At 48.3% G+C, this 72,089-nt stretch overlaps 2 protein-coding genes across 2 annotated transcripts; both read left to right on the top strand.

Moving 5' to 3' along the window:
* Nucleotides 1-39,428: 39,428 nt before the first annotated feature.
* Nucleotides 39,429-43,401, top strand: LOC119382108 (uncharacterized). The gene is made up of 3 exons (XM_037649839.1): nucleotides 39,429-41,619; nucleotides 41,702-42,446; nucleotides 42,525-43,401. Exons 1-3 carry the CDS (start codon nucleotides 39,429-39,431, stop codon nucleotides 43,399-43,401), a joined length of 3,813 nt encoding a protein of 1,270 aa, XP_037505767.1.
* Nucleotides 43,402-44,484: 1,083 nt separating this feature from the next.
* LOC119382107 (uncharacterized) lies at nucleotides 44,485-46,452 on the top strand. The gene has a single exon (XM_037649838.1). It carries the CDS (start codon nucleotides 44,485-44,487, stop codon nucleotides 46,450-46,452), a length of 1,968 nt encoding a protein of 655 aa, XP_037505766.1.
* The last annotated feature ends 25,637 nt before the right edge of the window (nucleotides 46,453-72,089 follow it).

The following is a 72,089-nucleotide window of genomic DNA, read 5'->3' as shown; positions in this document are numbered from 1 at the left end:
ACCGAGGAGTTTCTCAGGTACACCACTTTCCTTGAGTAGTGCAAAGAATTGGTGTCGTCCATGGAGAGAGCCTCCATCCACTTCAAGGAGTGTTCTCTCGCATATGCACTCACTAGTCCTCAGTTCAAGAAAACTGTTCACAAGAGTACCAGCGACATGGTACACAACATTTTCATACACCATGTCGGTCGCATCTTGTGAAGATGCCTGCACATCAGATGAATCAGAGGCCTGCTGCGTGCTGTGGCTTGTGGTTGGTGTGCTGCTATAGTTGACAACAATGCAGATGCACTCTCCAAGTTGTTGAGGAAAGCAATTGTTGTCACCTCACAGTTTCCTTGAGAAAGCTTGAAGAGCTTGCCAATCCAAATATGTTTTAGAGCCGCCACGAATTGGTACACATTTGGTGTCTCATTGCAGCCATGTTTTTGACAAATGATTCCAAAAAAGTTTTCTAGGGGATCTTGCTGCAATCAACGTGTGAAAAGATGAGTGAAATCAGTCCTCTTTTAAACCAGTCCACAGCAACAACAAGGCTTTGATTCTAATCTGCCAACCTTTAACAGTGTGCGGCTGCTTGTCCCGAGGACTACCAAAGTGCCATTGGGCAATCCAACTGATGCATCACTCAAGGGAAGCACGGTGTTCCGACCCATCAATCATTGCATACCGCAACTTATCATCCTGATTTTTTGGGGTCGAACTGTTCTGGCTGTCAAAAATCTTATCCATTCTTTCTGTGAACAGAGCTGTAAATTTAGCATCAAGAGGAAGCTCTTGAATGGCAATGAGAGTGGGGAGTGCCACAGAGACAGATTCACTGAATACTTGCGTGGCATACGTCAGCCACACAAGTATTGGCTCTTATGTCACAAGTATTGGCTCTTATGTGGCTCTTATGTCAGCCACGGCCGCTGGATGAAAAAGCGCACTTTTTATCCAGCGGCCGTGTGTCAGCAAAGGGCATCTTGTAGATATGTTGCTCTTTGAGCTTCCTTAGCAATCTTTCTTTTTTAGATGTTCAGTTGGTGTGTTAGAGGCGTGATTTGCGAGTATTTTTGTAAAAGGTTTCAATGTATGCCCAGTCAACAACCTCGGAGCCAATCGTGAGCTTGTGTTTTCTCAAATTATTCCGCGTGCATTTTATCAGGTGTGGGATGTCAAACATGAAGTATAGTTTGCAGTTGTTGACAGTAAAACATGGTTCATGAAGAGAATGGATCAGCATTCTTGACAGGCTGACATTGTTTGACCCTTGATCATAGATGACCACTTTTACCAAAAGACCTTTTTTTTTCAAGCTGCATAATTACATCTAATAGCAGCTTGTGCATTGCAAGAGCTGACGTTGCATTGCGGGACACTGCAAAGGCTACTGGCTGCATCCAAATTCTCCGTATGCCAGACACAGCCATTAGAATGGCTGCATTTGCCACACGAGAAGTCCTTGTGTTTCCATCATATGTGTAGCCAATCACTATATCTTTTGATTGATCGTACATCAAATGTCTTTTCAAGGCTATTTAATCGAATAAAAGACAGCATGCTTTGTCTTGCAGAGGCCAAGCTTTAATGATTGATTCTATTGCATCCATGGCACCTGGAATGATACCAGGTGTCATTGGGATGTCTGCCAGCCAGCACCTGGGTGTCCGCACATGTGGCAAGTGAAGCATTTCTCTGAGGAAGCGTGAATTGAGAGTGAATTGTTTCATCCATTTGGACCAATGTTTTTTTGTTTTTTTTTTGGGAATGTACCAAGCCTGATTCGTGCTTTAAGCAGTTCAAAAAAGGTCCTTTGACAAATCCGGTTCAAGCTTGTTTAAAACCTCCTGCTGCGTTACTCGCCTGGCCTCGTCCCTTTTTTTCATCTGACCGACTGCCTTGCGGTACGTTTCACTTCGTGAGTGAAGTGTTAGCAGCTTCTTTTTGGTGCGAAGGGTGTGCACAGAGCTGCGTTTTCTTCGCCCACTTTCTTGGCGTTTCTTGCATCTGCCCTGCGCTGCTGCCCTCCTTGGAAAATTGGAGGCCGCTCGGACTAGGCTCAGCTGAAAAAAAAGGACATGGAAGAATGCGAAGGTATAGGCTTTCATCAGTCTTGTAGAGAAAAAAAAATCACGATTAAGCTATCAGGGCGCAATCACAGGGCTACTAATATACGGACCACTATGTGCTGCCATGCCATTTTTCATTGGAAGCAATGTGTATTCTGCGACTGAGACAGGAATCATAATTGATTTATACATTCCAAGCATTTTATCTTCAAAGAATCATTTATGATTAAGGAAATATCACAAAGCATTGCAAAAATGAACATTTCATGAAATGCTGCACAGAGGCAATGACATTTACAAAGTGGAGGATTTTGAATTATTCATCTCATAAATAGCTATCTGGGCTGCATAAGCCACATTTACATGAATGCACACCTTGATTGTGCATCATATTCCGCTGGCCTATCTCGCAGAGCTACGCTCATCACAACAAATCGGACAGCACAATTTTCAGTGTGAACTATGTAGGTCCAACTGCGCCCACCTTATATTTGAAATATAAATAATTGCATGAACCAAATCACGGGTTGCAGGCCCTGAACTATATGTATGGTTTTGTCAACATTATAGGTTGTGACAATATTACACAGGCTTAGGTGTCCATATCTACTAGGAAAACATCAAGACTACTGGTCCATGCTTCCTTATGCAGATGCAGGATGTGTACTTTGCAATAATTCTCTCTCTCACTTTTTGCACTTACCATCACTTGGTGAAACCTGTGACGGTGGTGTGGGCCTTCTTGTGGTTGTGCTTGGCGAAGCGGCTGTTGAAAAAGAAATAAATATGCTATAAAAGGCTGGCAAGCAGGTATTTTAATACCCTCACTTTGCATTGCACGTGTGAATACTGAGCAACAGACTTATGGAGCAATTTTCACATGTGCCTGAGGAAAACTACTCAGTGTTTTCATCTCTATGGAATGAGCTCAACAAAGAAAGCACTGAGTCTATGCACTGATGTAGAAAAAGAAAAGATATCTATACCACGCAACAAAGTTTTCTTGCAGGGAGGTTGGTTTGTTGTGAACTCATACCGAGCTCCACAAACACTAGAGGAGTAAGGACGGAAACAGGACAGAGTACAAACTATTTATACTGTGAGATGCCAAAAGCCATTTTCGCTGCTCTATCTCCCTGTTTCTTCATTTTGCGTTTGTGCAGCATGCTATCAGTTCATCCATACCATGTAAACAGTGCACTCAGACATTCTTACTGGAAAGCATGCAAAATGATACTCTATGAGTGCAAGCAAACAACATTTTTTTTCCCCTAGAGTACATTTCCTGCATTTAAGGTTTACGTACAGCAATTGTTCTCATAGCACTGGTAATTGAAAAACAGCTGTGGCATTTCTACCTACTGTTCTAATTTCAGAGAACAATCTGCTCGAGTGTGCAGGTGTAGAATACAAAATAGTACCGCTCTTTGTTTTTATATTTTGCAAGCTATTCGTGCAGTATTACAGTGGCACCACCAACCAAATATTCTGTACCCTTTCATTCGAAGCAGAAAGGTGAAACAGATCCTTGTTCGGTACACCTACCTTCCACAATAGGGGGGCAGTCTCAGCAGCAGGGACGGCAACTCGCTTGCAGTAAACTGGTTGTCTGCAATTAAAGTACTCGAACTTAGTCACGCTACGGTGAAAAAACAGCTGGTAGAGTAAATACACTTGCAAGCTTTTAAAGGCATGGCACTAAGCTTAATAAATGTGCTTGCTTTTAATCTCCACTAAATTATAATTACAGATAATTACATATATCCCGACAATATTCTCTGAATTAAAACTTGATATATGAAACACAACTCGATCGAGTTCTTGTTTTTCCACTGCTTTTGCGAGTCGAAACGATATTGAAAGCTTATAAGGAATTATGGTGTGTAAACGCTAAGCGCAAACAGCGCATTGAAAAAAAAATACAGAAAAGTGAAAGGGTGGCGGTGGGGATGGGTCCAGATTAGAGAGGGGAAAAAAAAAGTGGCCCCGCGCGATAAGCGCGGCCTGTTTCATGAACATCCAAAACCGAGCTTGGCAATGCCTTCGCCCGTTGGAAACATCACGAGGGAGTAATGAAGAGATAAGCGAAACTGTTTCCGGTAGCTTCCCGAGAGCGAAAAGGGGCAGGTGGGTATCACGCTTGGTTCAAGGTCCCCCGTCGAGCAGCGCGGCAAGGTACGCCGAAGGGAAGGAATGCGGACAATTTACGGCGACAAAAATCCGAGCAGGCGGTCGGTGTGTAAACAGACACACAGATGAGGAACGCGGTGGTTTTCACTTGTGCAACACCGCAGCACACATTCGAATCTGAGGGCAGTGTCCCGAGTTCGCTACTGGGGCCTCCGCAATAACTTTGCGAGCGATACTTTCGTCGGCTGCGAGCACCACCCATAAACTACATGGACATGATGTATACGCACGCATTAAAGCGCTTAAAAAAACAGCTGCAGCGAGCACAACAACTATCCCACTCCGTTAATGTTACTAGCACGCATAAGTTAAAGTAACACGTAACAAAACACCCTGAAGACACGGTTGCATGACACGGTAATCCGAATTGGTTAGATTTCATGAGATAGTAGAGGTAACGTCAGGCAGTGAGGCACGCACATATATACTAACGTGAGCAACCATAACTAGCGAACAGCTCCGCTTTTGAGAGGTGACGCGCGTCGAGCCACAAACTGCAGCCCGCCCACTAGTTTTAACTTATTATCGTAACCATTTCTCAAACAGATAGCTGCAGCAACGAATGGCAGCAAGAAAACTCGCTGTTCATTCAGCAGTTTCAAATCATAACGGTCAACGACAGTCAAATCAAAACTTTGCGAACATCTTGGGAAATATATAATAGTGAAAGTATAAATACCTGTGGTCAGCAGGGATTCTGAAGAAGTGTTCGCCTTCATTCCCCGAGGAATCGCACCACTTCACGCCGCAATAAAGGTGCGACATCGCTGCTCCTCGCTGCGGTGGTAAAGTTTGCGTTTCTATGCGCTCTCGTGCTTGCTTGCGCGACGTCTGCTTGTGCGCTGCGCTGCGCAGGCGTGATGGCGGCGGTACCTAGCGGAGCCACGCACAGTCATGTTTACAAAACTTCTTTAAAACTTTGCCTTGTAATACACGTGGCTGGTTATAGTTTAATGCAGAAGCACGTTTTTATTTACTACTGTGTACTACCGTGGCCGCGTTATTTTATTTTAATTAGGCTTACTGAGGCCTTCAATCCCCGCCCGTACCAGGTTCGCTGCAATCGTTTCGACGGTAGCGACGCCCCATGGCTCGGACGCCAAACTGCCATCATGCCTCGGGCCTGGTTGCACTCCGCTTCTGCTGTTTTTGCGCAGAGAAAAGAAAAGAAGGAGCTAAAAACGAGAGTTCGAAGATATTGTGCGACGGGAAGGGGGTTGCATTCTTGGCGCGACATGGGTTAGTTCTAGCGCATTCCACGATAGCGGCGGATGTTTGATAGGTTGGTGTGGTTTGTTGAGCGTGCCGCGTGAGCCGGTACTCGGCCGCCATGGAAAAGTTCTCTTATCTCAATATTAAGGGGCTGTTGCGAGGATATAGCGACATCCCCTTGGACGTGCAATGGCTGCACGCAAGCTGTTGACGCAGGATTACACGACGCTTTCGCGCCATTTCTGTCTAGCTGGTGCGCACACTGCGGACACAACCCGGCGCATCATACCTGCCTGGGTGAGTGCTGTTCTTTCTTCACATATATGTTCGTGCTGTTAGCGTTCACATTGTTGCATGCTTGCGCTTATGTATATGAATGACTGCATTGAACCGCCAGAATATTCTTTTGACGGCTTTTGAAATAACTATACGACTATGCGTACGAGTAACTTAGGAGTATACGAGTGCTTATCTTTGTTGTAATCGTCATCCGTCTCTATAGTCGTGCACGTGTTGTCGCGCTGGTCGCATTTATTGTAAACTCATACAGTTCAGAAGCTTTCGTCGCTCTTGACAGGTGTCACCGAGATGATCAATGCGTGTTGCTTGACAAGCTGTGTAATTTTAGCTCTCGCGTGGCTTCTTATCTTTCGGCTAGCAACTGTTCTCTGCATTTATGGTCAATGATACAGTGCGTCAATCAAAGGAAGCATATTTTTGCTAGCAGCTGAACGATATTATAGGATCTGCTTGCATGGTAGGTCGTTATATTTGGCATTTACATTTCTTTTTTTACCTTTAGGAAGCGGAAAAATGTTTCCACAATCAAAAAGTAATGAAACTGCACTTACGAGTACCGAAGACGTTAGTAGGTTTCATTGGATTAGGCGCTCATAGATGCGACTAGCTTCATGTCATGTTTTTAGGAGGCAAAATCAGCAATTTCACTTTCTGCATAGCGACAGTCTTTAAAACTCGGTTTGCGGCCGAATTTCTAACAAGTTTTAAAGCCAGCCTCATTCATGCTCGTGAATACATGTGCGTATTTACTGTGTCCCTTCACTTATTTCTGTGGTGTCTGGTCACATTTGCCCATTGGTCTTATGCAGTGCCGTGCCAAATCAAGTGTCCGCAAGTACATCAGTGCATCATACACCAGCTGTGGTACCTGTGCAAACTGCAGATCTCGATGAAGGTAAAGTAGTGCGTCATATGTAATTTAGGCGTTAGCTAGTTGATGCCATTTTTGTTCTCTCATCTATCATTTCATGCGATGCAACAGCGATATATAACCGTGGTTGTATAAAAGTACTGTTGTTTTCGTTGGCAGCCTATTATTTATGTTGGATTGCTCATGGTTAATGTTATTACAGAGAAGTGAAGTGCGTACAGCAGTCGTAATAAGGGATATAATTCTCGTTCATCCTCGTGTTAGTATACACAGAATTTGAATACGTTTTCATGTGACAAAACCTTCTGACACAAGAGCCAGGCGCAATTTTATCGAGCAACTGGCCAGGAGCTCACACCGTGCAGGGTCTCCAGCAGCAGCAGCAGCAGCAGCAGCAGCAGCAGCAGCAGCAGCAGCAGCAGCAGCAGCAGCAGCAGCAGCAGCAGCAGCAGCAGCAGCAGCAGCAACACCGGCCGTGGTGTTGTTTGCAATGCCGTAACTGAGCATACGATCTTTCTTTGTGTTTTTTATTCATTTTCTTTTTGTGTGTGTGTGTTTCACTCCCATCTAAATTTCGCAGCCGAGCTTTGACCCGCGGCAGCGAATTAATTTTTAATCATGCATTGGCTCCTACCATTGAAATATTCGCCGTTACTGGCATTCCCCTGGTATTAAAGTAAATTCGTTTGCAATATTGTGCAATAGTGTGCAACCAAATTTCAAGCCAAGTTTACCTGCCACTTTATTTACTTAACGAATGAATCGTGAGTCTATTGTTAAACTGCTTTCCTTGTACGTGATTCTCATCAAATTGCGCTGTGCTGTGGTTTTGACTTGCAGTCGACATTCGAAACAGAGCTTCACTTTTAAGAAAAACTGGAAGTTTCATGGAGAAGTTCAACAAGGTCAAAGTCATACTCGGTCAGATGTGCAATGCCCGCATGTATTTCGTGGAGATCGATGGGTATATCTGAGGAAATCATGCTACGCTTTCTCTCATACCTGTAGTAAGATTATGGTTAAAACGCTATTACAAAGCTTCATTAGCAACTTCTGAAAACACTTTCATATTTCTAACTTCTGCGACGCTGTCTACACAAAATTCGACAAGGTGTATAATAGATTGGAAACGTCCGTTTACTAGGTAGAAGTTTTTGTGTGATGGGCAAAAACACCAGGTGATCCAAGAACATAACGTCGCATGTGTCCTCTGCTTGTCTTTTTTTCCGTCAGGATGACATTCCAGCAGCCCGCCCATCACCTGACCGCTGAATTTCGAGGGAGTACGACAACAAGGCGTTCTACTGCGATCAAGTGCAAGAGAATGTGAAACCTTCGGTTGGCACACTTCTAGAGAAAGCTCTTATTTGGTGCTTGACGATGTACTATGTTAAGGACCTCACATAGCCAAATGGGTATGCTCAATACTTCGTCTTGTGCAGAGTATTATGAACCCGGTTGTTTCCCAGGTGTTTTGCCGGCGGAAAGCTGCTGAAGACACATTGAAAAGATGAAAGGTATTCGTTAAGCACCTAAATATATTTGTCCAAAAAAACATCGGATGGCACGTTTATCGTTTCCTTCAGCGCTGAGCATTTCTTTTAGCGCTGTTTGAATTTTTTTACAATAAATAATTATTTTTACACCTGAGCAGTACCTGTTTCTCGCATGCTTATAAACGCTAGACACAGCGGGTGCTCTTGACTATGCAGCTGGTATTGTCCGTGAAATCATTCTCAACCGAAATGATTCCGCTGAACGGTACATTTATGGGGAACGCGGTGCGTCTATGCTTTAAACGCCGCTATAAAAAAAAATGATGCGAAATTTTATACGCATGTCTAAACACACTGCATGCTTATCGTTTACAAGCTCACTGTTAATGGTTAATCTAGGTACCCATCAAGGGGGAACTGAGCGCGAAAACGCTCCTATGTTATGTAATCGGTTCACGTTAAAAAAAATCCCAAGTGGTTAAAATGAGGTAGTATTAGCATACGGTAACCAGAGCTTCGTGTGCACAATTTCATGTGTTTGTTGCCACTGCGCATCTGTCAAAGACTAAACTCTGGTATACGCACGTTACTTTCCGAATACAGTATAGCGTACGTGCCCAGTCAACGCAACGTGTGCGTACACAATTCTAAAACTCTGTTAGCCAACCATCAACCACTACACGGCCTGCCACTTGACGTCAAGGGAGTCCGCATTAGGGATACCGCAACCTGACTGCTTTCTTCGTTCTTGTGCATGCCACAAACACACAAAAATAGTAATGAAGACGCTAGATAGGATCAATGGGGGATTAGTGCAGAGATCTTCGTCCTCAAGTGGACATAAGATAGGTTGGTAGTGATAAAAAACAAAATGCTTGCTTGGACAAATGCCCGAATCGTTTGCCGTGAAATGTACATATCTAATTTAACGTTGTGCTATTAGTAACGGCATGCTGTCGAAATCAAGTGCAGGCAGTAGAGCTTCCACGAGGTGTTCTAGATTTCGCAAAACCGTTCACCCTTTTCTCCTAAATCCGCGGTAAGCAATGCCTAAGTCTGGCAAACAATATTTGCATAATTAAATGACCATCCTCTGGAGCGTACATATGTGCCAGGGCGAAGCGCGCACGCCGGTGGGTGTACCTCGTATAACATCGCTGCATTGGCTTAAAAAGTTCAGAAATCGTTAAACACTCCATGTTCGACAAATGGCCAGTCTACGTTAACTTTCTTGCGATATATCATAATTTAGCAGTTTAAGTTCCTCCTGACAACTGCCACACTGAGGCGCAACCGCTTTGCATGTGCGCAAAAAAAAAAAAATCCAGCTTGCACCAAAAGTTGCATCCTTCGTAGTCCATGCCTTGTCTTTTAGCATATGCGCATAGCTCTGGAACACAAGAACCTATTACTCGATGGTGGCAAATTAATTTTCTGTTAATGCAGCACTATACTACGTTCTGGATTTCTGCTGTACGCAACGCGTCTCAGTAACCCACACATAAGAAATTAGGTGCGTGTATACGTAAAATCTCCAGAAGGCTATCCCATGCACTCTAACACAACAAACATATTGCCCAGTCGCGTGCGCATGCAAATGCAGCTGTGTGGATGTAGCTCGTAAATGTTTGCGTGTTCCGCCGTATTAATCACGGCGAGATTTGTCAAAAATTTATCAAACGGTGAAACTTGTACAAGGCACTGCATGCCCATGAAAGTGCCTTTCGCACCAATACTATACTTAGTACTTTGCATGGACTCGCGCTTCCAGAAAATGTTTTAGTAAACTAATGTAAAAAATATAGCAGCTTTGAGATGAGTGTGAAGTGATTTAAATAGCGCGGCGGGACCGCTATATCAGCGTGAATCTAGAAGTTATCAAAAATATGGCCACTGATGGAGTCGTAGCAGAACTCCACAATTATTTCTGCGATTAGTGCTGCCGGATATAAGATCCAGTCCATGTTAGCATCATATTCCTGCCTGCGCACTGCGCGCCTGAGAACGACGAACGGCGAGCCGCGTCTCCAGCGTGCACAGCCCAATTCACGAGTCACGTACGTCGCGCGAGTGGCGTCCAACATAAACGGCATTTCCTCCGGGGCGCAGTCCGCCGAGCGACTGCGAAGCTGCATGCAATCAGCGCCAGCTCCTCGCTTCCATGGTCGCCGCAAACGTCGCCCACATTTTTCATTGAAGCTAAAATAATGTCTACTGGGTAGTGTCATTCATTGGAGGGGTAGCGACGTGCACTATCCAACGTTTAGAGCCAAGATGAGTTCCTTTACAAGTGAAGTTCATCTGCAGTGCGTGCACGGCGTACCGCACGTGCTCGGGCGTGGTCGCATATTGTATATACGGCTGACAATACCACGATTATCAGCGCATGTTCATCTCAGTGTGTAATTATTACGGGGAGAGGGTCGAGCCGACGGTAACAGGTAAAACATCCTGGCATATGAGCGTGAGCGGTTTGTTCTGAAGCACGGTCGACTACGGCTTCGAAATAAACTGAATAGGCTTAGTGACGATATCGGCTACCGGCCCGGTAACCGTCGGCGGTGAAGCGGCCAGCGACGTTACTGAGAACACGGCGATTCTCCGTCGGTAATCGGCTACGTCGCTGTGCGGTTGCCGCGGATGGATTCCGAGCACACGTTCCACGGCAAGCGAATCTTGACGTTGAAAACTCGTTCAATCCACGAAAGGCAACAGGCTGACGGCTAACATCAATAGAACGCGGGTATTATGCGCACCAAGATTCTTTAAATGTCACTGAGGCGCCAGTGCCGAATATATGCGGAACAGTTTTATCTTTTATACCAAGCACGCAAATTCGCTTCAAGCATGCTCCCAGAAATAACTTGAGTGACCCCGTATATATTTTCACGAATGTCATTTAAAAAAATGTCTCCTAACGTATCAGTGAACGCTACATTTTAATACGACTTCCACTGCACGAATACGCCAGAGCACGTAGCGACGCATTGGTACATATAAACCCGTTCTTTTACTGCAGTGTCCGCAGCGTGATGTGGTGTGGTGGTTAGCGTACGCGCTTGGCGATCGAGTGTTCGCGAGTTCGAATCCCCGTGTGTTCATGGTGAATTTTCTGTGGTTTACTTCTGAATGTATTATGTGTGTATGGATTATGTATGTCATAAAACATGTGTCTAAGCCTCCAAATCCCCGAATGGAGCTTAAAAGGTAATTTTTTTTTCGCCGCTTCGTACACCGCCTATAGCTAGGACGCGCCGCAGCTGGGACGCACCGTAGGTAGGACTCCCCGTAGCCAGGACACCTGGTCACGTGGAACGAGGAGACATCTATAGACGGCCTTCAGCTAGCCGGGATTCGAGACGAAAAATCTCCGGCCTATATTGAGCCCCGCCTATGAGATGAGCCGCTAAGAAAGCTACTACGCCGAGGGACGGCTACGGGTGGCACCGCCTACAGGTTGTGCCGGCTAAACAGACAGTCTATAGGCGTTAGATTTTTCGTCTCGTTTCGGGCTATAGACTGCCACTTTAAGCAGTACTTGATTAAGAGTGTACTGATCGGCAGCGTTTTCTGACCATGCTCAAAAGCGTTGCAGGGCCCCTTAAAGGCGCGCATCCCTCGAAAAAAAATTTCTTTATACTGCACAAAAGGCTGCAGCTGAAAGACCAGCTCTGGGGCGTCCGATAAGCCAAGAATGCCGCCCTAGTCCAGGATCTCCGAGCACCCACCTGACGCCACCAGGACCAAGATGCCGCCCAACTCTGCTCAATAAAGTCTATTTCGTCTTCTTAATTTGTAGCCTAGGGCAATGGATTTTTTTTGTTTACATATTTTCTTATACTGATTTCAACTATCGAATTTGTTTTGTAGTAAGTTGCATAGTTTGTGTTCTATTTCATGACAATTTGTAAAATGTAGCTCTTTTTGGATTCCACTTTTTCTGCTACTAAACTTCTATATGCATGAGCCAATAATGGCTGATATTTCTCCACATTAACAGTAGAATGTCCAAAACTCTCTAGAAAGCTTGTATACAATGTTTTATAGATAGTGAAAAATTACATTCTAAGAAGTTTTAAACTGGTCAAAGTTCGTAATAATCGTGTAAGTGATATCAAGTTCTGAAGGAGATAACGACACTCATCACATGTGAAGGCATATGTAGAAATATTTTCGTGCAGGTGCGGCCATCGGAACTACAAAAACACGACGTCCAAACTCAAGATGTTGCCAAAAATTGCATCTTGAGGAGAACGCATTTTAACAGTAAAATTGAAAGCTTGTCTATGTGGCAAAAGACATGCTTTTTCAAATTATTTCTTTCGCCGAGCAATCATGGCTAGTTTTATCATGTGGCTTTGGCGAAGTCCTCACGCGAAATGCAATGACACTCAGCCAGGTGACGTCTTCCAGGGGAGTCTCGAAAATGAAAGCTTTCTAGTTTTTAATAGCAAGCTTGTACTTTCATTTTAACCCATTTTCAGTTTATTACAAGCTTGTTTTTTGTTTGTCATGAACGTAGAGAAACTGAACTTTACAAAACAATAAAAAACAAAAAATATGTACTTTTTTGAGGGAAAAAAACGCGTTTTTAGACTAGCATATCTCCTTTGGTGCATTCACGAATAAAAAAATACATCGACGAGAGAGGCCACATGTTCTAACATCAGCTGCCGCGATCAGGTGATGGTGATCAGGTGATGGTGATACTCCAGCGCCCATAGTTCCATCACAGCCGATCCAACAAACCGCGACAGAGAGCCCGTTTCTCTTTGTTGCTTTAGGAGCCTGATTGAGCGTGTTATTTGCCGCTGTCACCGGCAACATTGGCGCCCAGTGACGCCGTGAAACGAAACGCCAGAAAACGACGGAAAAAACACTGTATGTTACTCGGTCTTAAATTATGGAGGGAGGCTTGACGTTCATGTGCGATGGCTGCCAGATAGAATTCCGTAGCCTCACCGCTGAAGAGTCAAGGCCGGCTTGTCAGCGCAGTCAAATTTATATAAGAATGAATTAGGATATCATTTCCTGTTTTGCACATAACGTCGTAGGCATTGGCGTTATGTTGAAAAACAGAGGGCCCTGCTCGTAGTCAAGCAACATTAAAATTGATGCCAAGTCTCACCTTCATTGTTTAGGTGTGAATCGTGTGTCACCCGACTGCAGCGTTTCGACACGTCTGTACTAATAGGCTAAATGAACGCATTATCGTCAGTGGCAATGCATAGCCGGTCGTCACAAATGAATAATTAATGGCCCGAAAACGACATTTTCCTCAACCGCATGTGCGTAGCGGGACGCAAGAAAGAAAGCGCTTAAAGCGTGCGACAAGTCCCTACAACTCCCCTCGTTCTTGCGGAACGGATTCGAGAAAATGTTCCAGCAGACGGCGATAGTGAGGCCAATCGATTATTCCTTCAGAACGTTGTTCAGGGCCTCTTTAATAGATCTTCCTTGTCAAAAGAGGAGGATTCCTCTAGGTAATTGCATACTTGAATATAAGAAGAACACAGGCTTCCGATCACTTTTTTATGTTATATTTAATGACTGTGCCGTTCAATCCTGACCGTCACATGAGACCTTCTGCTTTGGTTTTGGAGCAGTTAGTGACCACTACGCTCCCGTTATTAAGGCGAAAGCCTTAGATGTGTCATCAAAGGAATATTGACCGTCGGCGGCTGCGTCTTCGAGATTTGGCGAGAGCTCACGGTACTTCGCGAGACTCGCGTTTCAGCATTCGTGCGCCTGAGTCGCTCGAATGATGAAAGTATAAAAAGTTGGGCTAAAGCCACGTGATATTCAAGTGAATGTGTGCGCAGTTGGCGTATGCCAAAAGTAACGTGATCTCAACGTTACGTGACATCATAACGCCACAAATCACCATTTTGCTGCGTCATGATGATGTCACATGATGGCGTCACACGATAGCAACATCGCAGGTCATCACCGCTTGGTCGAAAGTGGGCCGATCACGGAGGCAGTGCAAAACCACGTTAGGTTCAGCAACCTTTCAAAGGCGTGGATGAGGGGCGGGGAGGGTGATTAATACTTCGACTGAGGGGAAAAGGAGAAGCGGGCTTTCGCCTTCGAGTCGGGCTTACGCGATTGCATGAAGGACCCTTTGAGTTTTTTTCTTTTTTTTTGGTGTGGATATTGGAAGCTTGTGGAAGTTTGTGACACTGTGAGATAAATAGCTGAACGGACGGACAAGCTCAGTGTTTCTCCATGCCTTGCATTTGGTTCTCGAGCCGATAAAGAAGATACTGCAGGCTTAAATTTAAATACAACGATTTTACAAATACTTGTTAGCAAACGATGATCAAGAGAACGGCAGTGAGCCAGCGATGCATTTGCATATTGTACTTACGGGAACGACATCCAACCTAATCGATTGGGAGATCAGAAAAAAAAAACGTAAACAAAACACTCTTTCCCACTTTGCCTTAACTATGGTGAAGGTAGAAAACCCGAGGCACTACGCCGACCAAAGTAAAAACTTAATACACACACAAAAGCGCGTTTCAGCTGCCACGCGGGAGCCTTGTTCATAAGTAAAGTTTTAATAGTTCCTGTCGTTTAACGTCCCAAAACAACGATATGATTATGAAGGACGCCGTAGTGGAGGGCTCCGGAAATTCAGACCATTTGGAGTTCTTTGACGTGCACCTAAATATATGTACATGGGCCCTGAGCATTTTCGCCTTTATCGAAAATGCGGCCGCCGCGGCGGGGATTCGATCCCGCGACCTTCGGGTCAGCAGTCGAGTACCATAACTAATAGACCACAGTGGCGGGCCGCAAGTGTAATGAAAACATGTGTCCGAACAGTCTGCTTTAAATGCGCTTCATTATATCATGCGAGCATCGCACATGTACTGTAGGTAGATTGCCATCGCTCCTGTTGAAAGTGCGCGGAGTGGTCTGTATCAAGAGAGATTCAAGGTAAAGACGTCGTGACAGTTTTTTTTTCTCTAGCGAGAACACCTGCCTTCCCCCAGCCGAGTGCGTGTCCCCCGGAAGCATGCTCAACCAAAGCATAGGATTTATCATTTCCCTCTCTTCACTTCATAATTGTGCTGCTTAAGACGTCCTTTTGTGTGCGTGTATTATTTTTACATTGATCGGCGCAGTGCCTCGGGTTTTCTGCCTTCACCATGTATCATCCTGACCAGACGGGCTTCCGTCAAATTTTAAACTTGATTACCTGAATTAGTTCAAGCAGCTATGCAAGAAACGTCGTTAAAGACCTTTACAACTGATTACGAAGAGAGAAAATGTCACTTAGTTAAATGAAAGACAAACCACATCAGAACATAAAAAACGACTCTACCGGCCAATCCTACGTTTTGGTACATCTTGTGTATACGTTAAGAAGTTTATGGCACGCATAAATGGTTTTATCAAAACAAAATTTCGCATATGAGACCATTTCGCTCGGCTCTACACTCTTAAAAAAAATGGAGTGACCCTCTCTCCTTTAAGGGAGAAACGGCGATGTCCCCAATGTTCGTCTTCAAATGGAGAAACCGTTCCTCCCTTTTCAATGGAGAAACCGTCAAAATCAGGATGGCTGACGCCAAGCCAGTGAAGCGAGCAATAGATTTAGGCCTAGCGAGCGCATCGATTCTCGACTGATAAAGAGTATGCGGCACTGGCAGTCACAAAAAACGGTCCCGCTGAGCTTAATATCGAACGCTATGACAATAAAATCAAGCAGACAAACCTGTAGTGATGAAAACCTCGCGAAACAGAACGATGGAACTCGTACGTTTCGCTCGGCCAGCGAGACGGCGTTCACTTTAAAAGAGACGGATACTGCAAAGGGGCTCTCACCCGGAGACTGTACGTTAGGCTTGCTGTCTTTATTTGTCGAAGCGTCACACGGTGTAGCGACGTTATCCACGCGTTTGTGCCTCCAAAATGTACATTCTGTCGCATCAAAACAATCCCGGCGCAGCAGAGCATAGTTTCGATAGATAGATGTTCAACTTCATATAAGTAGGTGGAGCTATGAGAGCGCCGCGGCCGCGAAGTAGGTGGTAGGTGGCGCCATCTAGAGGGATTAAACAATACTAAAAAAAAGAGTTGTTACTGACTGAGGCGGCGTACGTTGATACTGCACACGGCATTTCGGGGAGGTAGGCCCATTCATTGATTACTCAAGGACACCGGAAAGTTGATACGCACACGTTCACTAGGCAGACACATAGTACGCACATTCAATTCAATATATACACAATTCATTCGCATGTATAAAACCTACAACACAAACAATTCACTACAGACGCATACGTACAGACGTTTACACATACCCCTCTAAGAAGCGCTGGCCCTTATATAGTCACTGAATTACAGTGGACCATAGGAGGTGGCACAAAGATGCGTCATTTTTCTTCAACTCTTTACGATTTCATGGCTGCGTCACAATATACGCCGACATTATTAAATAGTAGCTATGGCTTAGCCAAGCGAACCAGTTAATCTAAAGTCGCATGATAATGAACAATATAATTACAAAGAGCTGATTAATTTAGTGAGAAAACGACCATATTGAGAACCGTTCATACCATTCCGACGACATTTTGAAGTAGCGCCATCTTCCGACAGCGGCCACAGATGAAATTTCTCCCTCTGATTTCTTTATTTTCAATAGTTACTGTGTGAGGGCGCAACATCGGCAACATAGTTCAGATTCCGTCGCCTGCGTCGCGTCGACTTCGTTGAGTGGTTTGGCGTTAACATCTGTTCACATTCTGTTAATGCGTTGACCACATGTATGACGATGGGCCATGGATCTTTCAACTGCTGGCCCTTCAGTGACAATGCTTTTGATGCGGTACGGCCGTCTCATTTGTGTATACATACGTTACAACGCGGGTCCTGCGAAGAAACAAGACAAGATGCCTCGCACCGGACAGTGGTCTTTCGAGAGCGATGTCAGTGGCTCTTGGCGTCGCGGCAGCTCGATTACTTGAGTAGAGAAACTGGCGCTACACCGCGCGAATTATGGAAAAGAACGCTACCCACACTACGTGTTCTGTAATATTTCAGTACGCTCTACCTACATGCTGCTCTGCTACTGTTACGTCACGGTATTCGCCTGGCGTGTGAAATTGTGGTCATTGTGCGACAACTGTGTAGTTGTCGTTGTGGCGGTGGTTTGTCTTGCGTTAGATTTGGAATACTCTTTTCACAAAGGTGAGTGAGAGTGTTAGTGATTACCTACTGTGCACAGCTGTCATTAGAAGCGCATTTTGTGTTGAGTTTCGCACGCCAAAGCAAAATCCTGAGAACGAGAGATACATAATGAACGCGTGCATAAGTCGGTCCTAATTCTCAGTGATGGCATGCGTATTCCAAAACGCATGTGATTGAGAATTTTGGCTTAATTGACAGAAGTCATTGACTTATTTTTCAGATATGTGCAATTATGATGCAGGTTAGCGTTAAAATGCGGCCACGGCGGCCAATTTCAATGGGGGCGAAAGGCAAAGAACACCCATGTGCTTATGTTCGGGTGCACGTTAAAGAACCCCAGTTGATCGAAATTAATCCGTAGTTCCACACTACGGCGTGCCTCAAAATCATACGGTGGTTTCGACACGTCAAACTCCAGCAATTATATGTTATCGTACTTTCACGCATGCACTGTCCAGTGGTATCACGTTTGCTAAAATGTTGTAAAAATTAACCTTCATGCTTTATATTGCTTGTTGTATTGATAAGTGCTATAAGTGCTTTGTAAAACTAAAAACGCGTGCTCTAGCCAAGTAGGTTAACGCTGAAAAAAGTTGAATTATTGGTGTACAGTCTAAGGTGTTCATTAAACAAGACTGTTTTGTGAAGCGGGACTTACTGTATTTATGACAAGCAGATCGTGCGCAAACGTATACAAACAACACGAGACACACGGAAGTATGCGGCGCATCGCGCACACGCCGAGCCTATAAAAAAAAACGAAAAAAAAAACGCCACACACGTTACTCAACACATAGAACAAAAACAATGAACATCACTCGTGTGTTACTCGCATCAATCCTAGGTACAAGTAATTGCACGCGACCGGCCGAGATCGGTAGCACTGGATAGTCTGGTCTGAGGCTGCCGAGTGAGCGCGAAAGGGCAGCCGCTCTCCGCAGCACGGAATCACGATTTAACTCGGCGTGCGCATGCGCGCGCGCGAGTCACGTGGTTGAGGAGAAACGTTTCTCCTTTGGCGCTTGCCGCAAGAGGGCGCGACGAGTAAATCGTCCGCAAAGGAGAAAGTCGCGGCTCCGAAGGAGGAACGGAGCCCGTTGCTCCATTCTCGCTCCCTTTTTTTTGAGAGTGTAAGCTTAAAGGATCTATGCAGCCATTGACAGAATTGTTCTTTATGGAGACGTCGTTGAGGTATGAACCCCAGCCACTTCCGAATAATAAATGTCAAATCTTCACAGATAATTTTGTTATAAAAGGAAACATGCGTCACGCGTAAATATGTTGGCAACTGTGCTTTGTGTGTATTTTTCTTCAACTAATCGCAGTGAGATTGTAGGTGGCGAGTTCCTTCCGCCACGAGCGTTCCAGATTCGCATGCACCACGTGAGGCTGCTGATACCGCCTTGAACTACGTTCTTCTGGCTCATTAACGAGTTTAGTCTTCCTAGAGCTTCCTAGACTGCATGTCGTTTACATGAATGTGATCCACTATAAACACTACCCGACTCGCCAGTTGTGGCATTCGCGTAAACTTCGCCTCTGGCTCGTCAAGTTTTGATTGATGGGGGCGTCTACCGCTATAAAACATGTCCGGTCTCCTGGCATTAAACCCTGGTTAAGCCATGTCATCTCTAGGCAACGCGCGAAAGGCACCGCTTCGGTGACGTCACCGTGACGCCGTACTGAACTTGGCCACTACAGGGGGCCCTGGTGACGTCGCGATGTAAAAACATTTCGGTAACTACCATTGGTAGGCCTCCCGTAACCGTCTGGAGACGCAGCTGGAACGCAACCACCGGCTGCGACGCGATTGCGGGCTGAGTTGTCACGCATTCATTACTCCTGCACTCCGTACAGCGCACTCTATTGCACCCGACGAAGGCAAACAGAAAAATGACACTCGTTCACACAGCGCTCGATTGCGAGTTTTTGAAGAAACGAATTTAATCCGGTAGGCCGAGCCACTCGGTTGGAGCGTTCACATGTGGGACGCTTAAATTTTGCGGATTATTATTTTCCTCAGTTTTCTTTAGGTTATATCAATGCTCCGGCGTCCTCTGAGGGGAATATGAAGTTTTGTCTAATATTTGACCATTTCCCTCTTCATGTCAGCTTGCGATGTCCTTCAACGTGGATGTTTTGGCCGTCTCCGTTAGTGCTGCTTACAGCACAAGAACAATTATTAGACGAATGTTGTTGCTTTACGATGTCAGTGCCTATCCGAGCATGTAGCCTGGATTGTTCTTTGAGGAAGCAGACTCTGTCAGATGTCAAGCGAAAGAATAAGTATTGGCTAGTGGCTTTCACCCAGTACAACCAAAAGCCAAACTCTGGTGTCACGCTGCCGAACGCAAAGAATACAAGGAGTGCTTAACGGCTGGGGACCGTAATATTAAAGTTACACGACTGCAGACAAGTTATCCCAGTCGCAAGTGATTGTAATTGCAATTTAAATAGCAGTTGATCTTAATTGATTGAAATTGCAGCAAAAACGAACCTTACATTCTCAAGATGTATTGGGAATATATCAACATAACAATACAACCATTATGTTGCGATGCGCGAAGCGTGTCGTGATGATTCGCACACGCACTATGCAATATTCATTGGGTGATTGAATAATCACTAAAAAGACGAGATTCTCAGGGTAATTAGCTTATCTGCATCAGACACGTAAGCCTGTGGTTAGCCCGTTAGCTGTAGGTGACCACGACACTGTTTACTACATTTCAGCACAACTCGTTGATTGACAGTATTTGTCGCTTCACTACACTAACACAAAAGAATCCTCTAACTCTTTTCGCTCATCCTAACTTGGCGAGGCATGTAGTTCTCTTTAAAGAGACACGTGAACTCCCAATCGGAGATCAGTATAGTCTCTTCAAATTGTTGCGGGAGGTGCGACTCTAGAAAAAGAGTTAACGTGTCTCTTTACAGAGAGCTATATATCTAGCAGCTTAGGAATCAGAAAAAGAACAATGTGCACTCTTTTTGTTTCTCTTAGAGTGTACAGCGGCGTCTGACGACCGCTGTTTTAACACGCTTGATACACTTACTTTTTCGGGACGTAGAACCCTCTGTAATGAAAGAGAAGTAACAATAGCATTAATGCGGATTTAATTGCTATAATGACACTTTATAACGTCACTTTACAGAAAAGCCGATTAAGGCAGAAAAAAAGTAACGTAGAAAAGCTTTTACTAATGCAATTCATGAGACCGAGAAATGCTTCCTCGATATGTACGCGCGCGTATTTCTCTCTCACTCCGAGTTTGAGTGTGCGCGTACGCGCGCAAATGGGCGCCGCGTGCGTTGTGCGTTTTTACATGTAGCCGCATATGTAGCTGAATATGCGCACTATACATACGCGCACTATATGGAGATGCACATGCGCACTGCCGTTAGCTCGTTCCTGGAGCCGACACAAAAACTGCGCATGCCAAGGAACAAATCTGCCCGTTTGAGCAAAGCCCAGTAGCTGCCGATGTCGATGTGAACTCATTATTCAATTTCTACGCATTCATGCAGAACTTCCTTCCGAACTCCCTCGTCGTGGGCAGATTTCACATTGGCCAGCTGACAAGCTTTACCTTAAAAAAATGTGCTGACAGGGGTGCCATCTTGAACCTCGTACAACCTGTAATTAGCAAGCGATATTTGAGACCAAGCTTATGTCTGAGGAAACTTTAGAGCACCGAAGATTGATTTAGGTCTTATGACTAGGTCTGCACCCCGAGTACTGCTACAGATTGACAAAGAAACCCTCAGCGAGCTCACTGGGGTTGTCTAGGACGCAAGTGTCGCGCTGCTATTCTCCAGGACGCGGGTTCCATTCCCAGCCAGAACAGCCGCATTTCAGTGGCGGCGAAATCAAAGAACAGCAGTGCACTTAGATCTAGGTGCAGGTTAATGAACCCTGAAGGGGCGAAATTATTCTAGAGTACTTCGTTTCGGCGTGCCTGATAATGTTATCGTAGTTTTTGCATTTATAACCCCAACAGTTATTCTCAATAAGCCTGACCGAAACAATTCTGCCATGCGCCCCAGCTTGCACTGAGCCCTGGCGAGCTGTGATTAACAGAGGAGCAGCCAGAGCGTGAAGTGGTATCATAGAATTCCAGTCGTCGGGTATTGTATCTTCTGCGACTTCCCCCCCTTACATTTTCGATTTGAATCAATCGAAAATTATGATGCACCTCACGGTCATCTTAGTTATGCACTAACATTTACTGAAAAGCACTTTCTTCTGAAGTGCTTTCGTGCAGCTGAAAGGTGCTTGACGCCGCTGTCGTCTTGACGCGACTCCGTGAAGGTTGGACCAGGCGATAAAATATCGCTGTCACCATACGGTTCGTCGCACGACAAATTCCTGTGAACGGATATATTCCGCGTAATCTCATGGATGGATAGCTCAGATAAGCTCATGGATTCCTTGCTCACAACACAAGCGTCTTGCAGGGCGCTGAATAGATAGAAATTCAAAGGAATGTTCATTTTGAGCGAAACGCTAAGGAAATGTAAAGATGTAAGCTGCCATGTTTACTCTAATTTTGGCTTACATCTCTAAAATTCTTACTGCGAGACTTCTCTGCTCTGCTTTTTTACGGATTGCACACTGCTATCGCGCATTAGAAGCGTTGTGATTTCGCATGGGTTACCCCTGGGTGAGCAGCTAAAACGCCGTCCTGGTGCTGGTGTACCGCTTCGTGCATAGGCCAGACCTGCGGCATACTACCGTCGCTCATGTCGCACGACGAAATCCCGACTGAGCTCAGCGCTTCGTGTTGCAGCTTCCGATTTTTTGGCTGGCAGCGAAGGCGGGAATTGAACAGACTGCAAAGAGGCTCCAGGGCACCCGTGTACGTGGTAATTAAGGTTGCGAGAAAGAAAATATACGCGGTCACTCACCAACCATGGTGCTGAGATGGTATCAAGAAGTGGTGTACAGAATAGGCTGTTGGTCTCCTTTGCACCGGTGAACTACGCCTGTACCGAAAAGACTAGTTCCGCAGACGCGAAGGATCGCCCGTTCACTTGCCAATATGGAGGCGAACTGCCCGATCGCTGAACGTGCGCACGCGCTCGTGCCGTTTTTGTTGTCGTTTTCTGTGCACAAGTGGCACATAACCGTTGCGGGGCATGGGTCGTGTTGTTGCCAAAACTGCCCGCATACAAACCCCAATGGGCGCATTACCTTGTTTTTCTGAATGCACCCCTCAATCTATGACGATTTTTAAGGCGAACGTCATAGATCGATGTGTTTTAAGGTCCTGTGAGGTACAGAAAATATAACTTGAGCGAGCAAGCTCCGCGTCCATTTCCTTTTTTGCGGCTTTCATGTGAGTAAAACATAAAGAAACGCACGAGCGCAGGAGCTACTGACCACTACGTCTTTACGTGACTAAACAATAACAGAATGCGCTCGACATCAGTAAAAAAAAGTTACAGTTTCGCCGCAATGGCGAAGCAATGAATGCGATAGCGACAAATTGGAATGTAATGCGAAGAACGGAAAGCAGCTCAAAATTTCCAGCACGTCCCTCAAGCGCATAGGACGCACGAAAAGAACACACACAGGACACACCGGAAGCTTAGTTTCCCATGGCGACATCGTATTGATGCTGTTTTATGCGTTTGCTGGAATTACCAGTTTCGGCAACATAGGTAGCATCGCGATAACTACACGGTATTTTATACGAGACACACGGTTACCTCGATCTTACTAAGGGGTTTTTTACGTGCATGAGTGACCTGTGCAACTAACATGTTGAAGTCTTCTAACTCTCTTGCCACAGCCTTGCTGACTCCGTGCGCATACGGGATATGACCGCATGCTGGCACTTCTTTTTTGTGTCCGCTTGGCGTTTGGGCGCTCAGGCAGGACGGTCCTCCTCCCTCATCATATGAGGGGGTAACCATTACTCGACAGGTCTTTCCGTTTCGAGGACAGTTCTGCTCTGCGGCTTGTAGGGATCGAGTCAGAAAAGGAAGCGCAATCGAACAGAGATTACACGACCGAGCGCTTGTGGCCCTTGGGGTGTACAGAAGGGAAATTTCCCCGTGGGGGTGGGCTTTCGATCGACCGTTGTGGTGAAACCTTTGATTGTGATAGAAGTACCAGCAGAGGCCCTGAAATGCCAAGCGGCCTATTAGTAAATTTTTCCTCTTGGCAAATACTCCATTTATTTCACTACGTGTGCTCTAGTGATTACAATGCAGTGATCAACGCACCACAATAAAATGATCGTCGGTACTCTAAATCAAATTTTGTACTTCACTCATATCGCGATACAGTTTGTGATAGTGCTCTACAGCTTCGCTGACCAATCTTGTCAGCAGGCATGAACGTCGATCAATGTTTATCAAATGAGCTATCTTGTCAGCTCTCGTTGGCCCTCTACGCTGCGATGCCCTCGTTTACAGGCTAAATGTTGTAGCATCACGGGCTTTTCGAGTCTCCAGGACAGTACTACTCTTAGCGTCTTCATGTCCAAAGCTCTCCACGTCTCCGGAGCCTCGATGGTAGAAAAGGTCCACCTACATTGACGATGCAGCAGTTTTCCGTATACTCTCTCGCTCTGCGCGACCGCCAAAAAAACCGATATGATAATGGATTATAGGCCATTACCTCCCAGATGACAGCTGCATTACAACGAACCTTGCTTGATCCCAGGTCAGAGTTTTATCGGCCATGGCGAAATTCATGGAGCAGGCGGCTACAAGTGCGGTGGCGGTCTCCTTCGGTATGGGTGGCCGTTGGTATACTCCCAAGTATCCGGACAACCTCCCTAATGTTCCTGGAAACTTTTCACTCGGTCATCAGTGCACGACGAGCTCGCATGGAGGTGGTCCGGAAGGGCATCAAATTACGAGCATTGCTGAAGTAAGTGCGCAAATTGTACTTTTTCAGTGGAACGAATACCAAGTGACACACTCTGCTATCTTCCAGACCACTCTGTCATGCGCAGGTGCGAGTTGCCCGAAAACCCTCGTATAAGTAACATAAAAGGGATGAAATGCTTTAAGCTAAGAATTGCATGCGATGCAGTGAACATTATGGCATGCCATTAAATAAATTGGAGTGGCATAATTAGCAGACATTATTATAAACAACAATTACATTGAAGAAAGTCATCAGATCAGGCTTGCACTTGCTCCTGCGCGCATCAGGTGTCGCACGCCTAACCTTTCCTCGTGCCCTCCCCCGTAAAGGAGCGCGCGCCTCTTTACGTCACCAGTTGCTCTTCTGGGTGAGTCGTGGTACAGTGAACTAGAAGAGAAGTAGCGGGCTCGCTGGCGTCGAACAGTCACGTAATCAAAGATCACGGCTTGATGACGTCATGATGTAACGTAATCATGGCATCGCGTAAGATAAGGTCACGTGATGACGCCATCAAACGACATCATGGCATGGTCAAATGTGGCAATCCCGGAGGCATCGCAAGAACAGCTGAGGTGCAGAAATCTTGCAATGTTTTCGACCCTGGAGGCAATGCAAAACCACGTTAGGTACAGGAAGCTTTCGAGGGGATGAGGGCAAGGAATAATACATCGACTAAGAAGAAAAAAATGACTCGTAGTTAGGGCCAAGTTTACCAACACAGATAGTGCTAGTGTCACTCTCAGGCCCCAAAGTCTTGCTTTAGGGTCGCTTTACTTTCTCCCTCTATGAAGAAAACTATTTGATATTTCTCATAGGCAGGTCCATATATAGTTAAGTCTGGGCAGCGCTGTTATTTACTGTTCGGCAAAATGGCTTTTCATTGTTACCATACAAAACATTATATCATCAGTGTGTTTGGCACTCTTTGGGCACAGTTGCCCTTGCGCAAAAAAAAAGAAAAAAAGCTAATATAATCATCATAATTACAAATATATTCGCGAGTCGCTGTTCAAGGCAGTACTGCTTCTCTGCGACAGCAGCAGTATGTCATATTCTTAGTTATTTAGGCTTAAAGACTGCAGCACATGGCTTTCAGTGTTTGTAGCCACTCATGGCGCAGCAATAAAATGACTACCATGCGAAGTATTACCGAAGTATTACTCACAGTGGTTGGCTTCAATAGTACATAATATAACAAAGGGTATTGACCGCTTTAATCTGCATTTTATGAAGCTCTACGCCCTTCGTGTCATCTTTTTACAGTCATATATGACGTGTCCAACGACTTCAACAAAGGATATTGTGGTTATGTTTTTGTATCTTACGGTTGCTTCTAAACAGTGTTATAGAGCCGTGACTTTAGTCTTCTGCAAATACCGTAAAAAAAATCGAAGGATGTTTTGTAACTGGTGGTTATTAGGTTTATGGTGCATGTGCAGTACGAAGGCTAGATGTTTATTCACTGGTGTGAATGATGTTTCGGTGCGCACATTTTCACATGTCATTTCATACTAGACATGACATCTTGGCCTAATAAATAAATACTGTCGCCGCATAAGTGCTATCTCACAGCGTATCTTTAAGCCCAGCACCTTAGCAATGTCAACAGATCACAAGAAAAGAGCACCTAGGATACCAGTCAGACAACCAACGCTTAGTCTATAAATTCTTCCTAACTCTTCGTTAATACGCGCCTAATGCACAGTGTACCTACGAGCTGCGCTCACTCCGATCTCCGGTTGCCTTGCATAATCACTCACTGTGGCAGCTTGAAATGTCAGCAATTGCTGTAAGTTTGCATAAACCTCGAGTTCAGCACTGGTCGCGCACATTACGTACGTCAACATGAATAATTTCGTAACGCTGGCATGGTGCTCTCGCTTTACACTTGAGAGTCCCAAATGTAGCAGTGAATCTGATTATGTATTGTTTTGTTCTGTTGCTGTTTCTAACCAGTTCTAAGGTATGTTAACTATTAGGAACTGCGTTAGCTGATCATTACGTATGAAAATTAACTTATAACGCCAACGAAACAGTAAATCGGATCCACCGTCTGTGTGAAGAATCTTACCCTTGTAACGTGCCATAGGCAGGGGCCGCTGAAAACTTGATTAGCAACACCGCTGCAATCTGAAACAATGCGCCTATTTAAAACCTCATTGTAAACTTCAAAGTATAAGAAGAGCGCTTAAAGCTGCCGGTGCATGATCAGAAGGACGTTCAGTACCGGCTCAACGTATTTGTACAAGATTGTCAAAACCAATCCATGGTGTTTTCAACTTACGCCCTCGACAATTCAGTGAAGCACGGCTTTCCATGTTCGTCTCGCATGTGCCGAAAGTTCACTGGTTAACAACGGAGAAATATATGAGCCACGTGCCGGAAGTCTGCGCGAGTCGAAGCTGAATGTTTCTTACAGGATTGCGCGCAGCGTTTTGTAACTTGGCCGTCGAAGCTGTTTACGTGTTCTGTTTGGACCATTTTCGCAAAGTACTTCTTTCTTCTCTGCCAACAGGTCTGTGGAAAGTCGAACTACATGAGCAATCTCCACTATGACGAAACATTCCAGGCTGAGTTTGCGTACGACAAGTCGGAAAACATGTTGTTCACATACGACAATTCCGCCTCAATTCGCTTCCAGGTGAGGGGACCCGGTTAACATTAGATGCGTTGACTGGACTCTTTTTGTGGTACTGTTTGTCTCAGAAATTGTGGTACTTTTGTACGGTGTGGGAATGGACAGCTCTAGCCACTAAGCACGAATTCTTGAGGAGGCGAAAGTGCGCTCGCTCGGGCGTCCTAGTAAAGTCACGGAATCGGGAATAGCACTGACGCGTCCTCTATCGTGAGATTCCGCCAGCGTTGAAAGAAAAACGCGCGCGTCGCGCTCTCCGACGAAGCTCGCTGGTTCAAGGCCATTCGGCGCCAATTCGCCGATCGCGCTTTACGCCGGAATGGGTGCGTTTCTTGTGCGTCCTCGCCTGCTCCAAATTTTTTGTTGAACTAACGGCAAAAAATGGCGTCACATACAGGAAAATTACCTGAGCCACATGTTCTGTATAAAGCGAAACTTATAATTTTTGTTAACGTGAACTCGATAGGCTAGGTATAATTTTTAAGACGAAAGCCTTAGATGCCTCAATAAGCGCGAAAATTGACAGTCGACGTTAGCGTCCCACGTCGGCGGCGTCAATAGGAGTGATGCAAAAAATTATCATCACGTGATGATCGACTTCCCCACACGACGTCCTTATGACGTCACAGATCGCCAAAATTTGTGAAGTCATCATTGCGTCACTATGACGTCATGATGACGTCACATGACGTGACGTCAGTACATGACCTCGTAGCTTTGCACTGCCTCCGTGATCGGTGGGCCTATCACGGAGGCAGTGCAAAAACAGGTGATGTCCACATAGCTTGCAATGCCTCCGATCCTGGAGGAAGTGCCAAAACACGTTTGGTGTAGAAAGCGTTTGCTTGTGGGTTTGGCAGGACAGACACATCGAGTGAGGAAAAAGAAGGCAGCTTTTGCCTTCGAGTCGGCTTATTCTAATGCGTAAGGGACCCTGTGAGTTTATTCAACGAATGATGCGACTTACTCTCCGAGAAGTGCTTCTCGCAAACCTACTCACGAGGCGTGAACTCTGGATCGTTCCTTGGTATGGCACGAGCCCGCGTTTCCAACCCCACCGGGTCACTAGGATGTTTGAAGGTTTTCTCCTTGCAGGATATAATCCCACTGTTGCGCACAACATGCCAGCGAGGAGCGAGGGGCCCATGCATACGGCAGACGTCTGCTCAGGGGCCACAACTAGCAGCTCGTTTCAAGCGCTGTAGGGCCTATGATTCGGGCAGTATGTAATAATAACTGCAACTAAGATGTTTTTCGCATCTACCAATATATGTTACAGACCAAAATCTGAGCAAATTTTCAATGTACGAAGCGGTATCACGATTTTTATGCGTCACGTCCATAGAAGAGCATGTAAGCGATGGCAACACGCTGGAAGCGCCGTCCGTCGTGCTGCGACGAAAACCGCATTTTCTCCGTGACGCTATCGCGCCGCCCTCGCGCACTGCCTGCGGCCTAGAAGATTCTCCTCCTCAAATACTTCTTTCTCCGTGGCTCTAGCTAATGTCTTCTAGTGCTTATAAACAGCTTAATGACCTATATAGGTACATTACGGCTTTCACTTTAAAGGGGTGCAGAACCACTCATCCAAGTAATCATCTAATGATCACAGTATCGGAGTTTGTTGCCTCACAAATTAATTGCCATGAAATTTCGCGGCAATCAAATTCCGAGGCAGTAAACCCTTTTAAGCACTTTCCTTAAGCACTAGGTTCTCTCGTTCGGACGAGAGCACTGGAAGCTACTCAGGGAAGGACGACACAGGGGAAATAAAGGCAGAAGCCAACGTACGCTCCCAAACGCGCACGGGGGTGCGTCAGCGCGCGCAGCCCGGGCGTGTCCGGCGAGTTATGGTGGTTCCCACCCAGACACTACGCGCGAAGGCGCACGCGAGCGCGCGCTTCCTCATACGTGCAAGACATCGTTACGTACGAAATTACTGATAGTTCAACAGAATACTTACAAAACATCCTTCTGTTACCATGCTTATTGTTACATGCATGCAAAAGTAAGTAAGAACTAAAATTTTTCACATAACGTGCATCCGTCGGTCAAGCCGGCGCTGGTTAGAGCCATGCCACATTTGCGTATTTGCAGGGCTCTAAGCGCTTCCGAACACGTGCGGTTTCAAGGTCGACATCAGATCGCCGCGAACACTCGCGTACCGAGTGCGTTTTGCCGCGGTTGCTCCGTCTTCGCATGCGCTGCCCCCGGAGCGCGTACAGCGCGTGCTCGGGCAGCGTACGTGTGGTTCTGCCTTAAGCCACGTCATGGCAAGTCATGGAACACGATCGCTCTCTCCTGTCATGATTCCTCTGCGCCGTAGTGTTGCTACTGTGCAATTTTAGCGACTATAGTGTGTGCTGGCGGCACGTGGCGTCACCTCGTGGCAAGAAGAATCACCACTTTTGATGTAAACGCCGCTCCTGATTTATCTCGGCTATCAGCCAATAGCAGCAATCTGCTGCTTGACCGCGTACAGCTGGCACTTCGGCCGCCCAGTGCTGTTGGGTCCTCTGTATGAAGAGAGGGCACTTGAGAGAGCGGCAAATTCGCAAACCGCTTGCAAACTCTACGTGTCACGCACAACTGCAAAATGTTTTCGAACTGTTCAACGCAGTGTTTGCTGTTAGTAGAATGTGTTGTTTCGGCAAGACCCCGGGTGGTTCATGGCCTCTTTAGGACACGAAACAACACAGGCATTGCAGGGCGACAAGTGCAAACGCGTGCACATAGGCACACATAAAGGCGGTAGAGACGATAGCAAGACGGTATGTTTTATTGCCATAACTGAGGGAAAGGAAGATGGCCACACTGAAATATACAGGAATGCGTTGTATACGTCCTAATTTTTAACCGTAGAAAAAAAAACGGAACTTGCAAAAATATGCTACGTAAGACTGGCACTCAGAGAGATAGACCCGACGCGCTCTTAGAAGCAGTGTATATGACATTTTGAGAAGTGAAGTGTGAAGATAAAGGAATGGCGTGACAGCCGTATTCTAGTAGAACCGCTGAAAATCAGCTGATTAACCGTGTATACAAATCTATGCTGGCGCGGTACCCCTCTGGCTAGCTTTAGATGTTTTCTATTTTTGTCGGCATTTTGATGGATACAGCCACACAAAACAGCCGGGCAGATTGGCGTGGCATGCAGTTTTTTAGTGCGGATTATGTCCCCGCTCATAGAAAGCTCGCCAGCCTAAATACTTGAAGCCGCATTGAGCTGTAATGGCGTGCAGCCAAACCGTTGTTTCGCGTGTTCACACTAAAGCACGGATCGGCAACTTTCCGAACAGGAAATCTAATGATGCATGTCTTCGGAACTATGTGGTGTCATTACTCCTTCATAACTTGTGCTAGCCCCTAGAGAGCACGGAAATCACAACGCGTTTTCTTTGGTTACAGAAAGTAACAAGAACCCGTGCCAGCAGTGATGAACTTAAAAGCTGAATGACGGCTCAAAAAAGAAAGGTTCATCTGCTATGCGTTATCGGTATGATAAGTGTAAAGCAAGCCGCGTACAGTTCGCTGCCACCGCGCCGCCGTCGAACTGGGCGCGTGACGAATTGAATGAAGAAAGCGATCTCTACCGCAAACGGCAGATGTAATCAAGGGGGCTATTCTGGACACTGTCAAATTCCGCGATTGGTGGACTCTGATTGGCCCAAAGGGCTGATACGGCCTTTCTGATCGGCTTAAAATGCCATCATTACAAAATCTGTAAATATGACGAAATTCTACAGTGTTCAGAATAGCAACCCAGCTATTCCGCTGCAAGTGGCTAAAAAGACATGGCTACGAGCGTGAAAACATGCGCACGCGCACTGCTAGATATAAACAATGTTCTCTCGCCTTATTGCTTGCCACTCACACGTGACCCCGACCTAGCCTTTGATGTCGTTGGGGTGAATGTAGGTCAACGTATCTGTGCAGAAGGATTGCGCGGTGTTTACAGTTTACAGCTTACAAACTTGCTCCCCGCAAACGAGTATGCGCGGAGGTGCGAAACTGATGGATATTCCGTAGAATTTTAGTACACCAATAAAGGAAAGCGGTACACAGCTGCAAGAATTAACACTCGAGTTACCGATTATTAAAACTTCACGCAGTGATAGACCTGGTACTACGCTTACTGCTACTGGTACCGACGACGAAACACTGCCGTTCGCGGACGCGGAGCTCATTCTTGCGTCGCAAGCGCGAATGCACGCCGCTGAACGGGTCACACAACGACGAATCGGTCATTGGCAGCGACGATATCAAAGAAATCAGTCTAAAGAAACGAAAAATCAGCAAACACAGGCTTTAGCAGGAATATATAACAAGCGGTGATTTTAATGCACCCGCTATAAATTGGAAATGGGTAACATGAACTGGTCGTGATAGGACAATTATTGATTCGCTAATAGACGTGTCTGTAGCCTCTGATCTATCACAGCTTGTTGATGATGCAACGCGCGAAGATTCAGTCTCAGATCTTGTTTTTGTCAGTGATCAGTTGGTAAGGAATGGGTATCAGTGCAATGTTGCTGATTGAATTTCTGACCACAAGGCCGTTATTGTTCACTTAAATGTTGCTTGTGTACCAGTAAGACAAACGGCTAAAACTATCGTTAACTTTGAGCTTGCTGACGACATATCTATTATTGCTAAACTGGCAACAAGTTTTGATGATTTCATGTCTTGTAGTGATCGCTGCAGTGTCGAGACATTGGCTAACCATTTTATTGCGATAGCAATTATATGGACAGTCTCGGCTGGATTTTGCCGTCGCCGTCGCAGTTATGCATCGTATATGTATAAGTATGTATGTATATATATAAAAGCCCCAAAGAAAAGTAATTCAGAAAAATGCTTCCGAAGCGCGGAATCGAACCAGGGACCTCTTGCTCCGCAGCGAGTGGCGCTAACCACTACGCCACAAAACGCAGATCCACCGCGTAGCCAACGGCGAGCGTTATATACACACACCCTTTACCTCTGGATGGACTCAGAGACGGCCGGCGCTTATAAGCGTTTCTTCATTACCAGCGAGATGGCGCTAGGAGCGTGACGGGTGCATTTAAAAGTCGTCGGCTCGCTCGCTCGCTTGTTCTTATATTTACGCAGGGAGAACCTTGCCCTTCCGCTGTCTGCTCGCGCGGTTTTCTCGTGGTGATGGGAAGAGGGATGTTTCAAGCTTTCACCGTGATGTCCGCGCTCATGTTACGGAGCGTACGAAAGTCACCCGAGCTCAAGGGACGCAGCTAAACGAACAAACAGAAGATGAGTGCGAACTATCAAGTGTCACAGCTGGAAACTTGAAGCACGCTAGTTTCCTTCGCTGCTTCGGCCGCCTTTGCAACAGGAGCGCTGTTCAAACTGAGAGTATCCAATGGCGAGCCTCACTTCGTACAGCATTAGTTTCTTGCTATCGCATTGATTGCTTCGCCCGTGCGGAGAAACTGTGACTTTTTTTATAGTATAGCTAGAGAGCGCATTGCTCTGTTTGTTCTTCAGAAAACTATAAAACGTCATGCTACAAACCAATGGTACACCAGGCCCATCATATCTGTCACTTAAAACGCTTTGCTGTCGATTCCATGTTCGAGCAACACCACCTAGATTATCAGCTGGGGCCCCTCTCGGGCGCGATCTGCTGTCGGACTGGGTTCGGGCCCGGGCCGGTTCTCGCTTTGAGTCACCGGGCCGGATTCGGGCAGGTAATGTTCAACGAATTCCCGGAACCGGTCGTGAATCACGGCCCGTTCAGTGTTCTAATCAGCTCGCGCGTGATAAGGCAAATTAGAGGTCGTCGGGAGAGGCCTTTGTCCTTCAGAGGACATAAAATGATGATGAGGATGAATTTTGATGGATTCTCGAAGCACTATGTTAGCGCCAAAACTAATGAGGCAGAAAGAGCGGGCGTTGCTATCACAATAATTCAATTGCAACCACGGAGGAAAGGAAAAAGTGGCGGATAAACGAATGTTGCATTTCAAGCGAACCTCCTCTGAAGCCATTGCGGGCTTTCTCCTTCCCAGTTTATTTTCGAGCACTCCGCACCCAGGGAAATTTGCTTAGACACAGAATTAACTTGAAGAACTGACGATCGAACACGCATAACTTTAGGCGGCGAGCAGGCGAAGCGTGGGATACACCGGCCAAGCGAGGAACCCAGACGAGCGCATGCCTGAGCGCACGATAGAAACGTGCTCCGAGGCCGCGCCTTGGCGCGCCGTTGTCCTACCTAAAATGGTAGGCAAACAACGCGCCTAGGGAAGCGATCACGTGATTACAGTGTAAAACTCAGTGTAAAATTCGTTACATCTATGCCAACTAGCCGTAAAGAGAGTATTTGTGGACACTCTCTTTTGTGGAGATCTTGGGGTGTGGCTGCCATCGCTACATTCTATATTGTGTATGTTCCAAGATTGGAACACACATTTGCGCAACACTGGGCTGTACCCACGAAATTCCACTAAGCGCGAGTTCTCACGCGTGCTCGCGTAACTTGTTTTTGTCGTAATACTTGGCCATGCCTGCCTGTCTTCTCAGTTTTCGTGAGCACGCTGACCGTTTTTCTTGCTTGCAAAGTTAGAGGTAATGCATTCAAAAGCTCAATATTTTAAACATAGAAATTGTGGCGTCGCGGCATATCACTCCTTTCTTCTATTCTATATATAGAAATATGTATGAGCGCTCTCCAAATCAAGAAAAGATTCAATTTGAGCATAGATTGTCCCCCGTCCTCGTCAATTTCAGCCATCCTGCCATTATGGACGCAGTGTGCTCATCGCACATATATTTGCATTGATCTTACAAGCAAATATGACCGTACACAAACACACCCAACAAAAGTTTTCTGATGCTCACCGCACGTGTTTTGTTTTTCGGCAGCTCTTCGAGACCAAAGGCATCCCGACAGGCCTGCAGTATAACCTTGCTGCCGACAACGTTCAGTACGAAGACTTCGATAACGTGTGCGGCCGAGGGACGTACGGCCGCCTGCGCATTATGAAGACATTGGTTCGCTTCATTGGTTAAACCTCGCCCAATCAAGGACGTGTTTGCAAGGCGGTCGCTTATGATATGTGTTGGCCAATACACAATAATTTTCTGTGCGATGTTTTATTTGTCATCAAATATAGCGTCAGTTTTCTGTAAGTACAGCAGTGATTGCCGATGTCACCGCATGCATATGCGCCTGTATGCCCATGCACCTCGCGACGGCTAGTTTTGTCACGCATTCACACGATAATACGGACGCCGCAACGACGGCACTATGGCCTATGCTTCATATTCTAGTACCGGAATTTCTCGAATGATAGTCGGCGCGTGGCTGCCGCACGAAATGCGCGAGTCATCAACGAGCGGCCGGCGAGGGTAAGCCTGCCGTCGCTGTGCCAGTTTTCGAATGAGCCCTTCGACTCGTATCCTGTCGTTAGCACTGTAATTTACGCCTGTACAGTACGCGCAAAGTTAATAAAACCTTATTATTTTTCTTGTGCCGCCTTATTCTGAGCAGTCATGAGGGACCACCCGTCCACGAAGCAGCCCGTTTCACGGTGAACTTTGATACCGCTTCTTCAATATTGACGCTTTGCTGAAATTTCTGGTATTAGGATTTAACTTTAACTAGCCCAGCTTGCTTTATTACACGGTTACAATGTCCCCACTTTTCAGCTACCCAAACTCAAATCTGAGGCATCGCAGTGTTGCCTACATCTTTAACTGCACTTGTTTGTAACACGTACCGGCTCCGTTCTCTGCCTCAGTTGCTGTTAATGTCATCTTGTTCCTTGGCATGGTGTTTCCTTTTTACAGTGAGGCTGTTTAAGCCGGGCGTGATGTGTCGACCCGGCCACTATCACCATTTAAACGTGTATGTGTCACAGAATTTGGGCGAATCCTCTGACCGCTTCGGCGTGGCCTGTAATAAACCTGTTACTTGAAAGAAAGAGAGAGAAAAAAAGAGAGAAACGAACAAGGAGACGGAAAGACAGGTATAAAGAAAGAGAAAGAGACAACTTTTCCGAAAAAGAAAATTCTTCACGAGGCGACATTCGAACCTGCGAACCCACGATGAGAAGGCGAGCGCCCTAACCACTCGGCTATCCAGGCACGCTAGTATGGCATAGCAAGGATAGCAAGGGGATGAGACAGGAAAGTGAGTGTGTGGAGGAAAGATGTGATGGTGAGGAGGATGGAATGTACTTTAAAAGGGTGTAAACTTGAACTTGGCTTGGCTTCATAGCAGAGAACAGCTCAGATACACGACACAAGAGAGACTGACAGCGCCAAGTCCTGTCAGTCTCTCTTGTCTCGTGTATCTGAGCTGTTCCCTGCGAGGAGGGAAAGGATGAGGGGAGACAGTAAAGCGTAGCATAGAAAGAAAGACAAAAAGAGAAATAGAAGTGCAGAAAGAAAAAGATAGACAGAGAGAACATCAACGAAACAGAGAAAGAGAAAAATGGGGGGAGGGCCGAAGCATGTAGGGAAAGGTGTTTCAGCTCCACTAACGTGAAGCCTGTGGAGGGGTGAAGCATGCAGTGTACGCCGGTGTTTCCCACAGAAAAACACTGCTAATTGGCAATGAGAAACAGAAGAAAGATGAGACACAGAGACCGGCGGTCCGCTTTAGTTAACGTGCACGCTGCGAATCTTTATTGTTCGAAAAGGAAATTTGAACAGCGCAGGAATAAACACGAATACACGAAAAGAGAGCTGACATAGACAAGCGCTGTACTTTACGATTTCTTTTACGATGACCTACCACTCGCCGAAACTCTAACGTTAATCGGCTTTAATGTTCAACTACACACATATGATCCGACGCCCGATGGCAATGAACGCTTGTACCACACAATATTACTGCGATATCACATCCTGTACTGTGACACCTGTATACAGGACGCATATGTTTGTGATGCATGAAAGCTACTTTCAGTGCAGCTCCAACCAGGGGCGTGGCTGTATGGAAGAACACCTGCTTGCCACGCAGACGGCTTGGGTTCTATTCTCACTCGAACCGAACGTTTTTATTATTTTATTTGCATCTTCTTTATTTGCATTTTCCGGTCACGGACATGGCGCTTTTTCGCTCACAACCAACGACGCCGACACCGACACCGATGCCGACACCAGAGTTTCTGGAATCGCCTTAAAATAAACGCCTTTATATGAGAATAGAGCTCAGGAGGGACGCCCTTAGTCGAGGACATCTTGAGCTCGGCCCCCGTCGTGGGCACCGCGACCAGCCTTCGGTTATCGTCGAGGTTAGAGCTAGCCAGGGCTGTCTCCCAAAGCTCGTTGGTGTGGTAAAGGTTGAGCAATTTTAACGGGCTCTTCTGCAGTCTATATGCCGAAGATACCAGGGTTCTCTGCAGAAGCGGGGACCACCTTGCGGTAGTCCACTTTGCTTGAAGGGACACCGAAGTGAAACAATGAAACGGTTTATGTCGATAAATCGCAGCCTGAGATCTCTAATGTCGCTAATTTTACCATCATCGGTATAATAATAGTGAAGAAGATCAAAGTTTCATTGATAAATACCGCGCGGAAACCTCGGCGAGCGACGCTACCATTTTCGGCGACATTTGCTCAACGGCATTTCCTGAAATTTAGCCTATTAATTCTATGGCCTTGTGGGACGCTCGCGCAGGCGAGGATTGATTCACCCGAAAGCCGTGAAACCCAAACGATAACTGGCTTTTATTTCCTCATCTCTCGGAGAGAGAGAGGTGGATGGGGGATGGGACAGAGGAGAAGGATGCCTGCGCGCGGGCAGGCTTCGGTTACCGCGGCGCCTGACGGGGCGCGGCCACAGAATCTAAACACACATCCAGAGCGGCACTGAGTGACGCGCTGATAGCGTGCACCGCAGCCTCCTCAGAGGACAACGTACTTAAGTTTTGCTTAAGAGCTATGTAGAACCTTGTCGACGCTGTCAAAATCTCCGACGCCATGGCGTTTGCTGCGGGAATTTCAAGGTTTCAAGCATTTTCTCTTTGCGCATTTTCTCGCTTAGCAAGCGTGGTGATTTTGGAGTTGGGAAACGGTAATTTACTAATCGGAGAAAAATCGTTTTTATTTTAGTGTCCCTTTTAGACATGAGCAAATGGACGCATGCGAGTAGATGTGCTTATTTTAACAGGAGGGCTGGTTTCCCGTTCGCGTTTAAGTTATCGTACAGTAGGAAAATGTAGTTTTTAGGATCTCGATATTTCGATTAGTTGTCTTTCTGCTTGTCGCTTGCATTCGCCGACGTCTCTGAAACTCGCCCTGGGTTTCTTCACGCGTTGCGCTAAGCTAGGTAATGGAAACGCACGTCCTTTGTCACGTCCTTTCCGGAGGCTGCTTAGCGTAAGCCACGCATGCGCCGAACATCTGAAGGAGTTTTAATGCTGCTTATCGTTATAAGGCAATCAATCTAGGAGACACATTGACACTCTTTGGTGCATGTAATGTGACAAATTTCGAATCGGAAGCGAACCATGCCAAGGTTGCCGACGTCTGAAATGGCACTGTGGATGATAAGCGATGTGACTGTCGAGAAGCAGCAGCTCTCGACGTGCCATGAAGGTATGCGTACCGTCACATAATATGCATATGTTTGAAGGAGATGGATTGAACGAAAAAAAAACACGACGTGCTTGACGGAAAGCAAGCACCCTTACATAAATGTTTTTGATGCTGCTATCCTGACTAAAATTAATCAGTACAATAATCGAGCCAATGGTAATGAAAATATTTAAGGCACCTAAAGCAAGGACTAATTTTCTGAAAAAAGTCAGTTTCGCTGCAAGAGCGAAGGCATGAGTGCGATAGCAACAATTTGGAATGTCACGCGAAGAGCGGCAAGCAGCTTCATACGTGGAGTGCGCTGCTCAAGCACAATAGACGCACGAAGAGAGCACACACAGGACGAGCGCGAACAAACAACTTTAACAGCTCGACACTTAAAGCGCACTGTTCAAACATAAAGTACGCACGAAACTTACGCATCGGTATATACAGGACGAGCGCGAATTAGCAATTGTCACAGTTGTTACTTCGCTGTGTTCGAACAGTGCAATTCTATTGCAAACGGGGCCGCTGCAGAGAGCGAAGTGACCATCGGGCTTTCAGCAACTTCAACGGAAACTTTCCGGTGAAAGCACAAGACGTGCAAACCTCCCCCGTTACGAGATTAGCGCACATGCACGGGCGACCACGCCCGTCGTGTCAAAAAAAAAAGAGGATCATATTTATTTTTAGGTCTGGCGGTGCCATGCTGCCAATTTCCCACAGGGTGGGTGCCAGGGCACCCAATCGACTACGAACTTCGTTCTGCTGAGCACCAGGTTGGAAGTCCGCTTCTACCTATTTTACCGGTAGGTACCCGGCGGCAGCCATTCTCTGCCTCCCACAGGAGCGGCGCATGCTCGACTATTTCACCAAGGCTGTGGTGGGTTAAGGTGCGCCAAGGGGTCTTTACAGAACCTTATGGGGCCTCCTTTCGCGGTGAGTAAACAGAAGCTACCGAGCGCCAGGTCGGTGTACTCCTCTACCCATAGGAAACACCGGTGGTGTCCCAGTCGGCACTGGGACTGGAACCCGGTACCTCCCTCACTGGAAGCGGACGCTTAACGATGTAGCCACCGCAGCTGATATGTACATATGATATATATATGATGATATATGTGCGTACGTATATTATATATATATATATATATATATATATATATATATATATATATATATATATATATATATATATATATATATATATTTAGGAAAAAGGTATACGCTTCTAAAAAACTGTTTATTTGTCGACGTTTCGATCCGAGACCGATCTTCATCAGGATGAAATTTACCAGGCTTCGATGCGCTTTTATATCATCGTTCTCCGAGCCGAGAGAAAGAGAAAAAGGTTAAGAAAAAGTACATACAGAAAAAAAAGGAGAGAGAGAGGTAAGAAATCTGCCGAAATAAGTCGCGAATACGCTTGTGCACATACTTTGGGTGTCATCTCGAGCAGAGTAGGCGAGTGCGGTCGCCTCGGCTCCGCGCTCTTAGGAGTACGGCTCCTGTACTCGTCCGCTGCGCCGCCGATGCGGTACGCGCGCTTCGGCGCATGTGACGGACTTGTGCCCTACCAGTGGAGTGGATCGCCCATGGACACCTCTCGTGCTCTCGTTCTTCACACTGCCGGTCGGTAAGCTTACCCTATTCTTGCCGAGTGTTTACGCCGCCGATCGGCGTGAGTCGCGACGCGGGGACGCGGTCCTTCGAGCGTACCACACGCCAGTGTTCTGTGACTGAGTGCGTGCAGTGCATCTGCATTTTCCCATTTTCCCCTGACAGCCCCTTTTTTTCCTTGTTTTTTTATTATCCCCGCTGTCAGGGAACCACCCCAGCCGCGCAGCACCGCGCCGTGTGTACCGTGCGCGTAACATTACCGTGAACACTCGCACTTGCGCGATACTCGGGCGTTTGTTTTTGAGGTGCCACACGGTTTTTTTGTAACACTGTTTTTTATTATTCCGTGGCATTTCTGTTCGCCTGAGCTTCGCGAGAACTTGTCTAGTGCAGTGACTGAACCTTTGAGCAGCAGAGCGCCATGAGTGCTATGCGCGAATCCGACAGCCCGGCCGCCGAACCGCAGTTTTCGGCGCCCTCCAAGCCCGCCCCACGCGCCGGGCATCGCCGTTCGCACAGCCTGACAACAAACGGTCTCGTGCGGCACACCCTGCATATCACCCCAGAACAGCAGGCATACGTCAATGGGCTCATAGACAAGTGGGAAGCCAAGAATCCCCCCAAGCCCTTCAAGCCCTTCGATCTTCCCGCGGAGTTCGCAGTTCGCTTCAGCGCTCTATCCAACGCTGCTGCTGAACCACTGCTACCTCAGCGAGACGACCCTGGAGCTCCCGAACGAGCCGGCCCCTCGGAGGAGCACCGAAGCGTCGCACTGCCCCCCACCAACAGGGAAGAGCAGATGGACTCAACTGCTTCCCGCAAGCGCAGCCGCGAGGAGGTCAGCAGCGACTACGAGGAGGACGGACCTCGCAAGCAGTCGGCCACCTCTCCTGCCGATCCCGAGCCTTCCGACGAGGACAACGACCCCACACAGTGCACTGAGGAGACAGGGACAGAGGCCACAACACCTGCGAGCCTCGACGAAGCCGCCGCTGCTACAGTGAACTCCTCGGCGGCCCAAACTACTTCGGCGAGCCCCTCCCCCGCCCTCTTCCCGTCAGGAGACACGCTGGTGGCCGATGCTGCTGGCCAGGGCAGCGGTAGCCCTCCTCCCGCCCCTGCGGCAGATGAGACGCCGACAACCCCTCTCGATTCACTCTCGGCTGAAGTAGAGGCCATGGACGAGGCTACAGTTGACAACTGCGCGCAGGAAACCACTCGGAAGACCACCCCAGCGACCGCAATGGCCTTTCTGAGGTCCCCAACGACAGGAGAACAGCCAGCATCCCGCAAGAGGAAGAAGAAGGGCAGGAAGACAGCTCGGAAACACCACATCCCTTCACCCCTGAGCACCTCGGCTGTCTCTTCCTCTGCGGGACCAAGTGCCCCTCCTGTTGATACTGTCACCACTGGGAGACCACCAGCCCTGACCCCTGCGGTTACCAGCCCCCCTGAGAGCCAGCCAGACGAGGTGAGCTTCCAGGAGGTGAAGTCAAAGGCTGCACTGCGGCGCGCCAGGAAAATCACCACCGCTGCCCTGCCGGTGGACCCTGCTGTCGGGGGGACAGTGCTTTTCCGGCCCTCTGCTCCTGGCGGCTCATTTCGCGGCACTCCACGCCTGAGTATCGCGCAGGCACTCCCATCGCATCCGGGTGTTGCTGACATCCGGGTGAATCACCACCGCAACATCGTGGCGGTGGACGCGACCTCTCAGGAGTGCCTCACTCTGCTCCTGGCCCTCACGGAGCTGCGGGGCATACCGGTCACTGCCAGGGAGCCCGCGGACCGCCACACCAGCATGGGGTTCATTCATGGCGTGGATGGAGACACTGCAGAGGACACCCTGCTTCCTGGCCTCCAGTCTGCTGTTCCCGTGCTAGCAGCCACCAGGGAGGGCCGCACGGTCACGCTGCGTTTTGGAGGCCCAGTTCCGCCGGAGCAGGTGGCGCTCTTCCGCGTACGCTTCCCCGTGCGGCCAGCCAGGCCCGGACCGCTGCAGTGCAAGCAGTGTGGCCGGTATGGCCACGTACGGGAGGCGTGCCGCTGGCCGGACAGCTGCATCCGCTGCGGCCGGACCCACACAGCTGACGCGGACTGCCAGCGGCCCCGGTGCGTCAACTGTGGCGGCCCCCACTCGGCTGACACCCCACACTGTCCCAGGTGGCAGGAACAACGCCAGGTGGCCTCCATCATGGCGTCCTCCACCACTGCCCTCTCTAGGCGAGTGGTTGCAGCGGCAGTGCGGGAGGAGACCAGGGAGGCTCGCACATATGCGAGTGCTGTGAAGGGGCACACCCTTCCTGCCCGGCCTGTTCCTGCTCCCCGCAACCGCCGTAAACCACCCCCTGTGGACCTGACTGCTGCTGCCGCCTTGGAGGCCCCACCTGCTGATGCTGCTCCCACGGCCCAGCCTGCTGTTGCTGCTGCTCTCGCAACACCCCCTACTGGGGCCACTGCTCCTGAGGCCCAGGCTGCTGTGGACCACGTCACCCAGATCGTCACTAGCCTGCTACTCACCCTGCAGGATGCGGAAGCCAAGCTTCCACACGATCACCCCTTCCGAGCCATCTGCCAGCTGGCAGTGGCCTTGCAGCAGCCCACGAGCCACCATGGCTAGTCCTCCTGCCAGGGTCCACCTCCGCCGCTGCCCGAGCATTCTACAGTAGAATGTAAACTCGCTGCGGGGGCGGAGAGACGATTTCTCCCTGCATCTCCAGCGGGAGGGCTTCGACGTGCTGGCTTTGCAGGAGGTCTACACCCAGGCTGAGGAGGTGCGCCTGCCGGGGTACGTGGGCTACAGCAGCAGGACCAGGTGCACCCTGGATGCCTGCCACGCTGCCCCCTGCCTGGATGACTGCCACCCGCAGGGCACAGCCCGGTGCGCCGTCTACGTGAAGCGTGAGCTCCTACAGGCTGAGGTTCCGGTGGCCGACCTGGTCGGTGGTCCCTTCGAGTGCTGTGCCGTCCGTGTACGCCTCGAGGGGGGAGACACCATTGTGGCCAGTGTGTACGTCCGGCCAAACCAGCCTTGGGACCTCAGGTGCCTTCGGCAGCTGGCGCACAGGCTGGGGAAGGAGTTCGTGCTTTGCGGGGACGTCAACGCGCATCACCCGGCATGGGGCAGCCACCGGACCTGCCCAAGGGGCAGGGCACTCAGGGACACCTTGCAGCAGCTGGGCCTGCAGATTCTGAACACAGGGGTCAGGACTTTCATCCGTGGTGGGGGCCGGGCAGCTCAGTCGGCCATCGACATCAGCGCCGCCACGGAGGGATGCCGCTACTCGTGGGCGCCGGCTCCGTACACCTGGGGTTCGGACCACCTGCCCCTCCTGCTGTCCCCCTTCCGAGGCAAGGCCCCCAGGGATCGGGAATACCAGGTGGTGGACTGGCGAGCCTACCGGCGGCTATTCAAGGAGGACACGAGTGGCAGGGACCTTATGTAGTTGGTGGTCGACAGCGCCAGGGCAGCAACCGTCGTCACCAAGGTCTCACAAGGGCAGCCCGTTCCGGACATCAGGCACCTGGCACTGAGGGCGGGGCGGCGGCGTGCAGAACGGCAGGCCTTGAGCAAGGGCCTACCCGAACTCTGGACCTGTTTCCGGAGGGTCGACGCCGTCTGCAGACGCCACGCTCGCAGGCGCAGGAACCAGGGATGGGTGAGCGTCGGCGTCACCATCGACAGCTCAAAGGATGGAGCCCGTGCCTGGCGCCTGCTGAAGTGCCTGCTGATGGTGCCCAGGGCTTACAACCAGGTGCTGTCCATGGCTGTCCTCCTTGCCATTCCGGCCTCTGAGCTGGCCGAACGCCTGGCCGACCAGTTCGCCAGCAGAGAGGTCGCCCAGCTAGCCACAACACCTCCTCCAGCCGCTCTCCCGTGTCCAGCCTTCTGCCATCATCCCGGATGGGTGGTTGCACAGGTTCAGGAACTGTGCAACGAACCCATCCGGATGCACGAGCTCGTGGCAGCCCTCGATGGATGCAAACGACGCAGCGCCCCAGGAGCAGACGGCATTACCTTCCAAATGCTCCGCAACCTGGAGGAAGGAGGGCGTCAACGTCTCCTGGGGCTCTACAACGACGTCTGGAATACCGGGGAGCTCCCGGAGCCCTGGCGAACTGCGGTGGTGGCACCCATCCTGAAGCCTCGGAAGAAGGCCACGGCGCTCTCCTCATACAGGCCAGTATCGCTCACTTCAGCAGCGTGCAAGGTGCTGGAGAGGGTGGCACTGGAGAGAATGCAGTGGATCGCCGACCAACTGGATTTCTTCCCGGAGCAACAGACTGGCTTCAGGAGACACCGGTGCACTGCCGACTCCATTGCAGACGTCGTCGCCACCCTGGAGGATGCCAAGAGCACGAAATCGTACACCAGCGTCGAATGGCTCGCCACCTAAAAAGTCAAGCTGTTCCTGCGGCGGCGGCTCTAGCTCACTACTATAATTCAACGCTGCCACAGCCTGCTGCACCCTTGCCAGAAATTCCACCATGGCTCAAGGCACAGGCCAGCGACAACCGACCACTGACTCGCCTGCGACAATCCAACCGACAAGTGGAACAGGAAGCCGTCGTCACTGCCGTCGACGACTCACTAGCGGTATACGTAGATGCAGCTATCGATAGCTGCGTTTTGCACACCAGCCTCGTATGCCCCACGCTACCTGACACGCAACATACATGCTCCTATGTTACAGAGGCACCATTTCCATCAGTGTTGGCGGAGCTCGCAGCTATACGGGACGGCTTAACACTCATGATACCCAAGGTGGATTGCTTGTCACTCAATAGGCTGCTCGTCTATACGGACTCCACGCAGGCAGTTCGAGAGTTGCGAAAAGTGAGCAGCTCCCTCGATATAGCTTCCGATGTGCACCGACTAATTTACTCGTGCGCCTGCCCTGTCCGCGTATTGTGGACCCGTCGGTCTACACTGGCTCAAATGGCCGCAGATGCCGCTTGCCATCCAGTGGAAGTTCAACACCCGCTGCCTCTACTTCGTTTGTCCCCAAAGGACAGCTTGCTCCTGCACAAAGAAACCCTCCGGCGCTCCACGCGTGCACTCATTCCTCCGCGTGGATCGGACCTTCCCGGCGGCTTAACTCGCCGAGAGGAGGTTGCGCTCAGGAGGATTCGCGTGGGCGCCGCGTTGACTCCTGCCATCCGGGCTGCATGGACATCCGGTGCACAGCCTCCCCCAACGACATGCCCCTTCTGCGTTGCTCCAGCCACAGAAGCAACGATCGATCACCTACTTGGGACCTGTCCGGGCCTACACAAGGCTCGCACCCGCCACCTACGAGGCCTTGACTACCGCCCCGGTCGACCACCCGACTTAACGCGCTGGACGCACGGGCCGTTGCATCGACCGCTCCTGGCCTTTATCAGCGAATCTGAACTCTTTCCTTTTATTTAACTTATGCCGTAGGGCATACTGGCGCCAATAAAAAAAAAAAAATGCCAAGAGCTGCGGGGACGTGGCAATGCTGCTGCTGGACGTGGAGAGCGCCTTCGACGGTCTCCCGCACGTTGTCGTCGAGGCGGCCATGGACCGGCTTGGCATCAGCGGGTGCCTCCGAGGCTTCGTGTCCGCCTTCCTGTCCGGGAGGACCTTCTGCGTCCGTGTTGGAGGGGTGACCAGCCAGCCTAGGGACATCACTACCGGTGTCCCACAAGGTTCTGTGCTAAGTCCTTTTCTCTTCAACATGGCGCTGGCAGGACTTCCAGCCTCCCTCCCGACAGACACCAGGTTCCCGGCCCGCTGCTCCGTCTACGCTGATGACGTGGCACTGTGGGCAAGGGGACCAAGGCGGTCCATTCCTGCCATCAGGAGGTCACTGCAGGCAGCCCTGGATGCAGTGATCTCCTTCCTCGGAAGCATCGGCCTCAAAGTCTCTGCCACCAAGACCGAGGCCCTGCTGATCCATCCACTCGCTGCGGCACGGGTCTACGTGAAGCCGCTGAGGGTCGGCAACCGCAGTCTCCCCTGGAGAAAGGAGGTGAGGTACCTGGGCCCCACTGTCGACCACCGGCTCACCTGGATCCCCGCTGCGAAGGCCGCCGCCACCAAGGTCCGACGAGTTCAAGGTGCCATCGGCAAACTTCAGCAGCGTGGCCGTGGATGCTCCACGAAGTGGGCGCTGCGGCTTAACCAGGCCGCGGCGTCCTCCGTGCTGCTGTATGCCCTGCCGCTGGTGAACCTGACGCCAGCCAGGAGATCCCTGCTGGAGGGACTGCACAGAGGAGCCGTGAGGACCATCCTAGGGCTCCCCAGGTGCTCCCCTGTTGCAGCGACGCTTGCGGAGGCGAGAGAGTGGCCCCTGACGCTACGCATGCTCCAGCGCGCGTTGGGGCACATCGACCGCCTCCACCGTGCCGCGGATGGTGCAGCCCTTCTGGAACGCTTGCGCAGCCTGCCAGGGTCCAGGATGGGAGGCCTCCTCCCATTGTACCACCAGATGGTACCGGATCCACCAGCCCCTGTTGCCTCTCCGCCGCCACACCACCGGCCCCCTGAGGTGCACCTCCACCTGGCCGGGGCAACGAAGCGACGAACTCCTGCAGCAGCACTGCAGCAGGCAGCCTCCTGCAAGCTCCAGGAGCAACTAGAGGGTCGGCTTCAGGTCTTCACGGATGGATCCGTGATGCCAGATGGGACTGCAGCGGCGGTTTCCGTCGTCCCTGCGCGGACCAGCAGCAGGCAGTGTAAGCTGCCTTTCCCGGCCAGTTCAACGGCGGCAGAGCTGGCCGGACTCCACCTGGCAGCTGACCTACTGGCAGAGGACATCCCATCAGAGCCTGTCGCCGTCCTCTGTGACAGCAAGGCAGCACTACAGATCCTGGCCAACCATCGAGACACCGGACTGACCGGAAGCCTCCTGGCGGCCAAGTACCGTGCCCTTGCTGCATCTGGTGCGTCCGTCTCCTTCCACTGGTTGCCCTCCCATGTGGGCATCGCTGGTAACGAGGAGGCTGACGCGCTTGCCAAGGCAGCACACCAGCCTGGCACACCCATCACCCGGGCCGTCGCGGCTAGGGACTACACGCAGGCCCGTCTCAAGAAGCTCCTGGTCACGGTCCACCCAGACTCAAGGGTGGCCAGAGGACGAGGGCCAAAGCTGCTACCAGAGACGGGCCTCACCAGGAGAGATCGGTCTGCCCTGCTGCGCCTGCGGACCGGCTGTGTGTGGACCGCTGCCCGCCGACATGCGAAGCGTCTCTGCGCCTCCCCAGCCTGCAGCCGCTGCGGCGATCCTGAGACCCTCGAGGACCTCCTCTGCGCCTGTCCTGCCTTGGCACAGGAACGCTCGAGGGTCACTACGGCCTACCGGAGCCAGGGCCTACCTGCCTCCACACTCGAACACCTGCTCTTCCCATCGCGTCCCCACCTGCCAGCACTCCAGAGCCTGGTGGAGTTCCTGGACGAGACGGGAATAGCCGCCTACAGATGAGCCGGGAACTTGCCGCCCCTGCCCTTGCTGCCATCTTCCCTGCTGCTCCGGCCACGGCGAACGAGACACAATCACATCCTACACACCACTATCCTCTTTCATTTCCCTTCTCCCCCCCCCCCCCAAGACGCTGCGCCGTGCTCCCGACTGGGCTGCAGAAATAAGCGTCTCTTCCTCTACATAACCACAAACAACAACAACAACATACGTTGACTGACATAAGAATAACACGTGTTTCTCGAATAAAAAAAAAGGTCGTCAACACCCCACGTGCACATACTTTGGCCTACGAAACACACGTGTTTCCTGAATAAAAGAAAAAAAGAAAAGAAAGACATCAAAAACTCCGCTGATATCCGAAGATCGTCCAGGTGAGGTACATTCCTGTAGTCACTAGTCGAGTTCCAATGCTTTGAAGCCCCAACACAGCATGGGTGCATTCCTCCAGCCCATTGTCACTCCTCACGTCTTCGGCTCCCCCCCTCCACATTTGCCCCTGAAGCCTGTGAGGGGATGAAGCTTCACAAGAAGGGATAAGCGCTTAAAGGCAGTCAACTCAAAAAGCTTAGTAAAAGTCCGGGAAGAGTGTACAAAGGCACATTCACTAAAAAACAGGTGGTCACGATCTCCGGTTTGTGGCTCCAGTTAATGCTTATGAAGAAAATGGAGAATACCTTAAGATTGGAATGCGCGTGAGCATGCTGTATGTCCGACAGCGTGCTCCTGAAGCGATGTCCGAAAAAAATGATAAACTATAATAAAAATAAAAAAATAACAATAAAAAATAATAAAAAATTAAAAAGGAGAGAGATCTTCAGTTAAGATTATTATTAACTTGAATCTTCCAGAGCACGAATTGAAGACAGTATTCCCGGATTGATGTTTAGGCCAGCCTTTTAATGTATTAAATTTATAAATCATATAGGATTCGCGCTGTTCACGCTCCCTTGTACTGGAGAAACCACTTTGCAGGAGTGTAACCTTGATGGAATCAAATGGGTGGTTTTCGGAATTTATATGCTGAGACAGAGGAAGATGCGGAAGCGAATTAACATGGGAACGATGGTTATTAAAGCGGGTGCGGAAGGCCGTGTCTGTCTGACCTATGTATTGAATACTGCATACTTCGCACTCGAGAAGGTATACTACATTAGAGTTGTCACAGTTAAGGTTTGAGTGAAGAGAGTATTTGAAATTGGAATGCGTGCTTTCAACAAAGTTGGTTGTCTGTACGTGTTTGCACACCTTGCAACGAGCCTTGCCGCATAACTGGCATCCAGTTACAGGTGCGTTATCGGTTTTCGAACGCACAAGATAATGCTTAATGTTTTTGGGGCGTCTATAAACGACTCGCGGAGGGGAAGGGAAAATTCTTGATAGTCGTTTACTCTGTTGTAAGATGTTAATTTTGTTTACGTTAGGGGGGTCGCTTCCAAATGTTAGAACCAAGTTTTTCCGTCCCTCTTGTTTTAATTCTTTCTGCTGATAAAGTAGTTGTTGGCGATCTAGGTTTGCCCCTTTACGTATGGCGTCGTTGACTATAGAAGGAGGATAGTGTTGCTTCGCAAGTGCGCTGCGCAAGTTATTTGCGTTGGCCTCAAAGTCTTCGGGGCTGGAGCAAATTCTCCTGAATCGGTGGGCCTGCGAGTACGGGATGCTCGTCTTGCAGTGACGAGGGTGGCAACTATCGAAGTGAAGGTACTGCTGCCTGTCTGTAGGCTTTTTGTAAACGGTACTAGTCAAGGACCCGTCTTTTACTTTTACGTAAACGTCGAGGAAATTGATTTCAGTTCTTGAGTATGTGTGAGTGAAAGTTATGTCTGGATGAGCTTTGTTGAAGCATTCTATAAAATTAATTAGGTTCTCTTGTGTATCCGTCTAAATGATAAAGATATCATCTAAGAAGCGTTTGTAAAGAAGGGGCTTAATTTTCTGGGTTGACAAGAACTTAGTTTCAAGATAATTCATAAAAATATTAGCGTAGTTGGGTGCCATTCGAGTCCCCATAGCAGTGCCATTTATTTGTAGATAGTATTGGTTATGAAACTCAAAGCTAATGAGTTGAAGTACCAGCTTCGCAAGGGTTTCAATTACTGTTGGACTTGGCGAGTCATCACATTTGTGCTCACTATAGGACTCTACTAACGTTTTGATGCCGTCTTTATGGAGAATATTAGTGTAGAGGGAAGTTACATCAGGAGTTACAAGAAAGGCACCATCAGGGATTCTTATATCGTTGATGATCCGTATGAAGTGGTTGGTATCACGTAGGTATGAGGAGTATGTAGGCGGAATGTCCTTAATTAGGGAGTCTATGTAGCGTTGTGGCGCATTGTGAAAGGGCGCTCGCGCCTCTGGGGGCAGCGGAACGTCAGGCTAGATCTAATACGTCCCTATCCACTCTAGAAGTTGAGGAACTGGAACGGTTTGAGAGAAAGAGGACAGAGGAAATCTTAGAGGTTAAAAAGAAAAAAAATGGCAAGGGATAAAATTCCATACTCCTACGAGCTGCACGTTGGCAACCCAGAGGGCCCTCAACCAGAGGTTAGGCCACAACTCGGAAACATAAATAAAACCTTTAACGGCCGGCCGAGAGACACCAATAACACACAAAGCAACACAGAAGAAAACATAATTAACCTCTCCAACGTTCAACTTACCAGTCATGAACGAGCAGTAATCTCCCGTGGACTCACATTTTGCCCCACTACTGGCCGATACAATCAGTTTACCTTACTACGAGACCTTGATAACTTCGCACGGAATCTTCGCCTAGAGGAATACTTTTTCGACAAACCCCAGAGAGAAACCACTACCATAATACCCTCCAGTTCAAGGCGACAGTGGACACCAAGCTCTCAGCGGGAGAAGCCTCTAGATACCTACATAGAAGCCGTCCAAAAAGACATACTTCGGGAATATAACACACACAGACCGGCATCAGCTAAAAATCTCTCAAGAAAGGAGTATGACTCACTAAAGGCACTCAGTGAACGAACGGATATCGTCGTAAAACCAGCGGATAAAGGGGGAGGGATTGTAATATTAAATAAATCGGACTATATCCAAGAGGGCACCCGCCAATTAACTAACACCTCTTTCTACAAACCAATTGATAAAGACCCAACCCTAGAACATCAAGCAATAATAAACAACGCACTCCATGATCTCGTGGAGCTCGGAGAGTTAGATCCTAAAATTTCTAAGGCCCTTACTGTAGCACGTGCTACACCAGGACGGTTTTATATGCTTCCGAAAATACTTGTGAACAGTAGCGCAAAAAAATTCACACAGACGACGACAGAGCAAGACGGGACACAGCTAACTAACAACTCAATGTTTATTGCAGGTGATTGCATATATATGCAATCACCTGCAGTCATTAGCTAGAAATTCGGATCAACTAACGCGGGAAATTATTGAAGCGGCAGAAATAAAACATAGAGACGCGGTAAGTTGCCCTTCAATCCGTCTATCAGAAAAGGAAATGCTATTTTTGTCGCGTCAGCCGCTTGTGTGATATGCTTGGTTAATTGCCTTGTGTGTTCCTTCACCCCCCTCGCCCCTTTTCCTTTTCCTTTCGCGCGGTGTCATGTGCATATATATGCAATCACCTGCAATAAACACTGTTAGTTAGCGCTGTGTCCCGTCTTGCTCTGTCGTCGTCTGTGTGAATTTTTTGCGCTACTGTTCACAATTATGCAATACCAACTAGCCCACCAGTCTGTCCTTTTAAACTTCCGAAAATACACAAGAAAGGAAACCTCGGCAGACCGATTATTTCGGGAAGAGGTACCATCACCGAACCAATATCAAACTACATAGACTCCCTAATTAAGGACATTCCGCCTACACACTCCTCATACCTAAGTGATACCAACCACTTCATACGGATCATCAACGATATAAAAATCCCTGATGGTGCCTTTCTTGTAACTCCTGATGTAACTTCCCTTTACACTAATATTCCCCATAAAGACGGCATCAAAACATTAGTAGAGTCCTATAGTGAGCACAAATGTGATGACTCGCCAAGTCCAACAGTAATCGAAACCCTTGCGAAGCTGGTACTTCAACTCATTAGCTTTGAGTTTCATAACCAATACTATCTACAAATAAATGGCGCTGCTATGGGGACTCGAATGGCACCCAACTACGCTAATATTTTTATGAATGATCTTGAAACTAAGTTCTTGTCAACCCAGAAAATTAAGCCCCTTCTTTACAAACGCTTCTTAGATGATATCTTTATCATTTGGACGGATACACAAGAGAACCTAATTAATTTTATAGAATGCTTCAACAAAGCTCATCCAGACATAACTTTCACTCACACATACTCAAGAACTGAAATCAATTTGCTCGACGTCCACGTAAAAGTAAAAGACGGGTCCTTGACTAGTACCGTTTACAAAAAGCCTACAGACAGGCAGCAGTACCTTCACTTCGATAGTTGCCACCCTCGTCACTGCAAGACGAGCATCCCGTACTCGCAGGCCCACCGATTCAGGAGAATTTGCTCCCGCCCCGAAGACTTTGAGGCCAACGCAAATAACTTGCGCAGCGCACTTGCGAAGCAACACTATCCTCCTTCTATAGTCAACGACGCCATACGTAAAGGGGCAAACCTAGATCGCCAACAACTACTTTATCAGCAGAAAGAATTAAAACAAGAGGGACGGAAAAACTTGGTTCTAACATTTGGAAGCGACCCCCCTAACGTAAACAAAATTAACATCTTACAACAGAGTAAACGACTATCAAGAATTTTCCCTTCCCCTCCGCGAGTCGTTTATAGACGCCCCAAACACATTAAGCATTATCTTGTGCGTTCGAAAACCGATAACGCACCTGTAACTGGATGCCAGTTATGCGGCAAGGCTCGTTGCAAGGTGTGCAAACACGTACAGACAACCAACTTTGTTGAAAGCACGCATTCCAATTTCAAATACTCTCTTCACTCAAACCTTAACTGTGACAACTCTAATGTAGTATACCTTCTCGAGTGCGAAGTATGCAGTATTCAATACATAGGTCAGACAGACACGGCCTTCCGCACCCGCTTTAATAACCATCGTTCCCATGTTAATTCGCTTCCGCATCTTCCTCTGTCTCAGCATATAAATTCCGAAAACCACCCATTTGATTCCATCAAGGTTACACTCCTGCAAAGTGGTTTCTCCAGTAAAAGGGAGCGTGAACAGCGCGAATCCTATATGATTTATAAATTTAATACATTAAAGGCTGGCCTAAACATCAATCCGGGAATACTGTCTTCAATTCGTGCTCTGGAAGATTCAAGTTAATAATAATCTTAACTGAAGATCTCTCTCCTTTTCATTTTTTATTATTTATTATTATTTTTTTTTATTTTTATTATAGTTTATCATTTTTTCGGACATCGCTTCAGGAGCACGCTGTCGGACATGCACATGCAGTTGCCCGCGATATTCCCCTCCGGGCGGCCCGGCGTGGTGAAACGACCAGTTCAGGGTGGGGGGATCCCTTGCTGCGTTACGGAGACATTCTCCGTCATTATAGAGGCATTCGCTGCACTCACCGCGCGCCACCACCCTCCTTCTCGAGAGAGGAAGCAGTGGCACACGTCAGTTGCAAACCGACACTTTTCCTAATCTTGTCTCCCTGAACAAATTTTGGCCACACTGTTATGCCGACAATTGTCCGGGCTGCGGCAAGTCACCCTCCATCTTCCACGTCACTATCGAGTGCACGGCAAACCTTTTCCCTCCATTACCACCCCTCCTCTGCCCGCTACGCAAAAAAGAGCTGTGGGACGACGCCCTCCGCGACGGACCTCCCGAGGTCCTGCGAGCCATCATACAACGGGCTCGACACGTCGCCGGAGTCGTCCTAGGGACCCCGGACTAGGGGTTCCTCCCATGGTTTTTGTTTTACTTGCTTAATAAAGAGGTTTTCTCTCTCTCTCCATTTTCTTCATAAGCATTAACTGGAGCCACAAACCGGAGACCGTGACCACCTGTTTTAAAGACGATAGTCTTTCTTGGGGAACTTAAACGCAGAAATTTTGGTCTGTCTTTCTGTCTGTCCTTCTGTCTGTCTTTCTGTTTGTCGGCACGTCGCTCGATTCAGCCACTCGGCCAAAGTTGAACCACTTGCCCAAGGGCCAGCCATCGTGAACGGCTGAATAGGTTCATACTTGTGTACATTGTTGATCAAAAAGCAAACATTACGCATATCTGAGGCGCAACATCACTAGGTAAGTATTAGGTGGTGTGTTCCTTTAATAGAAAATACATAGATACGCAATTTTAAAGACCTTGATGGTATGCGTTTAACGTTGAGACAGTAACGCTTTTATTAAAAGATTGCCACAGCTGAAGCGATCAGCGGTCCAAGCCGAGCAAGCGCGAGCGCCAACAACAACCGTCTTCGTCGTCTTCTTTCGCAGGCGTTCTTGTCTGCGCCCTACCATGTTACAAATCACTCCCCCGCGGAAAAGGAGCCCTCCTGGCCTCCTGGCGACCTAAGGAACAGGTACAACTGGTGGGTCATAATGCGGCTTCAGTCGATCGACGTGAACAGTCTCGCGGCCGCGACGACGGCGGTCCGTAGATGATTGAACAGGCTCACTCATATAGTTAACTGGGGATGCTTGACGTAGGACGCGGTAGGGGCCTTCGTACTTAGGCAGTAGCTTTGTGGAAAGGCCAGGAGCGGAGGAGGGAACGCGAAGCCACACCAACGTTACAGGCGAATACGACTGAGGAGGCAGGTTTTCTTCGTGACGGTCCTTCTGGCCCTACTCGCCCTACAATGTTACAACCCTAGTTTCTTAAGGTGCGCTGAAAATGCGACTGCGCTGAAACCTGTCTTCCTCTGTGCCCTCTGCACAAGCTCATGTTGTGTTTCGGTTTCGGTTCAGTATTGCATTGTACGAATGACAGGGGGCGCCGCTCTCGCATTCCTGTTTTACTCAGGCGACGTGTAAGTAAGAGAGTTTGTGGAGAGTACTCGTTGAGTGCGGACGTTTCTTCTCCTTCGGCGCATCGCGCCAAACACCGTGTTCGGGCTGGCCGGCGTCCCCACCGGTCTCGTTGGTCACCGCCGGTCTTCGCCTGCCGCTGCGCCGGGACTACCAGCCCGCAACACAGCACTCGTGTTTCGCGACGTATTGCCAGATGGCGTCCATATCTCACGCAGCGCCTCTTCTATCGTCTTTAGACGACATTTGCAGCGAAGCACGCAGATACGCGGCCAATTTTTTTAGTGAATGTGCCTTTGTACACTCTTCCCGGACTTTTACTAAGCTTTTTGAGTTGACTGCCTTTAAGCGCTTATCCCTTCTTGTGAAGCTTCATCCCCTCACAGGCTTCAGGAGCAAATGTGGAAGGGGGGAGCCGAAGACGTGAGGAGTGACAATGGGCTGGAGGAATGCACCCATGTTGTGTTGGGGCTTCAAAGCATTGGAACTCGACTAGTGACTACAGGAATGTACCTCACCTGGACGATCTTTGGATATCAGCGGAGTTTTTGATTTCTTTCTTTTCTTTTTTCTTTTATTCAGGAAACACGTGTGTTTCGTAGGCCAAAGTATGTGCACGCGCGGTGTTGACGACCCCCCCCCCTTTTTTTATTCGAGAAACACGTGTTATTCTTATGTCAGTCAAAGTATGTGCACAAGCGTATTCGCGTCTTATTTCGGCAGATTTCTTACCTCTCTCTCTCCTTTTTTTTCTGTATGTACTTTTTCTTAACCTTTTTCTCTTTCTCTCGGCTCGGAGAACGATGATATCAAAGCGCATCGAAGCCTGGTAAATTTCATCCTGATGAAGATCGGTAAATAAACAGTTTTTTAGAAGCGTATACCTTTTTCCTAATTATTTTACGGCAACCGAAGACAGACTCTTCATAATCTACGTACTATATATATATATATATATATATATATATATATATATATATATATATATATATATATATATATATATATATATATATATATATATATATATATACGTACGCACATATATCATCATATATATATCATACGTACATATCAGCTGCGGTGGCTACATCGTTGAGCGTCCGCTTCTAGTGAGGGAGGTACCGGGTTCCAGTCCCAGTGCCGACTGGGAAACCACCGGTGTTTCCTATGGGTAGAGGAGTACGCCGACCTGGCGCTCGGTTGCTTCTGTTTACTCACCGCGAAAGGAGGCCCCATAAGGTTCTGTAAAGACCCCTTGGCGCACCTTAACCCACCACAGCCTTGGTGAAATAGTCGAGCATGCGCCGCTCCTGTGGGAGGCAGAGAATGGCTGCCGCCGGGTACCTACCGGTAAAATAGGTAGAAGCGGACTTCCAACCTGGTGCTCAGCAGAACGAAGTTCGTATATATATATATATATATATATATATATATATATATATATATATATATATTGTAACATGGTAGGGCGCAGACAAGAACGCCAGCGAAAGAAGAAGACGAAGACGGTTGTTGTTGGTGCTCGCGCTTGCTCGGCTTGGACCGCTGATCGCTTCAGCTGCTGCAATCTTCTAATAAACGCGTTACTGCCTCAACGTTAAACGCATACCATCAAGTGGTGGAGAGTGCTGGTTCTGTTCTCCATCCTGGAACTCCGCAGCCGGACTCTACTTTCCCCTTCAACAATGCCGAACGATGCTACCACACCCCAAGCGGCCCGCTGTCCCGGTGTTCCAAGAGAGCGGGACCCCGTCATTTTCAGCGGTACTGATGAGCAAGACGTCGAGGACTGGCTCTCTTCTTATGAACGAGTGAGTGTCAACAACAGGTGGGATGACAACGACAAACTTGGCCGCGTCCACTTCTACCTGAGAGGAGTAGCGGAACTCTGGTTGAACAACCACGAGGCTGAGATTTCCAACTGGGCCTCTTTCAAAACGACCTTCGCGGACGTATTCGGCCGACCAACCGTCCGCAAGCTCCGCGCAGAACAGCGCTTGCGTGATCGCGCCCAACTGGCTGGCGAGTGCTTCACTTCGTATATTGAGGACGTCGTAGGCCTCTGCCGCCGCTTCAACCCTGTCATGTCCGAAGCCGATAAAGTCAAGCACATCTTGAAGGGCATTGAGGACGATGCGTTCCACATGCTTGTGGCGAAAAACCCTGAAACAGTCGCAGACGTCATTCAGCACTGCCAGAGCTACGATGAGTTGCGAAAGCAGCGCATTTCCACGCGACGTCCTAGTTCGGACATGACCAGCACGTCAGCAGCGACCGTTGGCGCAATATCTTCGGACCCGGCGGTCCTGACACAGCAGATTCAGCAGTTTATACGAGAGGAAGTGGCTCGCCAATTGTCTCTTGCGCCCTTTCTCCCAGGCAATACTCATGGGCTCACTTCATCGCTGCGACAAACCATCGAAGAGCAAGTCTCCGAGGCACTACCACCCACATACCAGCCACCGCCTGTATCCGCGCCCCTCACCTACGCTGACGTCGCGAGAAGGCAGCCACATGCGCTGCCGCCCATCGCGGACACTGCTCCCCAAACAAACGCATTTTACGCAACGCGGGCGCCGGCAGGCCCGCACGTTCCTCTTTATCGCCGTCCTGCAACGCCTTCCAATAACCCTTGGCGCACATCGGATAACCGGCCAATCTGCTACTACTGTTGTCTACCCGGCCATGTTGAACGGTTCTGTCGCCGGCGCGTCCCTCGTCCAGGTACCATCGAGGACAGCTACAGCTACGTCCGCCCAGAGCCACCACAGTCAATGCCTCCACACGCTACTTCAGACACCTTTTCATCGAACCGCCGCGCCTTCAACCCACGTCGATCGCCCTCCCCGCGGCGACGTTTGCTTTCACCTATGGTTCGTCGACCACCACCCGCCCAAACGGAAAACTGACCATCGCAGTTCCGGAGGCAAGAACTGCGCCGCTGTCGAACTCTACAAGGCCTCGTTCTCTACCTGCCAACGAAATTTCTGTGTGCGTTGATGGTGTTGCCGTGCAAGCATTAGTCGATACTGGAGCTGCTGTATCTGTATTGAGTGAAGCAATGTGCCGCAAGTTAAAAAAAATTACTATTCCGCTTTCTGGCGTCTCCCTGCGCACGGCAACCGCGGATCACGTAAAGCCTTCTATGACGTGCACGGCTCGGCTACTCATTCAGGACGTTCTCTATGTGGTCGAATTCGTTGTCTTTTCGCAGTGCTCGCACGACGTCATATTAGGCTGGGACTTCCTTTCCACACATCATGCCGTTGTTGACTGTGCCCATGCCGAGCTAGAATTATCAGTGATCGCCGAATTCGATTCTTGCAAGTCTTCTTTTTCTCGTGTCCTCGTCGCCGCGGACACGGACATCCCACCTTTGTCTTCTGTTCTTGTGCCGATCTCCTGCGACTATGCTGCCTTCTCTAGCGCCATGTTCACGCCATCAGCAGACTTTGCCTCTCGCAAGAACTTCATTCTTCCCTTTGCTCTTCTCACGATCGTCGACTCTTGCGTAACCATTTATGTGACGAACCTGCTTTCGGTCCCTGCCACATTATTTCGCGGAGAATGTATAGGCCGACTTGAGGACATTGATTTTGTTTGCGCCAGTCAAATGCCCGATCGCACGACAAGCCTCCAGGTCGACAGTGTCAATTCCGTTACCACGTCCGACGCATCCTCCCTGGACGTCTTCCTTCCATCAATTGATTCGGAACTTCCTGTTGCTCAACGGACCCAACTTTTGAAGCTCCTCGACCGCTTTCGGACGTCTTTCGACTTCAAGCAACCCACTTTGGGCCGAACATCTGCAATCGTTCATCATATTGACACCGGCACCCATGCACCCCTGCGCCAGCGTCCATACCGGGTCTCTCACGCTGAACGCCGAGTTATTGACGACCAGGTGACCGATATGCTTAATCGTGGCGTCATACAGCCGTCCCACAGCCCTTGGGCCTCCCCTGTGGTGCTCGTTAAAGAAAGGATGGTAGCATCCGATTCTGTGTTGATTATAGGCGCCTTAACAAGATCACGCGCAAAGATGTTTATCCGCTCCCCAGAATCGACGACGCTCTCGACTGTTTGCAAGGGGCAGAGTTCTTTTCATCACTGGATCTTCGATCGGGTTACTGGCAGGTACCTATGGATGAAGCTGATCGCCCCAAAACTGCGTTCGTGACTCCCGACGGCTTGTACGAGTTTAACGTGATGCCGTTCGGCCTTTGCAACGCCCCTGCCACTTTCGAGCGTCTTATGGACAACACACTTCGAGGTCTCAAGTGGCAGACGTGCCTTTGCTATCTGGACGACGTCGTCGTTTTTTCAAAGGACTTCGATACCCATATTCTGCGCCTCGCAAGTGTCCTAGAATGCCTCACACATGCTGGGCTCCAACTGAATTTGAAAAAGTGCCATTTTGCCGCCCGGAAGCTCACCATCTTGGGGCATGTTGTCAGCAAGGACGGTGTTCTACCCGACCCCGCGAAGCTCCGCGCCGTCGCCGAGTTTCCCAAGCCGTCAACACTGAAAGAACTCCGGAGCTTCATAGGCCTATGCTCGTATTTTCGGCGATTCGTCCGTAATTTCGCCTCCATAATGGCTCCTTTAACACGCCTACTTGCTGACAGCCAAGGTGTCACAGCATGGTCTTCCGCTTGCGACGACGCATTCGCGAAATTACGTCATCTACTGACATCACCACCGATTCTTCGTCACTTTGACCCAGATGCCCCTACCGAAATCCACACGGATGCCAGTGGAGTCGGCCTTGGCGCTATTCTTGCTCAACGCAAGTCTGGCTTCGACGAGTACGTCGTTTCTTACGCCAGCCGCACTCTCACCAGAGCTGAAGAGAATTATTCGGTCACAGAAAAGGAATGTCTAGCCATCGTGTGGGCAATCACGAAATTTCGACCTTACGTATATGGCCGCCCATTTGATGTTGTGACTGATCACCACGCCCTCTGCTGGTTATCGTCACTCAAAGACCCATCTGGTCGTCTAGCTCGTTGGGCTTTACGTCTCCAAGACTACGACATCCGTGTCGTCTACAGGTCAGGCCGCCGACATTCAGATGCCGACGCTCTTTCCCGCTCTCCTCTTCCCCATGAATACGGAACTGCGTCTGTTTCCAGCTACGATTCTGCGTCACTTACATACGCTGACATGCCATCTGAGCAGCGCCAGGACCCTTGGATAGTCTCTATCATGGAGTTCCTGTCTCGGCCATCACCACCTACCGCCACTCGTTCGCTGCGACGCACAGCTCGACATTTCACCGTACGCGACGGGCTCCTGTACCGCCGCAACTACCTATCTGAGGGCCGCAAATGGCTGCTGGTGATTCCTCGCCAGCTACGGGCCGATATCTGCGCCTCTTTTCACGCGGATCCCCAGTGCGGCCACGCCGGCGTAATAAAAACGTATGCACGCCTCCGGCTGCGGTACTACTGGCGTGGAATGTACCGCTTTGTCCGACAGTACGTACGCTCGTGCTCCAAGTGTCAACGCCGGAAGAGCCCAGCGCACACAGTCACTGGACCACTACAGCCGTTGCCTTGTCCCTCCCGGCCCTTTGATCGCATCGGCATAGACCTGTATGGCCCCCTTCCCTACACAGCTGACGGGAACCGCTGGGTGATTGTCGCTATTGATCACATGACACGCTATGCTGAAACTGCAGCGCTGCCAGAGGCCACATCACGTGAAGTCGGCTTATTCATTCTTCAAAAACTCGTTCTTCGCCAGGGCGCACCTCGAGAGCTACTCAGCGACCGCGGACGTACGTTCCTTTCTGAAGCCGTGCAAGCCCTCCTTCGTGAATGCAACGTTGTGCATCGGACAACCAGCGCGTACCATCCCCAAACCAACGGAATGACTGAGCGTTTTAACCGGACACTGGGCGACATGCTGTCCATGTATGTGTCCGCTGACCACACCAACTGGGACCGCATACTACCCTTTGTTACGTACGCCTACAATAGCGCCACTCAGTCTACGACAGGATTCTCTCCATTCTTCCTTCTTTACGGCCGTGAACCTTCCTCGTTTATGGATACCATTCTTCTGTACCGCCCGGACGCTTCAGAATCCACGACTTTATCTGAAGTCGCCAATTATGCCGAGGAATGCAGACAACTCGCGCGTTCTTTAACCGCCCAAGACCAAGCGCGCCAGAAGGACCGTCACGACGTAAACCTGCCTACTCCGTCATATTCGCCTGGAACGTTGGTGTGGCTTCGCGTTCCATCCTCTGCTCCTGGCCTTTCCACAAAGCTACTGCCTAAGTACGAAGGCCCCTACCGCGTCCTACGTCAAACATCCCCAGTCAACTATATTATTGAGCCTGTTCAATCATCTACGGACCGCCGTCGTCGCGGCCGCGAGACTGTTCACGTCGATCGACTGAAGCCGCACTATGACCCACCAGTTGTACCTGTTCCTTAGGTCGCCAGGATGGCTCCTTTTCCGCGGGGGAGTGATTTGTAACATGGTAGGGCGCAGACAAGAACGCCAGCGAAAGAAGAAGACGAAGACGGTTGTTGTTGGTGCTCGCGCTTGCTCGGCTTGGACCGCTGATCGCTTCAGCTGCTGCAATCTTCTAATAAACGCGTTACTGCCTCAACGTTAAACGCATACCATCAATATATATATATATTTATATATATATATATATATATATATATATATATATATATATATATATATATATATATAGGAAAAGGTATACGCTTCTAAAAAACTGTTTATTTGTCGACGTTTCGATCGGAGACCGATCTTCATCAGGATAAATCGGTCTCCGATCGCAACGTCGACAAATAAACAGTTTTTTAGAAGCGTATACCTTTTTCCTAATTATTTTACGGCAATCGAAGACAGACTCTTCATAATCTACGTACCATATATATATATATATATATATATATATATATATATATATATATATATATATATATATATATATATATATACGCAATTTGTGCCGCCAAAAATTTTTTCGACGTACAGGAAATCAATTCGGTCTCTTCAGAAAGATGAATTTTTCAATGCATTAAAGGACGGTGTGCTGTAAACCTTGCTACTTTTCATTGTTCGTATATTTCTGTTTATAAAATGTTTGCATTTCTATGACCTGCCAATGTACTTGTGTATTCACCTGTTTTTGTTTGTGCACTTTTTTGTTATTTCTTGCTGTATACCCACTCCTGCGATAGCCCCTAACCGGGCTGCAGTATTTGAAAATAAATAAATAAAATAAATAAAAATGAGGAAGAGGGAGTGGAGCGCTCATCCGCTCTGCTGTTTTTGCCAAATTTCGTTATCAATTGCACGATACATATTAAAGCTAGGTAGCTGAAATTTCTTTAAGTAAATATATGCATGTTTTTCTTTTGCTGAGGTATTTTTAGTTTTTATGTGTAGTGTTGATGTTTTTATAAAAAAACTTAGCTTTGGCCTAGGAAACGTTAATTTCTTTACTTTGTCTTTATCTCAAAGAAGTCTTGTAGCAGAGCGACAAGAATTCAGCATTGCGTTCTTTGCATACCTATCTACCAAACCACTGAATCATATATATATATATATATATATATAAAGAGATGCGATCGGGCTAATTTAAAGAAAACAGCGGACAATGGAAACTTCTGACGGCAACTAAAAAAAAACTCATTTCTTTATTTGTTAAATTTTGTCCACTTATTCTCCTCCACATCAGCTTTCACAATCAATGAAAACATATTCCATGATTTTGTTGCACTAATAGTTACGGCCCCTCCAACGAGACCCTCAGGAAAGGATTGGCAATTCCGACTTCTTGCCCAGCAAGTGTATAAAATGTAGGCCGGATTAAATTTTTTTTCTTAAAAGGCCAGCAGTACCGAAAAAGGTGTCGTCGGCACTGAACACGTTAATATTGAAATTATTTGGTCACTGCAGCGGCCACGAGCGAGGGGCTAGCAAGTAGGTGCGCGCGCATCCGGGATGCTCGTTGTAAGAGACGGCGCAGTGAGAGCTCGTTTTCGCGTCCTCAGACCGATTGAGTTCGGAACAGCAACACCTCTCGGGTGACTTGAACGCACGTGCACCGTTAGTCGCAGTGATCTGGTGTACGACGTCGATTTCTTTTTCAGGGGGCATAAGAATGTCACCGTTCAACTTCCGTGAAGATCTTTCATTGCAGTCGTAGCAAAAGCTGATCACTGACAGTCACAGATCTTTCAGGTGTTAAACGTTCCTTCAAAGCATTGATGTCTAGGTCGGTAACTCTGCGAAATTCTGGCTTCTTTGTAATAATTAGGCGTGAATAAAAGGCAACCACCGACCAAATAAACGTTTTGAAAGAAACGACGTTTCTTTTAAAACTTTTATTTGGTTGGTGGTTGCCTTTTATTCATCGTGTTTCGTCTGACCAGACAGCCTTCCGTCTCACTCTCGATTTCAATAATTGAGATTCTTGTGCTTCGAAAGGTAGTCTCCACAATACACTCATTCAGAGTCATACTTTCTAGTCATGAGACGCACAGGAGGAGTAGAGTAAGAGCAAAGCGCAAGAACCATCGGCGCCGAATGAAGTGTGAACAGCGGACCGAATGCGCGGCCTGTTCTTGCCGTCTGCTGCAGACATCCAAAATAGGCAAGCGTATCCGTTTACCGATAGTATTGCTTTTCTTTCCTTTGACATTCCATATTTTACTTTGCCACTGGAGTGCCTCGTTCATGCTTTCCACTGATCGCAACTGGCGCAGCGCAGTTTCTCTGGCAGCAGCGTGCGTGAAGCGAGCGCTCATAGCTCCCTTATAGAGTTTTAATCTTGCTTCCACCTCCGCCGTGTTATCGGCGCCTAGCTGCGATGCGAACAGAGGGCGGATAGAATAGCGAAGCTCCAGTGCACGTGCGTTCCAGTCACCCGAGAGGTGTTGCTGTTTCGAACTCAATCGGTCTGAGGACGCGAAAACAAGCTTTCACTGCGCCGTCTCTTACAACGAGCATCGCGGGTGCGCGCGCGCCTGCTTGGTAGCCCCACGCTCGTGGCCGCTGCAGTAACCGAATAATTTCAAAATTAACGTCTTCAGGGCCACCGACACCTTTTTCGGTACTGCTGGCCTTTAAATAAAAGAAATTCAATTTTGCCTGCATTTTATACACTTGCTGGGCAAGAAGTCGGAATTGCCAATCCTTGCCCGAGGGTCTCATTGGAGGGGCCGTAACTATTAGTGCAACAAAATTATGCAATATGTTTTTAATGATTGTGAAAGCTGATGTGGAGGACAATAAGTGGACAAAGTTTAAGAAATATAACAAATTGGGATTCTTTTTCATTGTCGTCAGAAGTTTATGTTGTTCGGTGTTTTCTTGAACTTAGCCCGACCGTATCTCATTAATGAAAAGCTATAAAAATGTAAGATTTGGCAGTTTGGTAGGTAAGTATGCGACGAAGGTAATGCGGAATTTTTGTTGCTCTGCTACAAGGCTTTTTTGAGATAAAGACCTTTAAAGCAAAGAAAATAACGTTTCCTGGGCAAAACATCTACACTACACATAAAAACTAAAAATGCCTAAGAAGCATGCATATAATTAGCTAAAGAAATTTCAGCTACCTAACTGTAATATATTTTATGCAATTCATAACGAAAGTTGGCCAAAACAGCAGAGTGGATGAGAGCTCCACTTAACCTCTTCGTCATTGTTCAATTCCTGTGCCTCGAAAAAATTTTCGGCGGCAAAACAATTTGCGGATCTCTTCTTTCCTCTCATCAGGCAATAATAAATAAAATTTTTAAATAAATTGAAGAGGTCGACCAGCCATCGTTTGTTCGAACTTACGTGGAATCACCCAGGGGACATTACGGCAACGGCGACGCCGACGGCAAAAGCCAGCTGAGAGTGTTCATATACCTGCTCCCGCAATAATCCCATAACTTCTAAAATTTTCACATACACGCCACTTCTTTGTCAATATAGGCATAAGTACGAGTATTTCATCATTTAAATGATAAAAACGAAACACAATGCCAAAGAACAAGATGACATTAACGAGTATTGAAGGAACATGAATTACGTACAGCCAGTCCCTGCTTTAGAGAAGTTTAGTTAAAGGTGAAGGAAACGATATAACACCCGCAATACATGCGACAGTTTCTATAGCGTAAATGTTGGGAACGTTATTACCATGATTTGAAGTAATATGCGAAAATGGAAAATATTACGCAATCGCGAATATTGAAGAAGCTGTTGTGAAGTATATATTGAAGCGGGTTGCTTCGAAGACGTATTCGTGATTAGTCCCTCAGGAGTGCCCAGGAAAAGGCCGCACAAGATGAATATCAAGGTTTGATCAAAGTGGCGCGAACTGTATAAGCTAATATTAAAAAGTTGATAATGGTCGAAGAATACATTGGAAAACTGGCACAGCGATAGCAGGCGATAGTGGCGGGCCGCACGCTACTGACTCGCGCACTTGGTGCGGCAGCTTACCGTAGACTCCCGCTCGGGTAGTTTCATTGCTTGATTATGAAGCATCCGCCTAAGCACTGTCGCTGTAGCGTCCGTATCGTCACGTTAGTATGCTGCAAACCTGCAGTCGTTCCACAGCGCATGCGCGTAGGCATACTTCCATGAGGTTATATCGGCATTGCAGTGAACTGACACTATATTGGACGAGAAATACAAAAAAAAAATCGTACAGAAAAGCACAGTGTATTGGCCACCACAACCTATACGTGATCGACTTGCAAGCGCGTTCTTGACCGGGCTAGGTTTGAAGTCCCGCAGTAAAGCGAACCAGTGTCTTCAAATAGCGCAGGCGGTTGTACTGCCCACCGCCACACACGTCAGCGAAGTCTTCGTGCTGGATGTTGTCGGCAGCGAGGTTATAGTGCAGGTCTTTGACGATCCCTTCGGTGTCAAAGAGCTGCAAAAAACAAAATACGTTAGACGAGCCCACTTCGTCCATAATGGCATAATATGGGCCGGAATCAACGAGAACAAGATAAAACATGTGCTCAAACTGCATGTGATTTTAATTCGAAGAGCGCTTAGACAGGTTGTGCCACGTAACTTGAGCCAAGACGTGAAAACTGAAATTCGCGTCGGAAATGATTTGAAACGAAACCATATTACTCTCACAAGCCTACAGAAACTCAGGCTATGTTTATTTCCTCCTTAATTAAATAATTATTTCTGATAAATTATCTTTTTTTCCTAATTTCTGACTGAACACTCATACTGTGAACTCACAGTTGTAGAACACCTTCAGTAACCACCCATTGAATTGTTTCCTGTACGATACGTCTCACGTAGTTCTTTTGTCCGCGTTGTGAAGAAAGCCCGCGTAATATCAAAACTGCTACCCTGCTGTCCTCAAGCGTGCAGTCAGCGAACGAGCTAGGTCGCCTGTAGCACGTATGTCCACGGCGAAGTAGCAGACTGTTTTGATGGTGGCCGGCATCTGGGCCTTCGGCGTGCGTCGGATGACGGTGGAAATGCAAGCTGTTGGCCGAGCGAGGAGATAAGTCGTCTAAGGCTGAGGGCGACGACGTGGAGGTAACCGCGGCTGGAGAAGGGGGCCTTGTTCACTTATTGGCCGCCTGAGGGCAGCACGATAACACTGCGTGACAACCTAGTCACGTAGCTTTTTTTACATTTCGCGGGCTTTCTTTGCAATACCGAAAAAATGACTACGTGAGACATCGTACTAGAAACAGTTCCCTCGGTGGTTCCTGAAGGTGCTCTACAACATTGCCTTAACACTTTGGGTCTTGAGCCAATCATTTTAACGGTTGGGCAGTTAGGCATTAATAATGAGTTAGTTGAAGACAAGCTAAAAAAATTAGCCAGAGTAAATCCCAGGTAGTGCAAATAGTATGCTTTCGGTTCACTTTGCTTGCGACACTCCTTTCATTTTTAAAGTCTTGTCAGTTGCGTGGGATAACCTCTATAGAGAACAGTAGAAGTAAACTATATGTTGCAATGACATATTTATTATTAACTCCTCCTTCGTAAGCGAAACAAACGGTCATGTGTTCCCGAAGAATGAGAAGGCAGGCAGACATGGCCAAGTATTATGATGAGGATAAGTTACTAAAGCGCGCTGTAAGAACTCGCTGTTAGTGGAACTTCTGCGGTACAGCCCAGTGTTGCGTAGATGTGTATTGAAGAGCACTGTGTCATCAACAAATCTTACGTTGCTGAGAGTGTCGTCATAAAAGTGTTATCATGTCATATAGCAACGATGCCCTGCTATGAATTAATTCGAAGTTACGCTCGTCACTAACATTTCGTGCACCTCTCTCATCGCACCATATGCGGTTCTTTGGCGTGTCTCATGTCTTCCGATAAACCACGCTGTCGTGTGAAGTAAACTCTCCTTGCTCGGGAAGGTCCACCATAGTGGCTTATGTTAGTATTCGTCATTTATATATAAGTACCCTATCGGAAAACCCAGTGGCACTGTGCCTGTGCCCTAAATGATTATTGGACCGGCGTGGTGATGGGTACTGTGACACTGGCACGCTGCCCGAGGCAGGCTGGACGCTGGCGTGCTGCTCACTGGGACACCCGTTACGGGCGGAAATCTGGCTTCTAACTTGCTTTTAAAAACTGTGGTTTGCCCAGATCGTAATTAGGGCTGAAACACGATCACTGCGATAACAAAATTTAAAAAAAAGCGAGCGAGCGAGCGGGAGTCGAACGGCGGCCACACCTCGACGCACCGTACATCCCAAGTCCGACACGTTAGGCGAGAGACCAGCTCTTTTTTCTTCTTGTTATAACTACTTCCACTAGCCAATATTTCCATTTGTCGCGTGTAGAAACGCAGATTTAGGTCTCTTCGCGCTCGCGGCAACATGAGCGAAGATAGTTGATTTGTTTGTTATGTGCTACCTAGGATAAGAACGTCTATCTGGCACGCTTTGCCGCAAAACATATTAGCGTAACCGCAGAGCGTGTTGCGGCCATTGCACAGGCTCGCTAAGCAGTTAGTCATACCTGTGTAGAAAACAATGTGCATCTGAAATGCACAATGAACACATTAGTTTTTGTCACACGTTTGGACATATTTTCTGTCCTTTTTGTTTACGTTCCGCGTACTATACAGCTGCAGTTCACTCTAGCCGAACCGACCATTAGGCTTAGAGATGTACGCCGTGCGCCACGACCGCTTTTAAGAACGCGGATATTCAATTACGAAGAACCTAATTACCGTTCAAATGTAGTTTCCATCATACCTCACTCAAGTGAGGCCATATTTGCACTTTCGACAGCAGAAATCAGCAGCTAAAAACGCCGAGATGGAGCGTTATATTGGCTCACTGTTGTCGGTGACGTGCGGCTTTCAGCGGTGAGCCCATATGGAAGGAATAACTGCTAGAGTAGGTTGATTATGATTATAACACTAATGTCATAATGTGTTGCCAATAATAAGTTATTTCGACGCAGTTATAAGAACTACATTCAGTGCACTCGATTACATACTTCGAAGAAAGCGCACGCGTGCGCGCTCGCTAGACAGATTGCTTTAGCGTAGACCTACGTCCGTCGCTTAACTACGTCCGTCGCTTAAGATATGTGTAGGACACACAATAGAATATTTCGAAAATATTCGATAATTTTTTCTTTCGACTTCTCGCGATTCAATATCAAATCTTATAAGAATTGCACCCAGCGCGCCCCGTTTTTTACAATGTACCGCCAGTGTTTCCAGCAGGGACGTAGCCAAGGGGGGGGGGGGGTTGGGGGGGTTCAAACCCCCCCCCGAAATTTTTCAATTTTGCTTGGGTATATAGGCACGGACACATACAAACGCACGCACGAACATACATAAAGTATGGTTGAACCCCCCCCCCCCCCGAAAAAAAATTCTGGCTACGCCCCTGGTTTCCAGTGCTTGGGCAGACAATGTACAGCGTGGCCAGTGCCTCCCAGTGCGCTCTAAGACGCCGGGCCACACTGTACATTATTACCAGCGCCTTTCAGCGCACTGGGCAGCACTGGCCACGCTGTACAGTCTGTCCCAGTGCCTCCCAGCGCACTGTAGTACATTGAGACACACTGTACAGCGTTTCCAGTGCTAACCCGTCAGCTGGAAGGCACTGGGAGTCACTGGAAATGCTGTTCTTAGATGCGAAGCAGCTTTTGCGCTGGGCTTTGTCCGTAGTTCCATTGGCGACCGTCCACTTTCTAAAACCTACCATAGCCATCTGTAACATATTCAGAGCGCGCTCGCGCAATGAGAAGTGTTCTTCGTCTTGTTTTTCGACCGCCTTGATGATGATAAGTGCAGAACGCGCGCTCTCGGCAAGGAGAAGTCTTCTTCGTCTTGTTCTTCGACCGTCTTGATGATGACACGTGCACAGCACTTCAGGGGCCCGTGCTGCCGTATGATGTCCTAGCTTGGCGTAACGTAGACAAAACCACGTGTGCTGGCACGCGCTAGCGCGTTCGGGCCTGTGTAAGGGGCTGGGTAAGACGCTATGCCCGCTCCCCCTTACACTCTCTCAGCAATCATGTGATGGCGTAGGCGAACGAGATTCTGCAGACGCGCGATGAACGAAAGCGTTCCATCCTAGTCAGAACGCGACGCGCTAGCGGCTTCGGGCCTGTGTAAGGGGCTGAGTAAGACGATGTGGTCTCTCCCCCTTACGCTCTCTCGGCAATCACGTGATGGCGTCGGGGAACGAGATTCTGCAGACGCGCGATGAACCTGCATGGGGTGCTCCAACAAGAGTTCGGGACGAGTAACAGCAACGGCAACTACAGTGAAATCGTGGTGTGCTCCTTAGAGTTTCCTACAATACTTAGAGGGAACTCTGGCGCTAGTGTCTATGGGAGCTGCAACGCATAACGCTACAGCCAGCATGGGAATGATGGGTAGTACACAAATTTGTCTAAACTTCGTACTTTCGGCTCTGTTGGGCTCCGCGTCGGCTGCATCCGCTTTGTCGAAAAACGAAGTTTAGCAAAAGTCAGCAGTTTCACTTGGCCATTTTAACTTCTCTAGGCTCAGCAGTTCAAATCTGGTCACGAAGTTCACAACGATCCATTCTTTTATCCGAAAGAAAACCAAAGCATAGCAATAAACAAAGCCACATGTACGTTTGAAGCCGCAAGCGCGAAGACTAGGAAAATTTTTGTACTACACATCATTCCCATGGTAGCTGAACGATCGCAGCGCCAGAGTCCCCTCTAGTTAATTTTAGGAAACTCTATGGTGTACTCCACATACAAGGACGCGTTAACATCGCGCAATGGGCCCGTGATGAACGGAACTTCAAGTCGACCCATGCGCTCCTTCGCATCCCCACATGATTCCCTTTAGTAGGAGATGGTGAAACTTTTTTCAAATAGGGTAGCCTGGCTTTTGTGGTAATTCGACGCTTGTCGGCTCATAAAATCTTCACACGCACCAACCCTCACATCAACGCGGCTCTGTCTCTTATGGACTGCCAACCTTAATTACTGTAATGTTGCAAGGTCCATCACCCATTGCGATAGCAATTATATGGACAGTCTCTGCTGGTTTTTGCCGTCGGCGTCGCCGTCCCGGCCCGTATTATATATATATATATATAAGCCACAAAGAAGAATAATTCAGTAAAACCTCTCGCTTCGCAGCTCGCGGTGTTAGACGGCTAGGCGAGGAAGAGTAGCGTCTTTCAGCCTGCTAACGGCGAGTTATTTATATACACCATTTTCTTCAGCATGCTTTCTCGGTCACCGCCGAGATGGCGCGATGTGCGCGCGGGAATGCTTTAAAGATCGTCGCCCCGCCTCTGCGAACTCCGTTGCTCTTCGCCCTACAGGGCGCGGTCGCCTTCGTGCGCTTATCTCGAGAAAAGAAGGGGGTGGGCGCGGGTGTGGTGCGGGGGGTTGTATGTCTTGTGCTTTCCCGGCGATGTCCGCGTTGAAGTGACAGAGCGTACGAAGGTCACTTCGCTAGCTGCAGCGGCCGCGTTTCCGAAAGGAGCGCGCTGTTCAAACAGAAATAAGTAACAACTGTGACAGCTGGATCGCGCTCGTCCTGTGTGTACCTGCTCGTTCGTTTCGTGCGTCCTGCTTCATGTTTGAGCAGTGCGCTTCAAGTGTCGAGCTGTGACGCATGATAGTTCTCGCTCGTCTTGTGTGCGTTCTTTTCGTGCGTCCTTTGGACTCGAGCGACGCGGTAGCAATTTCGAGCTGTTTTCCATTATTCGCGTTACATTCCAATTCATTCCTATCGCATTCCTTCCCTCGCCGCTGCGGCGAAACTGTGACTTTTTCTTCTTCGGGTTAAAAATTATGTGGAACGCATTTCGGTCCCTTTCCGAGTGTCCATCTTCCTTGCCCCGAGTTTTAGTAATAAAACCTACAAAGTTTTCATCGTTGCTACCACTTTTATGTGTGCCTGCGCGCACGCGTTTACATCTGTAGCCTTGCATGTCTTGACATGCAATCCTTACTGCACCAATATGGGCACATTAAACTGTTTCTAAGCACTAAAAGACACTAGCTAGAACTGCCCGTCCCACAACGTATTAAAGGAGCACATTTTCTGTGACAAAGCATATCACGAAAGGCGTCCTGTGCAGCTAATCATCACCGGACGTTCTCACCTTGTAGCGAAAAGAGGGGCTGCTGTCGTATGTGAACAACATGTTTTCCGAGTTGTCGTGCGCAAACTGAGCCTGGAAGGTTTCGTCGTACTTGAACGCACTCTTGTATCTCGAATTTTTACAGGCCTGTTGGGAGAGAAGAAAGAAGTTGCTTGCGAAAATTGTCGAAATTGAAGACGTGAAAATACTGAAGAAGTTGCAAAATGATGCAGGAATGTCTCGTCGAAGCATTGAGCTTGCGCAGTGTTCAGGCGCATGGGTCATATCTTTCTCCCTTGTTAACCAGTCTACCTTCGGCACACATCGGAAGACCACGCAAGACCGCGCTTTGTTGAATTGTCGAGGGCTTAAGCTGAACGGACTCTGGAATGACTGTGATGATATTAGACGAACAGGTTGAGGAGGTATTGCTAGTCCTTCTGATCATACGCAGGCAAATTTAAGCGCTATGCGTATAGTTCCAAATCTATAAAGGTTTTAAGTACGCGCGTTTCGTTATTGATCGCAGCGATACTGCTAATCTAGTTTCCAGCCGCCCCTTCCTATGGCACGTTACATGGGTGAGCGACGTCACACAGGCGCCCCATCGATTTGTGGTCCCACTGACGTTAATGGTTAATTCCCCAATGCAGTTATGAAGTAATGCTGTCCGTAATATCTAAGATGCGTTGTAACTTATAGTCAAAAGGAATAACAGAACGAAAATACAAAACCAAATGCTCTACAGCGCATGGGACCTTCCATGAAGAAACAGCGGACTGGACGAAGGAAAGTGACACAAGGACGGGCGCTGATAGGACGAAGGAGTGACAAGGACGGGCGCTGACCTTCCAATGTGCAGCGAGCGCCGTCTGCCTGCCTTACAAAATCATCCATGCTGACGTGAGCTACGTGACCAGTGTTGATATTGATGTCTCTTTAAACGAGTTGTGCTTTGCTGTGGGCTGCAATCATATCACTGTTGTTGTCACGGTAAGCTGTAGCATCGTGTGGCTGTGCAAGGCAACTGGAGAGCGGATTGTATGCAGCGTACCGGTACATATTCATTAGCGGCTTATTATCCAAGAGTAGGAAAGAAATTATACAGTAAGCGCCAGTTTTCTATTTGGCACCGGAGGTGCTGTTTCTTTAAAATCTGTCGACGTCGTCTCGACGCTGCGCCTGTAGATACGCTATGAAAGAACACCTACGTGGCCCCATTCATAGCCCAAAATTCAATGTCTTCCTTGAAATGATTTAAGGAAAAATATAGAGAAGAAAAGATCATTCGTGATAATAAATAATTATGAGCGCATGCCTTTCTAGAGCAAACACACCAATAAACCGAACTACCGGAGTTCACAAAAGGAAAATGATTCGAATATTTTTCTTTCTGTAGCTGTGCAAGACAAAATTCAGGGAACTACAACGTTGTTTAGTAGCGACTGCTACATGTGAGAACAAAACCGCTGTATCATTTTCTGAAGTCGCGTTAAGTATCTTATTTGACTGAAGTCTACGCCGGCCGCAGAGCTACACGAAAATGCAGATCTACGCGGACAATCTTTCGTGTTTTAATGTGTGCTGTTGAAGCCAAACATCGTGATTATTCCGTCGCGGTGGTGTAGCTGTTACGGTGTTCGGCTGCTGACCCGAAGCCGCGGGTTCGATCCCGGCCGCGGCGGTCGCATTTCGATGGCGGCGAAATGCTAAAGACCCGTGTACTGGGCGATGTCAGCGCATGTTAAAGACCACTAGACGCTCATATCATAGTTTTGGGGCGCTACACCCCAGATATTATAATTAGGCATTGTAATACATAGCACGGTAACTATTTTATTATTGACCCATGTGGGTTTTTTTATTGCGAGTAACACATCGCATGGAAAATATATCGTTGAGCCCTATCAGCACTAAAATTCATGTGCCCGTATTTACACCTAATACGCCTAAAGAGCTCGGATTATTTGATAATGCTGCTGACGGAAAGAAGCACTGCGGCATTGGTATGGTAATAGCAACGTCGCACTGCTGCTCGGTAAGAAAGCAGCACGCGGCTCTGTAATAATGTGTAATGCTGATGATGGGGATGATTGTGTATT

The sequence above is a fragment of the Rhipicephalus sanguineus genome, chromosome 2, assembly GCF_013339695.2.
Source record: "Rhipicephalus sanguineus isolate Rsan-2018 chromosome 2, BIME_Rsan_1.4, whole genome shotgun sequence".
Classification (NCBI taxonomy): Eukaryota; Metazoa; Arthropoda; class Arachnida; order Ixodida; family Ixodidae; genus Rhipicephalus; species Rhipicephalus sanguineus.
The sequence above is the reverse complement of the archived record's forward strand: the minus strand, read 5'-3'. Positions and strand labels throughout refer to the sequence as shown.

Bases quoted from the DNA above. Each gene is read 5' to 3' on its own strand.
- LOC119382108 (XM_037649839.1), top strand. From the start codon at position 39,429: ATGAGTGCTATGCGCGAATCCGACAGCCCGGCCGCCGAACCGCAGTTT. The intron at 41,620-41,701 runs GCTAGTCCTCCT...GGGGGCGGAGAG, and splicing joins GCAGCCCACGAGCCACCATG to ACGATTTCTCCCTGCATCTC. The intron at 42,447-42,524 runs GTAGTTGGTGGT...TCCGGACATCAG, and splicing joins ACGAGTGGCAGGGACCTTAT to GCACCTGGCACTGAGGGCGG.
- LOC119382107 (XM_037649838.1), top strand. From the start codon at position 44,485: ATGCTGCTGCTGGACGTGGAGAGCGCCTTCGACGGTCTCCCGCACGTT.